This window comes from Numenius arquata, chromosome 1, assembly GCF_964106895.1.
Source record: "Numenius arquata chromosome 1, bNumArq3.hap1.1, whole genome shotgun sequence".
Lineage (NCBI taxonomy): Eukaryota > Metazoa > Chordata > Aves > Charadriiformes > Scolopacidae > Numenius > Numenius arquata.
The window spans coordinates 66,382,816-66,454,904 of record NC_133576.1 but is presented as its reverse complement, the minus strand read 5'-3'; positions in this window follow the sequence as shown (position 1 = coordinate 66,454,904).

Here is a 72,089-nt window from a genome sequence, read left to right as displayed (position 1 = left end):
ATTCATCTTCCATATGAGAACTTCAGCATGCATTCTTTGTGGAGGTGGAAAGAAGATGCTTCCTCATCTCCCCTCTGCCCTCTCCCACCACTTCTTCATGTCCTCTTCGTTAGGAAATGAACTGAGGTCCCAGACTTGCAGGCATTTGCCAGTCAAATGCTTGATGTTACCTGCTACAAATAGGCTCAGGAGGTTCAATGGAAATAACCACATGGTGTAAAGCTGAGCTTACAAACTAATCTTTGAGTAATTTGCACTTAAAACCATGGTGCAATAGGTGGGAGATGTGCATAGATAATATCGGTGCACTATTTGTAGATGTGAAAATGTAGAGCTGCATCATTCATTGTTTGATACTACTATTGCGAGCTGGGTTTAGAATGAAATCCAATGGTAGACACAGTGTCGTAAAGCAAGAAAAAGGGACAGGGGAGAAATGATAGAGTAGTATCGATACAATTACTTGTACTAAACACATGTAAATCTATAGCAAGAGTAAGTGCGTGGCAGGATGAGGTTAAGGATGAGGTTAAAGTTTTATGGTTATTGTTTTGGTGTTTTTAAAAATCATTAGATGCCTTAGCTGACTAATTTTGTGTAGGTGCTTGCGGTTTGTGAAACGGAGAAGCCATTTAAAATGGTTTAGTCACATTTTAGCCTTAAACAAGTATTTAATTTTTACATATGCATGTAAAACCATGTTGTTTATTGGTATTTCCACTGGAAATTACTGTGATTCAGCTCTTTTGGATGCATTTCAAAAGTGTAAACTGAATTTATGTTCCATAATCAGTAGAAGGTGTACTTCCCTGAAATCAAAGAAGTCGTTTTTTATTATGATGGTGGATTCATCTGAGAATATAATACCATTTTCTGGTATGCTATATTTCTATAAAACCAGAATACAGTCTTACAGAGCCCTTATAATGCTATATACAAATACATTAAACAGTATAATCTTTTTTCCATACTTCCCCTTTAGATTGTTTGTGAATGGGAGAATTCATCTTTCAGACTTTCATTTGCTTTATGTGTGCAAGTACACACTGTCAGACTAAAAAATCTGCAGTTTCTGAAAAGTGTATTTATGAACAAAATAAAAACCTGCAATTGTATCCTGTTTGATCATTTTTTTCCCTCCAAATAATATTTATGGTATGTTTTTTCAAGCACACATATTTGGTTGATCAAAACCAAACAATGTTATTCAGTGGCAGTTAGGTGTCTCTACATGTATTTTTCTCCACAAGTAACCTAGGCTAAAATCAACTTTATCCAGACGTTTTTTCTCCTAGTCTCCAAAAAAATTACTGTAAAAATGAGCCCATATGAAAATGAGCTCTTGTATGTAAAATATTTTCCCACACATTGCTGCTGCTGAATGTTTTTACTTAGCTTGCCGAAAATGGTATGTCTGCACAAATAATGAATGTGTGCTGCCGTCACATCCATTCTCACATTTTCCTATTTGAAAAATGTGTGTATTGTATGGACATGCTATAGATTGGGAAATAAGTCCTCTCTTTTTGATCACAAAATGTTCCACTGTAAATTAGTAAAAGGTTCGCTGATAATTTGAGCTGCTGCAATATATTGAAGTTTGGTTACCAATTTTTAAACCTATAAGTATGTGTGTTATTTGCTAGCATATGTGCACATTTATATACACTAAAGCAGCATGATATTTTGGATTGTATATATGGACATAATGATACTTAATAGATTGTTAGGCACATTTATCGTATATCTTATATTTTTACTTATGCCTGGATGCTAATGAAAAGTCTAACCTAAAGATGACTTGTGTTACAGTTTTCTATAACAGCTGCTGTAAGAATATTATTCAGACATAGAAATCACTTATGGGGAAAAGTTCACAAGTAAATAAGCTTATAAACTTAAATGCTAATTTATTACAGCTGAGGTTCTGCTCTCTAGGATATTTTTTCTTTTCCTTAGTAGCCATGGATTGGTTTATACCCCAATAACTGGATAATTAAAATAGCTTATAGTTCCCCATATAATATCCATTATTATATTAAAAACACTGCTGTAATGGTTTAAGAAACATAAAATTAAATTCAGGGCTGTTTTCTTAAACCCTTCATAAATATTTTAGAAGTTAATTAGGAGACTACAGGTATGAATAGACCAAGATTTATTCATAATTAAAAATCAGATATCACATGTCACCTCTTCTGATAGAGAAAAACCTTTAATTGCCCGTAATTAGGCAATTGTCCCTATAGTTTGCTAAAGCGGACTGAATTGGAATGAACTTGGTAGAAAGATATATCCATGGTAATAAGCTAAATTTCCTGCATTTTCTTTGTTCAGTTGCTTTTTTTTTTACATGTTGGTACAGAATATGGTAGAAATAGTAAAATATGCATATCTTACTTACTAATACATTAAATCACAGGAAATACCTTTCTGTATAATTTGATATAATTTGGCATCTGACCTTTATCTAATGCCTCATAACTTTTCATGCCAATTATTTTGTCTTCCTTTACCAAAACACGAACAAAAAACTGAGCTCATGAATGACAATATATTCATTCAGCAGACCTAAGATATATTTTTCCAAAATTGTAATTAGCATTCCATTTTTTACAATGTGGAAATGAAGCAAAGAAAAATAGATTTTCCGGAGCCCCAATTCTTGGGGGAAATTACTGATCAAAACAAATACCAGACACATTGTTGCTCAGGTATCTGACACTGAAGTATGGTGTATGCTATGTGTGCATGGTCTAGAGCCGTTCCCAGAAGGTATGGTGTTGGCTGAAATTTTAAAATCTGCCTTCTTTAAGGCAGGTATTTACATATAAGCATCTTAATATAAATGGCTTAATTTCCTGCAATGTGAACAACTACATATTTTGCCAAACTCTGTAAGCACTACATATGCTGTTTGATAGTTAACACAGTTTTAGTAGAGTTTCTACATCTTGTAAAGACTTACACTCATGCTTTACCTGGCATACTGACTGCCTTTGAAGTCACTGGAACTTCTCAGAGTGCGCAAAACTGTCTGTTGAAGCCAAGGGGCTGACTCTGGAATAATCTTGCCCTTATGCTTACTCAGTGCCTTTCTAACCAACAAGATATTTTATTTTGGTTAGAAATTTCCAGCTATAAATCTAATTGGACTTGACTCACCCTGTATGATACGGCCTGCAGCTCTCAGCTCACAGCCCTGCTGAGCCATGTCCTTCTTGGACTTGGCCATGGTTTGCCAAATGCTGGTTCTCACAGTATGTCTGCACTAGGCTTGTGCCTGTTCCCTCAGAACTAAGTCATAAAGCAAATTATTAGTTATTTAGGACAAAAACATTTCAAGATATTTCAGACCCTTCAGTTAATCAGACTTTTCTGCTCAGGTTCAAGTCAGTCATTAGACTTTCTGTGGAGTCCTCCTTCATTCTCATATATATCTATCTACTTGTATATATATGTGTATATATATTTATATGTACGCTGTTGCTTACACAACTTCTGGATAATGGCCCTTTCTTCTGCCCTTCCTAATTACTCTTTATCTCTTTACTTTCACTAGGCCTCCAGGATTTACCATCTAGGCTATCGGCAATGCTCTTGATTTGTCTTCTGGGTTTTTTTTTTTTTTTTTTTGGTGGTGGTGGTGGTTTGGGATTCTTTTTTTATTTGCCCTTTGTAGCTCTTGTGACTTCGATTCTATTGTACTCTAGATCTTTAACATTTGTTATTTAACTTTGGCAAAGACTTTGAAACTAGGCCAGCCTGGATGACCAGAGCATATGGTTGCTAGCAGCATCAAAGGACCATACTGAATGTCATCGGTCATTTATAGTCCTGTGTTTTTAAGTCTCTGTTTTTTTAACTCTGGGGACAGGAATCTTGAAGCCTGCAACTCACCCCTCTGTATTAGCAATGTGTGCTGCGATGTCCTTGCCTTCATTTGTCATGTTGCTTTCCAGCTGGCATTTCTTATCACCCTTCGGCAACAGAGGAATACTAAAAATTCTGTAAGGGACAGTTGCTGAATGGCAATGCTGCCTTCCAACTGTGGCTTTTGGAAGTTGTTGAGAAAATTATTACATCTCATTTATTTAGACTATTTGTATCTGTTGCAGGCATGTCTCACATAAAATGAGAAACATACTAACGTTAATTTTTAAGGTGTTTCCAGCCACCTTACCTACTTGCCACAGACCAGTCTTGGAATTCCTTAAGACCCATCTCAGCAGAATCGGAGATGCTTAAGAAGAGTTTTCAAGATAGTGTATGTTAACTTTAAAGATACTTGTTGTGATATTAATGAGTTACTTTGAGACAAATTCTCTTTTACAGGTTGGGTATGTCTCAGTTACTTTCAGCCATCTAACAGTGGAGCATCCAATTTCAAGTGGTCATGTAGGCTCCATTTGTAGTCACTGCAGGTAGAGGTACACATGCATTTTGGAGGCAATTCATTCCACCCAGATACTTATTTTGAGGATCAATTACCCTGTACAGGTTTATTGACAGGTGACAGAGCCGTGGAACAGGCTGCCCAGGGAGGTTGTGGAGTCCCCTTCTTTGGAGATTTTCAAGACCCGCCTGGATGCAGTCCTGAGTAGCATTCTCTAAGCAATCCTGCTTCAGCAGGGGAGTTGGACTAGATGATCTATACGGTCCCTTCCAACTCTAAAAAAATTCAGTGAAATTCAGTGAAATTGCTCCTTGCGGTGACATTACATGTAGCCTAGGTGACCTATTAGACTGGATGCTCAATTTTTCTATGCCTAAAAGTAAGTGAAATTTATCCAACTTTAGTTTTGCCACATTTGTAGAATTGAAAGAATTTTATTGACAGCCTATTAAGTAGTGTTCCAAGCTAAGGTACAGGGTCAGATTCTGTTTTTCTCATGACACTTATCATAAGCAAATTCTGATCTGCATGTCCAAAGCTAAAATTAAGATTCTTAATTCGTCTTTCCCATAAGTATTTGAAATCCAGAATACCATCTCTAGGTAAGAGAAAGAGACGTTGTACCGAGGAAATGTGAGTAGTAGTCCAGTGCGTGTGTTATATGTATACATGTAAACAAACATATATTCTTATATGAATACATGGAAATACAAACTCATACACACACAGAGTCGTAGCCCAGTCCTGCAGACAGTGTTGTCGGTTAAAGGTATGTGCACATGGCATGAGTAAAGGCAAATGTCTGGACAGCTTAGTGAAAAGAAATAAGGGCCATGAAGCCATTAAAATTTACAGACCAAATATTAGTTTGCCTTAAATCAAAGAATACTGTTGTTGGTCTTCCAACAGAGTCTAATATTCTGTATTTCACAACATATTACGATCAGTCATAGAACACCTGTAAAGAGTTAGTCTGGTCATGAATAAGTGTTTTATGAACATCAAGATTGGTGAATGGTTAGGCATTAAACCCTTAGAAACATTTAAAGGAAACTGACAAGAACGTGAGGACTAATATACGAGTTACACATGTTATATAGGGCATCTTCACTCCATTGTGCCATAAGCAGTGTGGAGGCAATAATGAAAACTGTAATGGAAATTTATTTAAGTGAAAGACTATAAGCCAGTTTTGAATGGAAAGCTCTTCTTTTGAAATCCTGAGCCTATTGTCTCTGTCAGATAGCAGTCATGACTGGTGACGTTACAGTTAAGCCCATGTAGCATTTTGAGGGACTTAGCCTAAAGTTGAGATAACCTTGGCAAACAAGCCTACAGGTGCTACCTTCAGTGATACTATAACCTAACACCAGGAGCATGTTGTGCTCAGGCACATCCTAAAGGGCCATTACAGTGTGCTTCGGCACTTAAGACGCCCAGAAACAATGCTGACTGGCTGCTCACAAGCTGTGGGCTGTTGGTAAGTCTGCTTTCAGTGTAAAGGAGGTGAGACAAACCTTCGAGAGGAGTAGAGACACAGCCTCAGATACTCTATTGGTCAGCATTCTGCATAAAGCCATTCAGAGCTGATAGTACAGAATCATAGAATAATATGGGGTTGGAAGGGACCTCTGGAGATCATTTAGTCCAACCTCCCTGCCAAAGCAGCTCCACCTAGAGCAGGTTGCACAGGAACATGTCCAGGTAGGTTTTGAACATCTCCAGAGATGGAGACTCCACCACCTCTCTGGGCAGCCTGTTCTAGTGCTCTGCCACCCTCAAAGTGAAGAAGTTCCTCCTTATGTTTAGGTGGAACTTCTTATGTTCAAGTTTGTGCCCGTTTCCTCTTGTCCTGTCACTGGGCACCACTGAAAAAAGTCAGTACAGAGGCTTCAACGGAAAAGCCGGTGGCTCAGAGGTGAGCCCCAAATCATAGCCAAAACACAAAGTTCAGAGTGCATGCTGATTGCATGACCTCATGCATCAGGTCCTCCCTGTGCAACCCAGCCCCAGCAGAGTATGTCCTTGAACTCAGTGTAAATCATCTGTTGTTCACAGGCATAAAGGGGAAGTCTGTGTCCACACAAACCAGTTTGGGAGAGGGAGATCCTGGGACTGTATCCGCACACACTTTCCTCCCATACTGTACCTCTGCAGTGGTAAACTATTTGAAGTTTAGGGTTGTTGAGGCTAATGATGCTGCTGAGACTCCAGACAAGGCAGATATGTTTTTAGTACTCCCTTAACTTTATGAATATCTGACCTGCATGCTTTGGATCCTGTTTCTTGAGGTATTTCAATACTTATCTAAATTAGAATAATCTAATTTTAGTGGCCTTTTTAATTATACATATCTGTATAAATATAAAAATACATATATTACTGTATAACACCCATGCACACAGACATATATTGCTTATGTGTACGTTATTCATAAATTCAACTGGAGTGAAAACCCTCATATTTGAGGAAGAGAAAGGTGTTGTCTTTCAGGATCCCATTGTTCTAATGCTTTCACTTTTATTCTGAATGTAACAAGATTTTCATAGATTTCAGTGCAAAAGAAATAATGAATTTTTCAATGCCTATACAATATGCTGTGTTTCTTTATATGAGCCATACTCTGCTTAATGGGAAGATTTCTAGGCTACAATCACCCCTAATATCTGCTTCATTAATATGAGCTTTATAGATATACATCATATGACACAGGGATACCAGTGCAGTATTTTTTTTTCCATCTTGCCAACAAAAACGCACAAAGACTTTGCACAGTGTTTTTAAATAAGAACAAAAATATGGTGAAAGTATGTAAACCGTGATTCTGTGTTTTGTTGGAAGACAAGGTATGAAAGGGTAAGTCAGCTTTCAAGGAATATCTGCAATATGTAAGACAGTATATAAAAAGACAGTGATAGTAATTAGCCTCTTTAAATAATTCCTCATATCCTTAAGCACATTATGGAAATTTATAGTACACATTAGATGTCTGTCTCTGTGTGTGTGAATGTGCATCTACAGGCACATATCAATATGTGAGAAAGAGAGGTTTCCAGCCATCTTTACATGGCTGCATTTGCAACTGAACTGAAATGATGAAGCAATTTGTAGTGGTGTCAGTAACTCCTCAGGGGATGCTCACTGAATACATGTCATTAGGTGCCACACAATTTGCTTGGCTTGTTGCTCGCTCTGTGACACCAGTTCATTATATGTTCTTAAAGACTGTAACATTTTGCTCTTTAATTTTAGAGGTATTAATGTTTGGTTAATCTTTACTAATCCCAAATATTCCACCACTCCCATCCTACCACTGGCTGCTCAGCAATCAAAAATCCTTTTTTGCTCATTGCCAGACTGTTCTTACTGATCTATTGTCATAATTATATTAATCAGTAACACATACCAGAGGAGAATAAGGTGGCGGGGCAAGGCTCATTGCCCACTTAAGTACCCCTACATTATCACAGAGAAGCAAAAATTGTATGAGACTAGGGGATTGACTTCCAGTTTGAACTACCACATATGCACAGACTTACTGTGCATATAGTAGCTGTTTGTCTAGCACTTTTGGACATGGACATTCAGTAATTACTACTCAGGAAGTCAGCTGTACAGAAAAGGATCTCGGGGGTCCTGGTGAGTAGGTTGAACATGAGCCAACAATGTGCCCTTGCAGCAATGAAGGCCAGGGGCATCCTGGGCTGCATTAGCTATGTTCTTGCCTAGCCACAGGTGGAGGAAATGTTACTTCCCCTCTGTCTGGCACTCATGAAATACTGTGCCCGGTTTTGGGCTTCCCAGACCCCATAAGAAGTCACAAGAGTCGCTACCAAGCTGGTTAGGGGCTGAAGCACATAACATATGAGGATAGGCTGGGGCAGTTGGGTCTGTTCATCCTGAGGAAGAGAAGGTTTCAGGGGGATATAATTGCTGTCTGTAGCTACCCAACAAGAGAGAAGACAAAGCCAAACTCTTCCAAGAAGTGTGCAGGGATAGGACAAGAGGCAACATACACTGCTTGAAACACATGAAAATCTGAAAATTCTTGATACAAGAAATTTTTTTTGATCAACCATGAGGTTGTTCAAACATTCCAAGAGGCTGCTCAGAGCGGCTGTGGGGTCTCTGTCCTTGGAGGTGTTCAAGATCAAACTGGACATAGCCCTGAGCAACCCAATCTGAATAGACCACCTCCAAGTGGAAGGTGGGTCCAGAGAGCTCTTGAGATCCCCTCCAACCTACATGGTTGTGTGATGGTCTGATTCACTGAGTCCTTTCTTCCCCGTGTCCCCCATATGCAGTTCCATGCAATATCCTTCAGTTCAGAAAATGAGACTAACATATGGCAGAAGTAGCTATATACCGGGAGTTAGGCTATACATTAAATTCTCACAAGCGGTGTGGAATGCAGGTCTCCTGTGTCTTATATGGCACTTTAACTACTGGGCTCTTGGATAAAAGGAGGGAACCATCTCCCTCCTTCTGGGAACTGGCTCTTTGCTTCATTTGCTTTTATATGCAGTGCCTCTAAATGAAGTGTTCTGTTCTCGATTGACCCAAACACTTTTTTCTTCTTTTTCATTTCTTCAAGAAGAAACAAAACCTGTTTAATTTAGTTCAGGCTGAGCCAACTTTTTTAAAAAAATGCTTTGGTTTGGCAGCTGCATGTGAGTGATTCTCATTGCCCTTAAGACGGAATAGAAAGTTCAGTGGCTTCCTTCCCAATCTATGGGCCAAGACAGTGGCCAGGAAGGATTGTTTTACAGCTTTAGACTGTGGCCCAGGGGCTGAATTTCATTCCAGTTTATCCTCTGCTTCATGCTCACATTACATCCAATCGTTACAATCTTTTTTATAGAGACAAAAACATCCAAAAATATTTAAAAAGATTAAAGTACAAATCACAACTGGCAGCCTACTTAGCACTTAAATAACAATCTCTCTCCTTTGATTGTTTTACGTAATAAAAACCCCAAGTAGACAGTAAATAAGACACAATTTCTAAGTGAATTCCAGAATTCTAGATGTCGGTGTTCAAGTTTTCCAAGAACAGTCCAGAAAATTTTATGTTTTTTTCTGTGTAAAATTATAGAAATGTGAGTTCCAACATGAATATACACCAGTATTCACAGAGCAACAACCAGCACTCTTCTTCCTTCCAACTTCTAGACTAACAAATAGCTTTATGTTATAGGTTAACCACTAGGAAAAGGACCTGTAACATGGCCCGTTGTTATTATTAATATTATTATTATTATTTAAATGTAAGAATTAGTGGCTGAATTAAAACAGCAGTAAAAGGATGCTACATGGACATGTACTTGGATGGGAATTGAAGAGTATCTGTTTCCTGTGGCCTCAGCTGCCACAGAAGAAAGTCAAGCAACTCCATACTCCATTTATGGCAGCTCAAGACCATAGATTTTACTTTTAAAAATGATGTAGCAAGGCAGTGTTGAGCAGAACTCCTTTTGGGCAAGTTGCCAAATAGATGTATACAAGAGCATGTGGCTTCTCTCCCTTCATACAAGTACTGGGCCTGAGGTGCACCTTCACTGTTTCCAAACAGAGCTTTGAACCTGGCACAGCGGGACCTAACCTAGCAGTAACAGGGATTAGAAAGGCTTCAAACCTGGCACTCTAAGAGTATAATTTGATGTAGCACAAACTGTGCAATGGCTGAGGAAGATACAGGTAACAGCAGGAGTGGCTGAGTTGTGAGGACACCATTATGTCTTCACACAGCTCTGCATATCAAGATATCTTGAAGTATCTGCATACAAAACTACCAAGAGCTTCTTGGTGAGTTGTAGACACAAGTGAATCAGAGGGATTTTGGGCAGGCTTCAGTGCTGCAACTGAAACAAACCTTCTGATGAAACTGTTTGTAACAGCAATGGAAATGCAATCTCCATGTGCTGAAGGAACAGAGCTTTCAAACACTTCCATTCCTATGACTGCCAATATCTCCTTGGACAAGTAAACCACTTCTCATCAGTTTCCACAGCTGTAAAAGGCAAATAAGGCTACTTATCTTCCTTGCAAGAGTTTTTGAGGTCTGCATGTGCAAAGAATTTGTGGGGGTGGTGCACTGCATAATACTGTCTTTTACGGCTACAGAAAGACATTTGACTACTCTGGTAGATTTTGGTATTATGTTTAAGTAAAATACATCCTTGATGAACAAGAGCTAGCTTTAAAAATAAATATGTAAAATAAAACCATGAGCTAAATGAAAAAAAAATATTTTCCTCCTATTTATTCATTTTATGTTAAGAATTTTTGTTATTATAATTAATTCCCCCCACTCTCTTCCAGGTGAAACCCACCAGAGCCTTCTGACTTCATGGAGTGTGAGAGCCATTTTGACTAGAATAAAATTTGTAGAAATTTTTCCAGTGATTTCATAATCTTTCCTTTATTCTGTTTCTTCTGAGGACCGTATAATTCTGTGGACCTTCCATAGGAAACTGCTGGATACTTTCCTATTCCTGCCACATACCAGACTTGGGAATGTAAGCAAAGTGTGGTGGTGTCTCTTCGCATCAGTTCACACCACCACAAAGAGGCCGTCAGTAACGTGAGACTTTAACTAATATGAAATATTTCATTTATAATTACCAGTATTAAATATGTTTTTCTAAATTTTGTGTTTATGGTGATTAATTATTTAGCGACTGCATCAAGTCTGAATATTTGTGTAAAATGGGTTTAACCTTTAAAAGCACTGAACACTATGCCAAGAATATAGTCAGAATTTGAAAAATGGGAAAGATCTAGCTGGACAGCACTTTTGTATGTGCCTAACTTTAAGTATACCTAAGTCTGTACTTCTGTGCTTGGCCAGGCTGGGATCCTGGCACTCAGTACCTTGCTAGGTCAAGACTTCAAGAAGCACAGATTACCATTAATCCCTTCCTACTAGAGGACACTATGTCCCAGTTGTAGCTGTACAGTGTGCTCTGCCTGGCCAAACCTGGCCTGTGAAACAGCTTCAGATATGTGAAGATACTTGGCTGAACAACAGAAAGCTCACACCTGCTTTTCTTCATGGCCATAATGGACTTTTTCACTGCCTCTCTGGCGCCAGGGATTCCTCCAGCCTCTTTATCTGTCTTTGTATTTTCTCACTGGGGGGAAAGGTGGGAAGCAGGCTCAGCAGGAGCTGCAGTGGGCTGCAACCCCTGTGCAGCCCTGGCCGGGCTGGAGGAGGCTTGGCTGCCAATCACCCCTCTCTTTAAGCTACGCTACCCTTGTTCAATAGAGGTAATGGGTCCAGTGGGCAAGTAATAGGTCCGGTGGGTCTATTACACATTTTTATTGAAAAGCGAAATAAATAGCCCTGTAAAACTCACACACTGCCCCAGGGCTGCAATAATTTATGCACCTTCTTACACCTTCCTTTTCCTTCTTTTCCCTTCTTTTCCTCTTTGCCTTTTCTGAGTTGCTGGAGGGAACTTTTCCAGCATGGCGGGTAAGAGTTTTTGTAAATTCATCACCAATCGTTTGAATACAGCAGTATTCACAAATACTGCATGTTGTTATGTGGCAGGCCTTTACTACTTGATTATACACATGTGTAGTACCAAAGGAGATCACATTTTACTCAGTGAAACTTGTTTAATAGAAAGGGCATAAAAATCAAAGTATGTGTACTATCAGGTTTGCTTTCCAGAGAGAATGTGTTTTTCCACAAAAATAAGGAAAGGGTAATTTACCACTCAAACAAGCTGGGAAAAAGGAGAACATTCTTTCCTAAACAGCAACAATTATGCATTTGGCAGGCAGTAGTAAAAGCAATTCTGCTTTCCTTCTTAGCCCATAGCAAATCTGTACCTGGGACCGATTAGAGAACAAATGGAGAGGTGCTGCTTTTCTTTTCAAGGGCTACCAATGAATTTTTCTTTTCTTTTTTTTTTTATTCTGAACATTTTTTACCAGTAGAGTTAAGACTGTGCCACCTCCTTTGTAGTTGTCTCCCACTTATTAATCGTGTACAAATGTAGATTTCTTATGAGTGGGGCAGAAGAAACTCCAATGCTGTTGGAAAGTCAGGATGATGAATCAAAGGGCATGATAAAGGAAATCACCCTGATGGGAGTCCCTTGAGACCTGCAGAGATCCATACTTTCTTGGGTATCATGAGTAGTATTTTGAATTGTGTTTTGTCTTTTCCTAGTCCAATCCAGGTGATGTAGTAGGATATGAAAATGCTGCACCTTTAAACCCTAAAAACAGTTTTGGCCAAAATCATAGTAAAGTAAGTGTAGCTTTGCTGTACCAAACCAAACTCACTGCTTTGCTGCTGTCTCTGGAACCTGTTTCTTCACAAGAACGTGGCTGTATTTAGCATCTTTGGAGTAACCTACCTAACCAAGGGAGGGAAAAAATCTTAATCTCCATTAGTTAGAGGAAAGAGCAAGGGAATGAACATATTTTCTAAAATTCTTTGTTGACTTTTATCCTTATTGTTAACAATTTGGATAGTCTCATTACCAGGTGCCTGTTGTGCAGAATGACTTTATCTAAAGCAGCTGTTTTCCTTGTTTTCCTTTTTTTTTTTTTTTACTTGTGAGACCAAAACAAGAGGAAAAAAAAAATTAAAATAAATAAATCCCCCTTCCTAAATTCAATAGAACACTTTAGGCAGAGAATTTGAGACAGATGTTGAAGAAAGAGGAAAACACAATTTCTTTATGATTTACTCCTTCCCTCCCACAAAATTGTCATTAACACCTAAAAATTGGGAGACAATAATAATTATTTCAGACTGCAAATCAGTGAATAAAACTTTATAGAAAACCTCCTGGTAGGATTAGTGCTCAGCTGGAAACTGAGACTGCCACGTGGAAAATGCCACAGCATGGCACGGATGAGTAAGGAACCAGTGAGGAAACTAAACAGGTATCCAGCATGTGGGAAATAAAGGGAGAGTTCTGGGACTGTATCAGGTTGTCTTGCGTGCTGTAGTTGGCTTCTGCTCATTCAGAAAGGGTTTAGAATAGGCAGATAATGGTGAAGAGCAGAATAGTAAACTATTAAAACAGACAGTGCTGAAAGCTGATTACTTGAGGTTAAACCAGAAGACAAAGATTAATAAAGTACAAAGAAAGCTTTCTTTATGATGTTGTCATTCTAAAGTATTTCTTCTTCGTATTTAATGTGCCTGTGAAAGCCACCAAGCCAAGAGTCCTGGAAGTTGACATGTCTCTTGTCTGCAGAGCAGTGAGACAGTGACTCATAATCACTGTCTGGCTTCCCTACCAGGCTCAGCCTGGAAGAAATACCCTGAGAAATGTAAGAAGATGCATGTTATTTTCAGCAGTCCTAAAACCTACTACAGGTCCCTTTTCCTATTGTTTCTTCTAAGCAAAGCCCTTGCTTGTTTGGGACCTTTTTCTGGCTATTTAAATGGTCAAGAACCTCAGGGGCACCTTGCTTTCTCTGTTGGCGGGAAACACAGTGGACCTCTGTGGAATTTGGGTGAGAAAAGTCCATCCTTGTGTCCCTATGCTCAATCAGCCCAGGGAGCCTTGCTGGAGACAGTGGTGCAATGTAGGAGTTTGTCTGCTAGGACCTGGGTTGGACTGTCAGTGCACTGATGTGGGAGCATGGAGTAAGCAATCCGATTGCATATTGTGATTCTTTACAGGTCAGATTTCCTTCTGTATGGAATAATGACTGTGCACCACCATTTGCGAACAGTAGTGAAATTTAAGTGATAGCAGTGCTATAGGCAGGTAGAATGAAGTCCCCTAAGAACAGAGGACACACAGATGGACTGGAAATTTTCAAGTCTAATGTCTGGAATTAATTTAATTTTTATGCTGTTGTTAGAGACAGCCTGGAGTTGCTCTAAAGAATAAGCAAAGATACTGTCGTTTTACACTCCCAGGAGTGTAATCTTGAAAAATGTCTTCACTGTTTTTTCAGTGGCTACAGCCTCCCATCACATTGTGTTACCCTGTATAGTGAGGACATCTGGGGGGGATTCAACCCTCTGGCTCCAAGTGAAATTGGTACTGGTTGTCTCTCACCTTCCACTCTTAAAAACACTTGACAATTTGACATTCTCACTGCTAAGTGGAACTGACAGAGGCTCATCAACAATAGGACATTGTTATCAGCCCTGGCAGAAATCATACCAACAGCCTTATGCGAAGTGATGACTTGCATTTACTTCCAGCAGGATGAATGCAATTGGGTGTCAAGTGTTCCCAGTGTACGACTAGGGAACAGTGAGGAAGTTACTTAAAGAACTTGTGTTCTTCCTGCTTCCATCTTAGTCATCTTGGAAGTAGATTGCAAATTGTTTAAACCTTAAAATGCTGTAGAATAAATGTCTCATTATTACACTGTAGTTTGATATGGCTTGGAAAAAGCCCTAATATGATCCAATGATTGTTTTCAGATGTTGGTCTTTATCAGGCCCAAGATGCTGGGCAAAAGATGAAGGCAAATTGTTAGTACCATTCTGCTTGCCAATAACTGCTTGCTTTCTTCTTTCTCTTTCTTTCTTTCTTTCTTTCTTTCTTTCTTTCTTTCTTTCTTTCTTTCTTTCTTTCTTTCTTTCTTTCTTTCTTTCTTTCTCTCTTCTTTTTTTTGAATTTGGTTTTATTAATGAGGCTGGTTTTGCAACGCACACTGCACTGACCTTTCACATCTAGGCCAGGAATACAAACCCTGCCTGCGCCAGAGTGATGGAAAGCAATTCAGATCTGAAGGCTATAAAAGGCAAAGCTGAAATAAATTCTGACAAGTTGTAGCTGAATTCTTCTTACAGAGAAACAGCCATCCCTTTCCCCCTACCTCTTGCCGCCTGGCTCATTTTAAATGGTCCAGAATTGGCTGTTTAATATTTGAGAGCTCCAGAGCTTGAGACTGTTGGGATTGGAAGGGTTTTATTGATGCCAGCTGAAGGTGCTCTCATCAGGTGAACAGAGGTGTGTTGACAGCCCTTGGGTGTGTGCGTGAGTGACATTCAAGTCCCGCATCCAACAGTGACCTTGGAGAAAAGTGTATGAAGAAATTAACGGAAGAATTTCAAAAGGGTTAGGTTTCCATCCCTGTCATCTTATTTCGTGATACTCACTTAATAAATAAAGAGATAGATTAAATATTTTCCTCTCACTGCCCTGTCACTGTGCAGACCTGTTGACAAAAATGAGTAATGTGACATGAGTAAAAAATACTGAATGAAAAGTGGGGCCCACTTTACTTAAAAAGAATCATTATTGCACTGCATAAAATAAAATGCTGTAAAAACCTTGACTTAGCTAAGGAAGGATTTACCTCTTCCTCTTTCCTACTGGGAGGTTTTGTTGTTGCTGCTTTTAACTCCTCATTTACAATGCATTTCTCAGATAAGGGTAATTAAAGGACATCTCGGTAAGAGGAAAATGAGAGCCAAGAGGACTCTCCTGAAGAAAAAGCCATCCAATTGTATATTTTTTTTTAAAATATGGAAATAGCAGTGAAGGCTGTGGGTAGGAAAGACAGGATGAGGCCTCCAGATTTGCCTTTTGCCATGGTTGTAAGTCCCACTGGAGCCCACCAGGACGGGCACCTGTGACGGCCAACTCTAAGTCCCAGGAGACTCAGAAATGCAGAACCAGTAGGTTCTTCTTCATTTCCTCAGCATCCAGCAGGAGAAGCTTGAGCTATGCAAGCCCAAATAAACAGCTGAGGGAGCACCTAACTGTTACCCACATTATCCTTTATTTTCCCTTGTTTTTTAGCTGTGTGGTGCTGTAGGAAACACCTGCACAGGGCTCTGGTCTCTTTCTACCCAGCTGACTTTTTTCAACTGTGCACTGGCTTGGGGTCAGCCCTTGTGAGCAGGTGTTTTCCCTCAGAATAGCTTTCTTGTCTGAATCCAAGTGGATCACAAGGGCCGAACTTCACTGCCGGAGGTCACGGGTCAAACACGGCAGCACGGGGTCCCCTGGGTACCGTGCTTACCAGGTGTTTAATATTATCAGAGGTTATTTGCTGAAACTGTGATAGAGTGTTCTCAGCGATTCAAAATAAATTTAACGAGAACAGTTTTAAAAGCCCCCACATTAGAGGATGTCTGTTCAATGGACAGAGAGGTTAAAGTTAATTCAATCAGGCATGTGTACTTTCTCCAAAAAGGAACATATGCACTCAGCGGCTTGGCCCCATTTGTTGCAATTTTGGGTCTCATTTCCATTTGCAAGAAAGATAACTACTTGCATATGGAAGCAATAAATAAGAGAAGTCATTAAAATTTCTCTAATTTAGGAAAAAAAAAAATTCTTAACGAAGTAATATCTTTGCCAGGGCAGACAGAAATGTAAATTAGAGATTGGAAGGAAAGCTATTAAAGGAATTGCTATGTTACTAGTCTTTTTTAATCTAATGAATTTATGAATTGCCACTTGTTAGGTCACAGACTTTGTTAATTTCCTATGTGTTTAGTTAAGCAGAGAAAGTGTGGGGCAGGAGGAGGGAGGGGTGAAAGGAAAACGCTAGTGAACAATGAACCTGAGCAAATATTTTCATATAATGTGTTAAGTCTATTAGGTTCAAAATTTTTGAATAAAACCAGCTATATTTAGAAAATTTGAGAAAGACTGGTCTGCACATCTACTAAACAGGATGATATAAATTTCTAAAATTTTTCCTGTGTTTATTTTTTCACTTTCACAAACTTATGCCCTTTAAAGGTGTAAAAGGTTAAAAAGTCATTACATTTACCGAATAATTTTATTAAAACCAAGAAATTTTAAGAAAACACTGTCGGCTTATGGTGCAAATTTACTAGTCACAAGTCCATCAGCAATGCTGTCAAAAATTTTAGCTAATCCAGTACTTCTTTGGTCCAAAGCCTGAAGAAGAATTTTTATTCTCTCTTTTCCTGTGGATCGCAGAAGTTAAAAAATGATGCTACGCCTTGGCTCCCCTTTTATTGCTGGTAAGGATCTGAGTTGCTGCTGAAGTGCACTAGCAAACATTCATATGCGAACCTGCTTTGATGAACGTCAAAGTGGGATTCTCAAGTGTCCCAGTACCCGAAGGTGGAAATTTTTTCAAGCTTTTTTTGAAAAGCCAGCTTTTATTAGAGAGGATGTGACAGAGGAGAACAAATACCAAAAGTAACAGAGCAAACAAAGAAAAATAAAGCCCTGTTATCTTTCATGTGAGTATTCAACAATGGTAGGCAAATTAGTGCTCCATGCAGTGGATGGCATTTTGCAATCCTATGCTGTCAAATACACTGAAAAGATAATGGACTGGCCCTACTTCCATCATTCATCGCAGGCCTTCCCATGGTCACACAAAGAGTGAGTGAATGATGCCAATTCAGTGGCTTTTTAAAGCATACGGCACAGAGATAACAATGCTAACAAACAACTGCATCAGCAATTGCTCCCCAAACATTCAGCAGCATCCCCTCCCAGACGGGCAGGTCAGTGAGCAGCACACTGAACCTGCCTACGTCGACCCTGGGTAGCTGCAATTTCCTTCATTTGTGGAGACAACCAGATATTGAAAGCAATTTCTGAATGGGCTGGATTCTGGGTGGTTAATGAAAAATGTTCAAACAGCAACCTGTTGAGGTACCAAATGACTACTTTCTCATCTTTGGAGACTGGGGACAATTAACTGTAACAGTATCCCCTCTGAATGGGCCAGCGAGTGTGGACTGAAAAATAAGTTACACGTATATGTGTGCATGCACAAGCACATACACACACTCAGAAATTCAAACCAAACCTTGATGAGTTTTGATAAGCTCCCCACTGCACTTTGCGTCAGTGTAAATTTGTGCTCCTGTGTGATGCTTCTGGCTCCACTTAAAGCTTTCAAGTAAAAAAAATACAACAACCCGAACCCAAAACAAAGGCAGTTTTTGTTGCATTTCTGGCATAAAAGGAAACAGAAACGAATGGAAATCTAACTAAAATGTCTGTTCTCAGGAGGCCCATGTCTGCATTCTTGAGGGTTCAGATCGTTTGGATAAACTCTGTACAAGTATCTGAACTTTTTGGTAGGTCTCCAAATTGAACCTCTGAACCTTCTGAGGCTCACAGGCAGCCACTTTTGTGCTGCTGCGGGGTGGGACTCAGTTTGCTTTCTCAGGCCCTTGATACTGAAAATATTTACCAGGTAGTTAGTAGAATCCAGTGAGAGAAGTCACAAGCCTGTCTTTTGGGTTTCATTGGCCACTACAAGGCAAAAGTTTCTACTAATGAATTAGTCATCAAGGGATGAAATAGGAGTTGTTTTGTGGTTTAGATACAAGTCTAGGCCTAAGAAGACCTAGCGTATGTTCCAGGTCCTGCTACTGACTTCCTATGGGATTTAAACAAGCCCCTATGAACCTCAATGACGTATTTGCTAAAGGGGGATGTCTGTGTTACAAGAATAAACTTGTTGTTTGTCAGATAGTATGGAAATGAACACATCAGAAAGCCTAGAAATCTACTAAGTAATTCCAGAAGGATGAGTAGACTAGTGTGGTTTTAGTTGGCTAGTCCCAGGTACAATCCAAGAAGGAAATTCTTAGGAAGCCTAATGGACTTCAGTTACTAATTTGTTTGGTGCTCAGTAATATTTAAAACAGCTTGGATTTTAAACCACATGAAAAATATGCCACCCTGCTGTTCCCACAGGCGTGAGCCAACAACTCAAGAAACTACATCTAACTCCTGTGCCAGTAATACATTTATTATTTATGTTTTCAATTACATTTCCATACCAACCTCCATGTGTAAAACTGAAAAATTTAAGCATACACCCCCAAAGAATTATCCATGTTTTTCTTACAGCAGGAACTGTATCTTTGAAAAGGCACTATTCCCCTTGACCTAAGTGGCATAATTCCCACTGAAATTTGTGTGAGTCAGAGTGGGAGTCCTTTTCCCCTCCTCAAAATGAGCACTCTACAGAAAAAAAATAATGTTCTGAAGCTGTATAAAGTCAGAGGCTCAGCTGGTGCTGCAGTGGTTATTGAGCAGCTTGGGGCAGATGACTATTAACAAGAGCATCAGAGCCAGCATGATGCCATTTAAACAGAGCCATATTTAGTTCGGAAATGAACTAAATATGACCGTGTTTAAATGAGAAAGCAAGTGAATCTTAGATTAGGTGCATTTATGGAAAATGTCCTAGGCTTTGATAGCATTGGAAGATTTCAATGACCAAATACTGGAAACTTGAGAACCAGCTCATTCATGTAACTTAGAAGACACCATCAACAATATCTAAATCTAAAGGCTTAACTTCAGTGTCTTACATGCTCTTACATCAGAGGATTCCTAAAGAAGCTGGGCCAAAGGCACAGTGGAAAAGCCTTTGTGGTCTTTTATATCATGTCCTAAAAATATCTGTGGAACATTATGACAGCTATCAGAATATTTTGGGGTTTTCTTCTCATTTGGACTTCAGGATGAGTGACCCTCCAACACTGTAGTTTTAAAGGTCAGATCTACCTATTGTAAGTAAACAGCACTTTGATGCATTAGTCAGATTTCAAATACTGAACTGAGCAAAACCTGTCATTCGTCACCTAGCCTCCAACTCTGAAAGTAATGTATATTCCTTATATTTAATATAAGAAAACATCTGTTGCCCATATGTTAAAGTACATGTGACAATATGCAGATGCATTTAAAATATTGTAAAATTACTTTGTTTTTCTGTTGTATTTTAAAGTATTTCATGTCATAGTGTCGATTATAAAACATAAGAATATATCACAATCCCAGTGTCATGCTGCATGTATTAAGTAGCAGGAACACTGATAACTTTTGTAGTATTCTATGTGTGTATTCTAACTGATCATGTCTTTTCCATTTGTTGCTTCTCTAGTACCCTACAAAAGATACTAGTGATATATATCTTTTTTTCCACACTGATGATTGTTAATTTAGTGCTGTTTCTGTGCTGTGATGCATTAACACTAAAAGATAGTCTCAATATAGGAAGAAAAAACCCTAAGCCCTGGGGAGGTTGATAGTGCAAAAAGACAGGAGAAATTAATTTTCACACTTTTCTGGAATGTGAATACATGATAATTTCTTTGGGGGATGATGCGAATCTGTTTACGGAGCACTAGGCACTTGCTATCCATTTGATTTCTTACTTAAGCATAGTTTTATGAAGCATTGTACAGTTGCAAGATTCCAAGCAATAGTTAAAATAATTAAAAAAGCTGTTAAAATAATTTACAAAGCCCTGCTTGCTTATATGAATTACAGTGTTTTGGCAAACGCATTTAATGAAAAGAGGAGTGTGGAGATATGGAGAGCACCTATTACAAGTTTGAAACAGACACTTTCAACAGCATGTAGCTACCGTGAATCAAATTGGTCCTATCTTATTTTAAGTGATCATCTTGAAATGACTTAAGTCATCATCTTGAAATGAATTTCCTAAACAAGATCAAAACCTAGATACTAATTATTTGAGGTGAAAGCAACAGTTGTGGTTTAATGTGAGACATTTCATCTTTGGTCCAAATTCAGAGCTCCAAAAAAGAACCTTTATGCATTTTGCTGCTTAATGCCTCCATCTATTGTGCTTTTTGTCACTTAACAGTGGTTTTAATTGGTTCAGTTGACTAAATGTAAGTGTCTGGTGCTACTTCCAATGTTCTAATATATGCAAGAAATCCACATGACTGGCAGAAGCATCAGAGGAACCTTGGGGCACCCGTGCTCCCTGGAACTGCAGATGAAAGACAGGTGTGGTAAGCTAGGGGGGACAGTAGAAAGAAATCTGTGTTTAGATAACTGAATAAAAGCTTCTTGAAAGTGCAAAGGTCTCCCAAAATCCCTGTATCTTATCTGCAAGTTCTAAGCAAACTTTTTGAATACCCTAGGGTGTCTCATGTGGTGGCCAACAACAACATTTGGTAAGCCAAAACTTGTCCTCTGGAAATGCTCCAAGAATTAATGATGTTAAATCGATTAAAAATAAAAATAAAATTGGGCCTTCTAGAAGGGAATTTTTTATGAAACTCCCTTATGCAGTACTAGCACTCACTCTAAAGTGGACCCATATTTTTCATCATTTGAAAACCCTGCTAGATTTCCTTGCGCTTAAACTTAGGTGCCTTGTGCGACCTAAAATGCCTTATAGTAACCAAAATATGTGCATTAGACTAGCAGAAGTGGCACAGGACCCAGACACTACTGGAGTGGCAACTGGTGTGTATATCAGGAGGGATACCCTGTATGGGTTGACAATAACCATGTCAAAGGGAATTAGGTGAGCAATATATTCAGAATCATTGATTGTATTGATAATCCCCTTTGGCTATAATGTGAGTGCAGATACCAGTCTAGAGAAGCCTGCATTTAAATGCCTGTTGTTTCAGACAGAGTCCTGCCCCAGCTCCCCTCAGCTGTCAGGGGGTTCTTTCCTGGTCTTCGTGTTGCTGCCAAAGTTTTGTCATGAGGTTCAATCCAGAAAATATTGGTACTCTGGTCATCACAAAGATATTTTAACTATGGGCTTTAAGTGTCCAAAATTACCAGGATTGTTCAGCACTTTTCAAGAATGAACCTGTAAAACTGGTTTTATCTTCTTTCATTTAAAGTGCCAGATGAGACGACAGAACAAAAATAATCTTCTTGCGTCAGCTGACATGGTTCAGTGACTATGAAGAGCTGGGATTTGATTTCAGAAATCTTATTGTCCAACTTCAGTAACTGAACGAGAAGTTTCTAATAGTCTGAGACAAATCATTAGTAAATTGCCCCCAGCACAGTAAGAAACACAACTCGGTTGTTCATCTCTTTATACATACAACTTCCAGTGTTATTTTATGTTTCAATAGTGCATAACAACATTAACAGCCTTCTCTGTGGGGACTTTTTTCCCCTCCCTGGTCATTCATTAGTGACTGTCCTCCATTCAGATTGTTGTATAGTATTTATGTATGTTTCCATGGACCCATTTGCTGTCAATTGATTTCACATTCAGACCATATGTAATGATTCATTTATTAGCTCTAGAGTCTCTTTATTTGCATGGACTACTTGTATTGATATCGTTAGCCTTGAACAACCTTGATAGTCCTGGTCATGGCCATGAGCTTTTAAGCTATAAGCTCAGTTCTTATCAATGTTCAACTGTCAAGTTTTCAGTCAGTTCTAATTAGTCTCATGTTAAAAAAAAAAGAGATAGCAACAAAAACCCCCCAACAATAGTGACACATTCCTAGTGGCCACAGTTTCTTCTTTGTCACACACTCAGACAAACATTTCTGTGTCATTGTAGTTGAGCATTTTACAATGTCTGAAATGCTTCTAAATATGAATTACATATCTGAAAATTATTAATGACATTCTTGGCATTCCATTAATGTTATTTATTATTTATCATGTGTGAGACGGAACTGCCTAGAGGCCTTTGCAAAGGATCAAGGGCCTGTTGAGCTAATTTCTTGCTAGGCATATCAATCCAGATGGATGAGCAAATGCAGGAGCACATGGCAAACAGCAAAACCTGTTTGTCAGTTCAGCATTCCAGCCTGCAAAATACAGCCATAGCACAAAGGCAGTGGCACAGTTCGTACTAACTGGCACCATCAGCTGTCACAGCTGAAAGGACATGAACTGAACAAAATCAGGCTGGTTTTAGACTTATTTACTATGAGTCACTTCATCTGTTCTTTGGCCTGACTGATCATGTTTTCTAAAGCAGACTTCGAAGGTAAGAGGAAGTGTATGGTTCGTTTTTGAACCTGTGATATGGAATCAGAGTTTGGCTGAGGAGCACAAGCAGTCTGGGAAACAGGAAAGTAATCCTTCATACTGTATTATTAAGCATTATCTTATAGACCTTTTAACTCTTGCAAAAGTTGAAGCCAAAGCTAGTATGGTGCTGTGCTTGTTTTGTGTATTGAGTGGAGTCTCTCTGAAACAGGTGGCATCAAAAAAAATCTTCAGGTCTCCACCATCAGAAACTCCTTCAACCTGCCATTGATAAGGCATTCACTGATATTTCTACTTCTCCAACTCCGCCCCACCTCTGCACTGTCAGGAGGAAAAGGACCCAATGGTTAGGGTCTACTACCAGAAAGAGCTAGGGTCCGTGAGTTGTTCTGTTGCAGGTCTCTGCTGTGAGTCTGGGTCACTCGTATGGGATTTCTCAATCTTTTTTTCTCTGTGTATTTTATGGAGGATGATGTTGCCTTCCTGTGGGGCCATGAAGATTCATGAACTTGTTATTGATAGGTGGTCTCTGCTTTTCATCTCCTGGTCTCCCACATCACTTTTTTAGCTACCTTTGATTCATGATGTTAGGAAAAAGAAGGGTTGGGAGGCTGGTGATGAAAGATGCCAGGAGTTCAAGGGTGAAAGCGGGGCTGCTGTGTGAGGCTCGTGCTAACAGCCGCAGTCCTTTATTAACCATCACAGTTTCTCCCTTTAGACTGCTCATGCTCAAAGACCTCTGCAAGCAGCCCAGAAAATACAACTGAAATCAGGAAATTTCAAAACAGCAACAAGGCCCAATAGCCAAATAAAATAAATGAGCTGGCCTAGGAAATCCTTGTAACTTGCCACCCAACAACAATAAACCAACCCTACAACACACAAACTAGAAAGGAAACAAAGAAGCTTTTTAATTATTTACAGTAGGCTTATTGTGGCTAAGTAAACATTGGCCAAGGACTTATAAAGTTAGCCTCAGTAAGTGGGCTTATGCAGTTGTATATAGCCTTCACATTTCACACAGCAGCTTTTTTAACAAGTTCCAGCCTAGTATAAATAAAATGTACCTCCTAGCAGAAGGGCTGTTAACTTGGGAGAAAATTTTCCACTTAGAAGTTTCACTGCAGTCACTTTATAATTAGATAAACTTATTATCAATTTTGTCTTAAAGTGAGCAGTCATGGAGCTTTAGAGACAGAAAATAGTGTGCTGGCAGAAGAAAGCTTCCTGGGTTGGGACAAGGTAGTCCCAATGCACCCAGAGGTTTCTCCTAACTCCCTGGTCTATGCTCCGAGGTGGCTGCTGGTAACTCCTGGGCACAATTTTGGGTCTCTGCCTTCACCCAAGCAGGCCTTAGGCAGCATGACCTGTCCAGGGGATGAGGGGCTGGCATGCTGCGAGAAGGTGAGCAAGGCAGGGCGCTTGGGCCTGGTGGAGAAGGGTAGGAAGGTGATGACAAGCTCAAGTTGATCCAGCAGTCCTGCCCACAACCTGTATCTAGTCAACAAGCAAGTGAAGAAAATAGGAATTTCAAATGTATGTACTCATTTGTATAAAAAAAACCCAACCACAGTGAAACAAGCTCTCAAACTGAGGAGATTTGTGTGTGGTGGAATTAATAAAATCTATTTTTTTTTCTTTGTGGATTTTAGCAGGAAGGTCCTTGAAACTCCTCAGTATCATGTATGGCTTCACTCCATTCCTCCTTTCTTTCTCATTCCCTTCCCGCTGTCACCATCCCCCTCAGCTCCCTCCTGCCTCTCCCAGCCCCAACCCAGCACACATGGTGCTGTGACCTCCCACCACCCACTCACCATCCTGTGGCAAGAGGCAACACGGAACAGACAGTGGTTGAGTTCCTGTTAATGTCTTTCCTCAGTGATGCATTACTTCGGCTTTCTCTCCTCTACCCGGTCCCCAGGTTTTATGACATTTTGCCATCCCTGAGAATCCACTGCTTCTTGAATTTGGTTGAAGTTGACTACAGTTTACAAAAGATTTTAGGAGAAGACCGGCAGATAGAAAGGTATAAACTTTCAGGGAATCAGGTTATAACTGGAAGGAAGCTCACAAATAAAATGTATGCACTCTACTGGTGACTGAGGTGATAATCAAGTAAAGTACTTTTGGTCAGCTAAGTACTTTTGAAATTAACACAGACGACTAAACCAGCAGCAAATCCCACCTCACTTTTAAACAAAATCCTTCCCATCAGTGCTAACAAGTGATTTTTATGACAGAGGCTGCAGAAATCAAGAATTTCAGAGCAGATTGCAAACAAGTTCCAGAAAATGGTTGTCCAAGGCCTGATTGCCCCCATCCTTCTTGGGCAAGATGAAGCTGTGATTACAATGTTTCCGAATATTTGGTTTTGGGTTTGGCCAGAGTTTTAGAAGGGAGTAAAGGATGTTATCGCTCAACAAAGGAGTTGCCACTAGTTCTGCCTACAAAAAGACTGATCTTCACTTTCCGTAAATATGTTTTAATTTTTTATTGGAAATAGCATATTGTTTGGACCACTCTAATCTTTCCCAACAGTCTACCAACAGACTGTGCCTTCTTTTGCATCAAAATCTTCAGCCTTAGCTTTAAGGCTCTTTTCTGACTTCCTTCGCAGACGCTCACTGTTCTCCTCCTTAGTCTTCCACTTGTCCAGGTCTCCTTCTGGTTGCATCTTCTGTGTTCCCTAAATAGCTGCAGGCCTCCTTCGGTGACTCTGAGTGAGATGTCAGCAAATTTGCAGATGACACTAAGTTGGGTGGCAGTGTTGATCTGCTGGAGGGTAGAGAGGCTTTGCAGAGGGATCTGGGCAGGCTGGATGGATGGGCTGAGACCAACGGGATGAGGTTCAACAAGGCCAAGTGCCGGGTCCTGCACTTGGGTCACAACAACCCCAGGCAGCGCTACAGGCTTGGGGCAGAGTGGCTGGAGAGCTGCCTGGCAGAAAAGGACCTGGGGGTGTTGGTCGACTGTCGGCTGAACATGAGCCAGCAGTGTGCCCAGGTGGCCAAAAAGGCCAACAGCATCCTGGCCTGTATCAGGAATAGCGTGGTGAGTAGGACCCGAGAAGTGTTGTCCCCCTGTACTCGGCACTGGTGAGACCCCACCTCGAGTACTGTGTCCAGTTTTGGGCCCCCTACCACAAGAAGGACATTGAGGTGCTGGAGCAGGTCCAGAGAAGGGCAACGAAGCTGGTGAGGGGTCTGGAGAATAAGTCTTACGAGGAGAGGCTGAGGGAGCTGGGGTTGTTCAGTCTGGGGAAGAGGAGACTGAGAGGAGACCTTATCGCTCTCTACAACTACCTGAAAGGAGGCTGTAGAGAGGCGGGGGTCGGTCTCTTCTCCCAAGTTACAGATGATAGGACAAGGGGCAATGGCTTCAAGTTACGCCAGGGGAGGTTCAGGTTAGATATTAGGAAATATTTCTTTACTGAACGGGTTGTCAGACATTGGAATGTGCTGCCCAGGAAAGTCGTTGAGGCACCATCCCTGGAGGTATTCGAGAGGAGTTGACATGGTGCTCAGGGATATGGATTAGTGTTGGGTGGGGTTTTGTGTGTGTTTTTTTGTTTGTTTTTTTTTGTTGGGTTTGGTGATTAGTGGTTTTTTTTGGGGTTTTTTTGGGTTTTTTTTGTGTGGTTTTTTTGTTTTTTTTTTTTTTTTTTGTTTAATCGGTTGGACTAGATGATCTTAAAAGGTCCCTTCCAACCTAGGTGATTCTGTGATTCTGTGATTCTGTATAAACAAATGTTTACCCAGTGTTTGATTCAACTATCTTTCCCTCGCAGAACATGACTTTCTGCAGATCTAGTCCTGTTCTTCTGTTTCCCAGGTTTAAAGTTATAGTCTGCAATACGACAGGATGACAACAGCAGTATGTGTTTCCTCCCTCCCGAGCTGAACAGTTAAAAAACTATGCAAAATGCAAGAAAAAACTAAGAAGGGCTGCTTCATCTTGCTGCTCGTGGCTTTCATAGGTAGCATCTGGCCTGTTAAGTGGACAGAGTTATCACAGGAAACAGGGCATTATGCATTGCAAATCAGGAACTCAGTATTATGTAACAATCTAAAAAATATGCAAGTATGGTTTGAATGAAATACAACTGCTGGGCTACCAACAGATAGGCAGCCAGGAAAGTAATTACAAATACAGAGAGAAAGGAAAAAAGAGACACTAGGGAAACGTCATACAGTATTTTTTGGTAATCAGTCAGTAGTTTGTTGTCCTTAACATGGGTCAGAAAAAAAATAATCCTACAGGTTAAATTCTGTTGGGCTTAATGTTATTTTTTAATAAAAAATAATTTATAGAAAGCCTCACAGGAAAAAAGTCAACAATGTAGTTACCTTTCAATATATTTAAATGATAATTGTTATTTGGAGCATAGGATGTGCCAGATGGTATCACTTCAGTAGTTTATCTACTTTCCAGTAACAGGCTATATAAAATACTGATCACAGAGAGTTTTTCTAACACCCAGCAGAGAGTTTATCATAAACACTTTTAGCTCTCTTAATAACCTTTCTTTTAACTAAAGTGTCATTTTCATTGGGTTCATTTAGCACTGCTGTTGCTTTGGCAAGGAGGAGAGGAGCAGTATTTAAAAAAATAACGTTCACACACAGGGAAGAATTTCAAGTAAATTTTTGCAGAAACCACTGACTTTGTTGCAAGTAAATCTAATGTAGAAATACACTTTTTATCAAATGAATCTTATCGTTGTCAATGTTTTGACAGACTTAATGAACTCCAGACAAGGCCCAAGATTATTTCAAGGAGAAAACAGTCAAAGTGATTTCATTTTGTGAAGGCAACTTTTAAATTTCAATGTAATTTATTAGTTTTCTTTTGAAACATTGTGGGGTTTGTTGTTTTTTTTTTTTCCCCCAAGGTAACTTAGCAGCAGAAAAGACACTTTTCCACCTCAGTCATTCTACTTTGTTCAGGGATTTCTCACTCTGATAGCAAAAAGCTGATTATATGGAAAGGAACTTTAAACTAATAAACAAACAAACAAACAAAGAAACAAGCACTGCATTCTTCCATAGCTCTTCTTATTTGATGTGGCCTACTTTTGGTGTTAGTCTGGTATATGATTGGTTTGATTCAGGACAAAAAAAAACCTGATAATTTGGAAAAATTTGGATCTGACAGTCTCACCTGACCTTTGGCTGTTAAGACAGGTCTCCATCAGTACTCTAACTCTGCATACTCATTTGCTTCCTGCTCCAGGTAGAGGTTGGGAATTCAGAACCCCATTTTACAAAAACACTACGTTTGGAGGGTAGGGAAAAAGTTTTAAATCAGAGCTATTCTCTCTCCCGGGCACTTCTTACTTGCTGAATTAGTTGCTCCATCTCATTCCTGCTACCTGTGAATCCCACTCAGAAATTTGGAGGCCTGTCAAGATAGTCTGCGTGGCAGGAGAACAACTGGATATTATGAATTCTGCTCTCAGAGAGGGAGCCTAAAAGGCTCCCATTGTTGCTCAGTGTTGTGCATGTGTGTGACTCTACTAAGGTCACTGCCCAAACCCCTAATGAAACTCGGAAAGCCAGTTCTTTCTTCTTGAAAGATAAGACTCTGCTGTCTCCCCCTTTCTCTTTCTATCTTCATCTTCTTGTCTCTTGTACGCACTACTTGGAAAATTCTGTAACCAAAACAAAGTTAAACACTACAAATGCTACATAACTTACCCTATTGATAGAATTTCTTTCTCTTATCTACTTTATAGCAATGCCTGAGGCATATGACAATGGACACTCTTTTTTTCTGGTGATTTAGGGACAGCATTACATCACTAGCATATTTTTAGTTCCTTTCTTCACTCTGTCCTTGTGTCAACTTGTAAAGACTGGTTTCTCTTTCATTCTTTTGCCAGTGAGAGTTAAAAAAGCTGGAGATTTAAGTCTTAACACCAGAATGATGTGAACACTCTTCTCTGCTCCAACTCCTTAAATTTGTATTACATATGAAAAGAGGAGGGAAGGGAAGGGAAGGGAAGGGAAGGGAAGGGAAGGGAAGGGAAGGGAAGGGAAGGGAAGGGAAGGGAAGGGAAGAGAAGAGAAGAGAAGAGAAGAGAAGAGAAGAGAAGAGAAGAGAAGAGAAGAGAAGAGAAGAGAAGAGAAGAGAAGAGAAGAGAAGAGAAGAGAAGAGAAGAGAAAAATACATTTCACAATGGCCTGTTATTTTAAGTAAGCACATGCATTGTAAATGGTAATTGCCTAAATTGCCAAACACTAGTTGTTGTACTCATGGTTATTTTCATTCCTGTATGCCTTTCATCTAGTTCCATCATTTTAGAACTAACACAGGCTGAAATATACAGTGAGTTTGTAAAGACTTCCAGTTGGCTCCAACTGTATTTCCTGACTGGAGTTATTTTTCTATAGCTTCTGGATCTCAGGCAAACATTTAAGCCTGGCTTTAGGTTTATGCCAGGAAAAGTATTGGCCCAGATATCAAGTTTAAAGACACATCACTTTCCCTCTTCCTCTCTTCTCTTCTCTTCCTAATACCAAAACAATAAACTCCTAATAAAATGGGGTGTTATTTTAGTTCTTCAGAAATAATATTGTTCTAGGAGGAAAAACAGTTTGCAGATGGGCATTAAATTTGACTGTAAAAAAGACCTCTCACTCCTAAAGCTGCTACCAGTATCTGCCTGACTGAAGAGAGGGCAGATAACACAAGGAAAATGATAGCAATAAAACCTCATATTCTCATGTAATATAAGAGTTATTTGTTCTCCTGGCTGAATCTTTACAGTTTGGTGAGATTTTCTGAGGTCAATGTTACTGTGAAAACTACTGCGTCTGGAAATCACCAACTATATTCTTCTTGAGCACTTTTTGCTCCTAAATCCCACCTTCCTTGCCCACATCAGACTTTCACTGGGCTCAGCAATCAATTACTGAGACAGCAATTTTTAAAGAGACCATAATTTTCTGCATTATTTATCAAAAAATAGTACAATTTTAAGGCTATGAGGAAAAAATATTTTGAGTTAATGTAATAAACATCAGTGGTCTGTACAGAGGTTAGTACAAAAAGAGAAAATCAGCCTGTGATATTTCTTCCATTCTAAGGTGTTGGTCTATCATAGAATGAGAATTCAACCCAGAAAGAGCAGTTGGCCAATTTCTAAACATGAGTAATTCTTTTTACACTTTCCCACAGGATCAATTATATTTTTAATGAACAACATGTTGAATATCAATAATGCAAGATATTGTCCTTCTATGCAAATCTATGGGTATTCTGACCTTGCACAACTGGGCCTTTACAGCTTGTTTTATTAGAGAGGAGGAGGCAAATTTTGGAATGTTTCTTCATCTCTTACCTGAAAACCCTGGATCCTCTAAAGGAAACTGAAAAATACCCAAGTACAGTCACCTTCACAGGATTTCCATCTTGTCCTGATCTTGTTTTGGCTTTGTCTAAGCTGCAATGTCACTTTAGTTTAGCACTTCTGTGTCCTGCTTTGACTGCAGACACTGACTGAAAGGAGAGGAAGCACAATCAGGATATTTGTTTTGTAAAAGAGTGAATCAAAAACTGTAAAATTTGGAATATTCTCTTTGATTTCTTCAGTGAAGTTTGTCTAAACAAGTTCCCCCTTCCCAATTCTGTCTTGAAAAGAAATGCCCTCAGCTGTATAGCCAGCAGTAATTATTTAGTATGAGTTGGATTTATCTCTGAGTATATTGGATCAAATTCCTTTCTCAGAGATAATTGCAATCTAGGTGTGTTAGCGCAGTTTCTTCATGACTGTATTCATGACTGGCAGCAAAACCATTCAGGTGGCATTGAAAGCTCTTCACAGGAGATATTGTTCTTGCCATTTTTGCACTATTTCCTTGATTTCCTAGGAAGGCTGTGAATCTCATGTTGCCTTGCCAATGATTCTGGGTGCTCTTGCATTAAAAACTCCAACAACCATTTTGCAGATGTCTAGAAGGGTCATAACACTGTATTTGTTATTGCTATGGCAGTGATTTCAAGCTCAGTTCCATATGTGCTGTGAGTAGCTTTGGGAATTAGATTAAATAATTATTGTACAGAGCTACTGTCAGAACTTTTTTTTTTTTCATCTTTGGCCATTTTGAATCCTTCATGCTGAAATTACAATACAAGTAAAGTCCAACCAAAAAGTTCAACTTACTTCCTACACCATGGGGACATTTGCATGAGAGGGGAAAATCACCCTCTTGATCATTTGTAAAATAAAGAAATGTGCTATGAGTGTTGCTGGAATGCAAGAAATTTGTGTTCTTCTGTTAGAGCCATCAAAAACTTTCCAGTACTAGAAGAAGGGCATTGCTACTATGGTACAAAGCTTTGCAAGATCTCACCTAGAATGCCCAACTACTGCCCCAGTGTTCCAAAGCAATAAATTCAGCTTCAACAGGGTCAGTTAATATGGGCAGAGGATGAAGAGGTTGATTAGGAGAGAAAGACTGTAACTTGCAGAGCTTAGTGGAGAGGAGGTGTAAAGAGGATGCAATTATTCCAAATATATGCAAATGAAAGAATGTGTATGTGGAAATACACAGTAGAGAGGGAGAAGAATTCTTTAGACTAATGAGTAATATTGAGTAAAAGATAGTCCTGATACCAAAGTGAGGTTCTGTTATAGCTTTGGAAGGTTATTCCAGTAGAAAGGACAGAAAACCCTAAATAGACAGTTGGGGAGCAGATTTGATGACCCATGAAATCCCCTCTGGTTCTTCATTCTTGTGCTTTTTGAAAGCTTTCTGTCTAAAATACATGCGTTTTAGGAGCTTTTTGCCATGTTTTTTTACAGTTTTACCTAGTAGTGACTTACTCAGGCCAGCATAAGGAAATTGCTTGACACATGATGATTGAGGTTTGTTTCATCCCCATGTAATAAAATTATGTTTTATTCCAGATCAATAATATTGTCTTCATCACATCAAAGATGATGCAAAATCACAGCAAAGGAAAGGTCTATTTTTTCATGTTTTACTAGAAATCAGTGGTTGCCACCACGTATACTGTTTGAGTTCCTTACAAAAATTTTACATACATTCATTGCTCCCCCAGTGTTGAATGGTGTTCACAATCCCTTGAATTATCCACCGAATGAGGAGAAGGTAATTCCCAGCAAGGAGTTTAAGTTTCACTGGTACTGTCCTGCTGTTTTAAAACAGTGAACCAGGAGAATGTTCAGTTAAATCTGTGGTAATAATGACAGCTTAGTGTTGATAAGCTCTGTCTTTCCTTCCTTCCTTTTAATTAGGCAAACTGACATTGTTCCTTACTGTTTTGAAAAGGAGAATGGTCTGTGGTTCTTATCCTCTTTTGGTTTTTTTTTTTTTTTCTGATCATGCCTGATATTGTGACAGCCTTTACCTGTGTTTTAATAGGGACTAGAATTTACTTTTTTATTTTGACTATTTAGATGCCTAGGTCTCCATGGCAGACTAGTACTTTTTATGTACAATACTTAACTACAAAAAATCGTCATAGCCCATAATGATAAAAATTGTAATTCTGACTGAGATTTATTTCAGAACATTCACATTATTAAAGGTATTTCACTAAATGTATAGATGACTTCTTTCTTAAATCTTCAGTACAACAGGAAGCACTGTGCTCTCGAACTTTCTCAGCAGCTTAATGCCATCAGTATACATAAATTTAAACTAAAACAAAATTTTATCTCAATATTTATTTTATTACCAGTTGATGGGTCCATGGGCTGAAGTGCCATTCACAGCACAGGGGTGCTTCATAATAGACTAATTTGCATAAGTACTAAATAATTTACATATATAAATTATATATCAAAATGCTCTCTAGAATCTATTCAATTCAATGATATTGTTGTTTTGTAGCCTTTAATACTGTTGAGTCTTTAATATTTAAATCCAGCACCTCTTCCAAAGTAAACCCATAGGAATTCTTTAAATTTTTTTTAAGAACTGTACGGACTTTGTTATTAAGACAACTTGAACTTGGTTTTGCTGCACTAAGAGAGATACAGAAGACTCCATCAGAAGTTTGGGCTCATGAAAAAGCTTCCTGTGAAGATTATCTCAATATTCAAAAAAAATTAATCATCCAGAGAATTGTAGTTGTTCAGAAAGGTAATTAGGTGGGCATGGAGCTACTGCCTCAGTGATTCCAAGAACTTTCTTTGTTCAGTGAGCAACAAAAGCTTTATGCTCAGAAATGTAAGCAAGAAAAGAAAAGCAGGCAGCCAGAAGGGCCAGAATATTATCCCATCTAGGTTTATAAAACTTATAAAATACCAGTAGAAAATCAAGTACAGATGAGTGGATTAGAGAAGATCTTCCAAGATTTTTCCAGTGGCTTTTGGAGTTAAGGTTGAATGGGTCTCCACAATATGCAGTAAGAAGCTTTCATTTGCCAACATAAACCCCCAAATAAAAAATATTTGTATCAGGTGATTAGGTACACTGCATATAAATGATGCATTGAACCTATAAAGCAAATCCTGAATTTAAAACAGTGTTTAAAATTGTTCTATAGATATAGGCAGTACTATTTCTAGCCTCCACAGTTAATCCGCTAAAAAATTTAGCCAGAGCTGTCACAATGTCATTAGCAAATCTATTTATTAATACGTAAGTCAAGACTAGACAAAAAGAGTTGCTTAACCATGCACTTTTTTTAAATGTGAAATTATAGGGATTTATCTAACCATATGCAGCCTTCACTGTGGATGTCCATGTATCTAATGGATGTATCCATTAGTCACCTTAGACTTTTCTATAGTCAATGGGGGAAGATGTGCATTGTAATGGCATGACTTACCTTGCTATAATGTGCACATCTCTAATGCTTGATTTTGTCCACTGCTTGTTAGGGAAGCCCAGAGTGATTGGCCCATATGCTGTGATTTAGTACAGTTGACTAAACATGATATCCAATGAATTTTAATGACTAAAGTTATCCAAAGTGACTTCCAGCCACGGGCTAATCTGAATGTCCTGTGTTGTGTCTTCCAACCCTTGTGGATGTCTGAGACACCATAGGACACATAAAATAATACTGGGTTCCTGTGAGTGATTCCAGCCTTAGGTGCCCTCTTCTGGTTGAGCATACAGTTCTCTAGACTCCATATTCCATTGACTGGACATGATGTGAGTATCTAAACACAAGTATTTACTGCAATCAGGGATATCTTAAAATACATGACACATTGTCTATCAGATTTAACATGGGTCTGCAGAAGACCTGCACCCTTTGGTGGAAGATGGAATATGTTACTTCGTGCTGAGAGAGCTGGCAGAATTACTTTGGCTGAGAGAGCTGGGACTCTTTAGTCTGGAGAAGAGAAGGCTGAGGGGAGACCTTATCAATGCTTACAAGTATCTAAAGGGTGGGTTGAAGGAGGAGGGAGCCAGACTCTTTTCAGTGGTTGCCAGTGAAAGGACGAGGGGCAACGGGCACAAGTTGGAACATAGGAGGTTCCACTCGAATATGAGAAAAAACTTCTTCACGGTGAGGGTGACAGAGCCCTGGAACAGGCTGCCCAGGGAGGTTGTGGAGTCCCCTTCTTTGGAGATTTTCAAGACCCGCCTGGATGCAGTCCTGAGTAACATGCTCTGACATGCTCTGGGCAATCCTGCTTCAGCAGGGGACTTGGACTAGATGATCTCTATGGTCCCTTCCAACTCTAAAAAAATTCAGTGAAATTCAGTGAAATTCAGTGCTACATGGAAATTGAGCTGTACATCCCATCCGCTACTGTGAGAGCTTTTACACCTGTCTCAGATGTGAACACTGGCCGATATTTGCTTCTTAGATATCTGCAGTCTGGTGCTGAATCTTTTTTCCAAAGCTATAGGGAATTAATTCCACTTCTAGTAAACTTATAAATAAAATCTGTCATTTTAGCATGCTTTTGCTTTTACAGATGATAGTCTGCCACAGGGTTAGAAAGCTGAACTACCTGTTTGCTTTATTTTTGACCTACCGAGCTGCATAATATTTAATATTTTGCATAGCCCCCAGCACTGGCAAAACATTGCAAAAAACTCCTTTGCTTTAGAAATTTATCTTACTAAAAATGCTACTAAATTCAAGTTTGTTAACAAAGGTTCTTTAAAACAGTAAAATAAGCAGACATCAAATCAAGAGAAGTGGTGCAATACACATTATTTCGTTTATCTTTGCAGATCTTGGGAGGGATTCAGTAGCTTCAACACAAGTATCTAGCTCCATTTGATACGCCCCAGGATACCCAAGACATCTGCATGGGGCTGACAGGTATGTCACAGGACTTACAAGAGACCTGCGTCCTCCTAGACAGGCAGCTGGAGACCAGGTGGGGTCGCCTGAGATGTCTCAAGTGGCAACAGATGCCAATGTTTAAGCAATTGAATCCTGCTCTTTGTGTACAATAGAAGCTGGACCACCGTATGTGTTGCCTTGTCAGACACAATGCAGCTAGCATGAAAGCTTTCTCTCTGACAGGAATCACCATCAATGATTTGTCTTTTAAACCATGCTTAATAAATTATTAAGAAATAAAACCACATGCATTAAAGAAGCTTAGGGCTGGGTTCTGAGATAATATAAATTATTGCAGCTGCACTAACTTCAGTGAACTGACTCCTTTCTTTTAATCAGCTGAGGATCCAACTCCTAATAGAGCTTATGCATATCTTTTACATTTCACATCCACTGACATGGGATTTCCTGGAGTCAAGAACACGTGCTGCTTGGCACAGTGTGTCGGGACATGGTTGCTGTCATTTGGGTGGCTTCAGATATTGTCCCTTCCCTAGGCAGCATTAGGGTGACTTGCAGTTGCTCTTTCCATTCACAAAGAACAAAACTAAATAATTTTTTTAAAATCCCCCTTTTTTTCTCTAACTGTGTGTGAGAGCACACATCCTTCAGCCATTGTATCATTTTTGGTAGCAATTGGGTCAGATTCCTGAGGGCCTGATGTTTCAAGAGGGTGTGGGTGGTGGCTGTACTCCTTATTCCTGTAAAAGGCTCCTGGCATACCCAGGGAAAAGGTGGCTGGCTCTGATCCAGGGACTGTCCCATGGTGCAGCCTTCTCTTTGGAAATTAGTTCCTCCTGAGGTATATGTGGCCTGTATCCACCCTGCCTATTTTCCAATGAAAGACTGAAAATTTTGGGGTTAAAAATAACCACCTATTACAAATATTCTCCTATTTCTAGCTGCAGGATGAGCAGGACATTTGGAATGAAGGGATTTTTTCCCACTGCTTAATTGTTAGCTTTTTGTTAAAATACTGACTTAGTCTTTGCCTTTATGACTCCCAATTAATTCCCCAAACAAGAGCAGAGAAGGGCAGGTGGGATAATGAGACGAAAAACCTAGGGATGAAATCCACTCCATCTGATTTAGGCTGATAGGATAGAAATTTACCTATCAGAGGCATCTGTCTCTTTCTGATGAAGCTCTTGTGAACTTGAGCATCAGGACTGTGCATCAAGAAGAAAAATTTGGGCATATTTTAGGTGCTAAATTTAGTTGCAGTGTATTCTACCCTACCTGTTTAAAACCTTTAAACATCTCCTCTATTTCTTGCGAGGCAGAGTTGCATGTGAGTGACTGGTTTCTACATTTTTCTGTAAAAATTGTCAGCATCTTTTGTAAAAAAAACACACTTTGTAATAACAACTATTTTGTTCCTGTTATCTTTTTTATTGATAGGCAAAGTATTAGTGTTTTAACCTCCTTTATTCTCCTTCCCTTTGCAAATATAAGTAGCATTTCTTCAAGAGATATATGCTTTTATTGTTATAAATGGAAAATGAAAATATACACTGTAAATGTAAAACATTATTGTTACCAGCAGGAGAAAAAAAATAATAATCATGTTTACTGAAATGACTGTCAGGCAATGGCAGCTGTCAGACCAAGCATGACAGTAGAGCAGAGATATAACATGGACTTGCCAAAAGCCCATTCACATCAGCATTTAGAATTACAATTTTCTGCAGTATTTAGCTGTCTATAAACTATTTCAGGCTGAACAGCAATTTCAGGTTTGACCTATTACACAGTTACCTGCTTCTCTGGTCTCCACAAAGGGAGAATTGGCTTGGCATAATATTTAGCTACTTTTCTGAGGAGAGTTTTTGTCTGAGTAATTGGTTCTTGTTAATGGCCAAAGACTCAGACATGAGCTCCCTGAAATTTATGTGTGAGCTACAACTCAAGATGAGCTATATGCCACTTGTCCATGAGTGATGCACAGAAGATTTGGGTCTGCTGCTGTCATTGGGTCTCTAATGCAAGCTGTAGTGACGTTTTGTGATGGAGGACTTGCACTGTGTTTCCAGCACATGGGCAAGGTGGAGCCTCCTACATCGCTGTGATGTTTTTCAAAGTGTTTGGTACGCTTCACGTGTTGTTAAGATTTTCAGCCAGTAAGGGAAAACAGTAGGCATGTTGGTCAGGTACGCTGTGGTCTGCTAACCCAGAGGATATACAAATGTGTCTTCATACTCAGTCTAGGCTTATGCCAGAACCTCTGAGCACACTATGTTTCCCTCCTTTGGTGTACTATGCAAGTCTGGGGCCACCAGATCTCCTGGAGAGATTTCACAGGTAGAAGATGCTTTCCTCACTGTACAACATACACATAATTTAGGCCACAATGTAAAAAAGGAAAGAGAGTCAAGTCTAGCCAGTATTTCCATTGCCGTGCAGGTCGGTAAACCTGAGCTTACTGCCACCGCAGTGGTCAGTACAACTGAGTGGAGTGGGGAAGGTTGTGGCAGGAAACTTGATTAACTTTCCCCTGAGGAGAAACGAAGGAGCAACTGAACCGTGACATTTTGCTGTATTTTCTGTTAGTAAAGAAGTGACAAGGCCACAGCTGAAGTACAGCATTCAGAGACCAGGAATTTTTTTAAAAGGATATAATCCAATTTTTTTCCTGAGTTTCAGAAGAGAAAAAACATGGGAGGGGAGAAGGAATCAATAGGAACTGAGTCTTGTTAGTGTATTAGTAAAGTTGGACACTTTCAGTGTAAGAAAAATAGTGTCTTATCCTAGATATACTTCTAAGCGTGCCAGTAACTGTTGAGAGAACAAGCCCTATCACAAGTCCTCTTACCACGCAAAAGGAAGTTTGGACTTGATTCACCAAAAACTTTACTCAAGGTTTACAGAGTAAATTAGTTATTTTTGTTGGCTTTGCACTGCTGTGAAGAATTGCAGTCGTGTGTGGATGAAGCCAGATGGAAGTTCCCCTGCAACACTTGCATGGTTTGAGCAACTTATCCTTCCTCATTTCACTTCCCACATTGAATTACTTACCATCAAAAAGGGAGGTTATACTGAATTTGGATATGATTAGATTATGATTTACTCAGCCATGGCCTGATTCTACATTAAGTAAGATTTTCCTGATTACATCATAAGCTGCTCAGTGTGATGTATATATTTCTTTGTCCTGCATGTCAGATATTCTTCATTTCACAGCAAAGAATATATAAGGAAGGATAAGTTTACCCAGTGGTAAGTGAAAACTAAAACTCAACGTGAGATGTTTTTGCAAGAATCAGAGCAATTATTTTAACTTGTTTGCCTCTCTTTCTTCAAGACATACTCTAAATTTCATTTTTTTTCTATTTAAGAAGTTCTGTTCCTAATTTGAAGAACAATGCCTTATGTTTACATGAGTTTAGTCTGAGTAAGAGAAACAGCTTCTTTAAATTCAACTGCAAACTGTGTTTAAATATCTATCCTTCTTATCAACTGAAAATTGAAAAAATATGAACTGAAAAGAGATTAAAAATACACCAGAGACTTCTTCAATGAAAAGCTGATAAATACATAAGAACTGTAAAGAACATGAACCAAATGTCCAAAGATATGATACTAATCTGATTTTAAATTTATCTGATGAATTCTTGAAAAATGAGAAGCTCAAGCTTAATTCAGTGTTTACATCCTCAGCTTTATGTTCTAGATTCTTTGTAATAAGATGACAATAATGAAACCTAGAAACACATGAACTTCTGTATTGCAATGATTGGCTAAAAAAGTAAAACACTGAAATAAACTCAGATATGAAAATTTTTAAAATGTGTTTGAAGTTATATATACACAACGTCACTAGAAAATAATTTTAGAAGTTGAGTGTATTTTTTCTTTTTGCAAGGCAAGCATTTGCAAGACAAGTATTTCCTTTTGCAAGACAAGTGTACTGTCTGCCTGCTGGGAGTCAATAAACTAAATGAAATAATTTTATAAAATATATCTAATTCTATTGATTTACAGTGGAATTTGACTTATGTTAGGGCTGAACTTGGCCTTTTGACACCCTACTGTGGTGACTAATCATCTTGTTCTTCCAGGATACCAAGAATTTAGTATGTTAGATAAACTATGAAAAATGTATCCATGTCAACACTTGGATCTTATTCTGAACTATCAGAAATAAAAAATAATTTCAATTCTTTTATTTCTAATAATTTTTATAGGTCTTTGAATCCTGCAGGCCCCTTTTGATGTATTATACATAGATTAAGTACCCCTTTTTCTCCATCATATAATCAACATATGCATATTGTTTTATACTATTACAGTGCTAAAATGTACAAGGAGAGTGCTTGGAAACCAATGTATAATATGGTTCCAAATCCTTCCTCTCAAATAGAAATTAAATAGATCAAATTCATCCCCACTGGTTTCCATATTGCTACATAAAGAATTAATTTATCATCAGATACCTAAATGGAGTTATTAGTAGGCACTTAAAAATGTGTTGATCCATTTCAAAGTAAATAAACACTCCAGTCAAAATTCATGCTGACTGTAATTTAACTAAAAGAGATTGGAATTTGGTAGGCCTGAATGCAGTGTCCTACTGTCAAAAATGTTCTCTAATTTACTTTGTGAGGTGAGTTTATGTCAATGATCAAAACTTTACATCGAAGTTCATGGGCTAAAACAAGTGATGAGATAAATGGTTATATAAGCAGCTCATTTAACTCATAAAAAGCAACAAATGAGTATACACAGCTTTTATGTACACAAATTTTGCATTTAATTGAAATGAGAGACTTGAACCTTAAAAAGATGAAGAATGTGTGCAGGAAGAAAAAAGACAAGTATGACATAAATGAGGTCCACAATTTTTCAGTCTTACATCCTTCCTGTCTGCAACGTTTCCATTGATCTGCTTGGTTCTTTAATGGAAGTTTACGTAAGGATAGCTTTTCTGGACAGCCTAGTATTTTTCCAACAGCAGTTGCAAGATGCTTATTGAAGAGTTTCAAGCAGACTGTATGTACAGTAATCTCTCCTTGATACACTTTTTCTGGCAATTAGCAGTTTAGAGACTTCCTGAGACAGAGATGATCTCCATGATGTTGATTGCCACCAATGAAGGTACCCTCCAGGTACCTATATAATGTTTGAACACATATATACTTGGCCTCCCTAGTATCCTGTGCCAATATCTTCCCTGACAGAGTCTGGTTCTATGTGAAGACGAACTGTGGGCTTCACAGCTTTTCAAACCTGCTGACTGATCATTGATGCCCCCTCAGTTGAGCACCATGGTTAGAAGTGCAACGTGCTACTGTTTTTAAGGACAGAACATGGATTCAGGACAATGTTTATAGGTACCTTTTGCAAAGCAGGTAATTGCATTGTACCTCAGGTTCTTAGTAAAATGGTACTGAGTAATATTTGCTCATCTTACTGAAACACTTTAAGATACACTGAGTAGTAGGGATGGTAGATAAATACACATATTTTTGTGCTGTATAGGAACATCTTTTAATTAAATGAAGGTTCAATGTATTTGTGAATTCAGTGATGTCCTTGTGGAAGTGGAAGACGGCATAGTATACATAATAATTAGCATTTGTCATGATAGCACTGCATAAAACAACAGTGAAAATGAGGAAGTCTCATCAGGAGAAAATAATTTTAAAACCATCAAACAACATGTTTGGAGCTAGCACAATGTTGAAAAGCTTTTGTTTCTCATAAATTTTTGAGGTGCAGTGCTTGTAGGTGGAGTTTGCTGGCAAAGAGACTGGTTACTGAGGTCTAGCTAGGCGTGGATTGAGCATGCAATATGTTGATGTAAGCGCATAAGTGACTTTCATTTACTAAACTGACACACAGTTTTCAGACTTTGGATACTTCTCTAAAATCCCATGTAAGATGGATGACTTGCTTTCAGATTCACTTAAGGAAAGATGTTTGGCCACGTTTAATTTGCTAAAGTAATTTCCAGATGAGTAGTTTCCTCCAATTGTCCATTAACATTAAGTGAGATTAAGGGAGCTATTAAATACTGATTCTTTTACTCAGGAGATCTCTATGCCTAGACAGCTTTCCTGCTGATATTTATGAGAATTCTTCTGATATACTTATACCTCATATGCTAAATATTTTAAATTCCTCCAAAGAGACAAAGCAGGTGGCTTTGTACTCATTACAAGGAAATCTCATTTTGCTGTCCAAATTAGCTGTGGAACCAAAACAACATAAAATGTATGCCCATCTCCCTGATAAATGTTGACAGAACCCTCTTGCCAAAAGAACATCCATTTAAATCCAAAGTATTATAACTAGTTGTGTTCATAAAGCTTTTATTTACAGTGGGGAATTCTTTGCAATGATCTCTGACAAGCTATCAGACTATGATTAGTGATGGGTGAACTTCGAAAATATAGTTTAGTAAGGCAACTAAAACACTGCTTGTTTATCCAGACTTCGTTAAACCTTTTTAGTGACAACATCTGATAAGATCTGCCATTCTCCTGAGATGATCAGTACTTGCAAATTCTGGCTGAGCTGTGGATGGGAAATATTAAAGATGTTTCTCTAGTGTAGGTGAGATAGGTTTGGGTGAAGGAAATTCAGGTTTGTGCCCAATTTATGACACTTGTGTTATATGTGACGTGTCTAGATTTTGTCAAAGATCATTGGAAAACAAATAAACAATGATAATAATTGGTTTGAATATAAAGAGTTAAGAATACTGATGAAATTATTAAAAATATTTTGCAGCCTCTGGGCATTTTGGAACACCTCTGCAGACTGGTTTTAGTTAATTACCATGCAATATTTACTTCTACCTGCAATTCATTACATTTCTACAATGATGTGACTAAAAATATATTTCCCTTCTTTCCTTTCTCTGCACCTACCATTACAGTAAATGTGCCTGCTTTGTAATGTGCTTGATTTTTCAGCCCTGTGGTTCTGACGTCTTGAGTGAAGGGACTGTAAGGGGGCAGGGCCAGGGCTGAAATGGGTAGGAAACAAGAACTTTTCCCTCTTTAGAACAAGAGGGAATGGCTTCAAGCTGCAATAGGGTAGGTTTAGACTGGACATTAGGAAAAAATTCTTCACAGAAAGAATGGTCAGACACTGGAATAGGCTACCCAGGGAGGTGGTTGAGTCACCGTCCTTGAATGTGTTTAAGAGTCATTTAGATGCGGTGTTGGGGAATACGGTGTAGGGGAGAACTTTGTAGAGTAGGGTTGATGGTTGAACTCGATGATCCCAAGGGTCTTTTCCAACCTGAATGATTCTATGATTCTATGATTTTATAGGAAGGAGGGCCATAAATACACTTGCACCCTGAATAGGAGGTGCGGAGGCAGTGCCCATGGGTGGTTGTGTGTGTGGTGTCCCAATATGCCCAGAGGACGCTACCTGTGGTACGAGAGGTACCCAGAGCAGGTACGCTGTTTCAAGAGCGCAGTGGAGGGGCCAGAAAGCAGAGAAAGGTCCCTGCTTCTGCCGAAGGTGGTGGCAGGTGTCTGACACAGGAGAAAATGGGTCAGACCTGTGCCTGCCATTATGGTATACCATTAACTTTGGTGCATAGAAGAGGACATGCTGCACGAGGCAGCTCCTCTATACAGAGCTGGCAGTCTAGTGGCTGCCACTGCTTGCGAGTACGGCTGTACACAGGGGCTCTTTCCAACTCTGCCCTGACACACACACAGACAGAGCTTCTTGATAGTCCAGAAAAGGTCTTTTGTGTATGGCCTAGGGGTTGTGCTGCTGAGCCTGTCTTTGGAAACTGCAGTGAGAGGCACCATACCACTTTCCATGTTCTCTGCCTGGCAGAAGGAGAGGAGAGGCAGGTAGTGGAGGGTTACTGGGAGTCCTATTCTGCCCACCTCAACTGAAAGACTTACAGGTCTGTAGGAACCCCTTCATTTTGCTACTTGTCTGAGTAGGGTGTGTGGCTTTCCAGGAGGAAAGTCAAAGACAAGACTTCTATAGGAAACCTGGGAACTTAAAATTGCTATGAGTAGTTGATTCTGGGCTTATTAAGCAGTAATTGCTGATATCAAATGGTTGCTCCCAGTCTTAAAAAAATAGACCTCCTCCTCTTTTCTGTGTTGAACTTTTATAAGAATTACAGAACTTTTTCTTCTTTCCCATGTATCAACTGCAAACATATTAACTTGTTTTATTCTGGAATGAGTTTCCTGAATAACTGTCAGTTTGGGGTATGAACCATGCAGGTGATGTTTCTAACTTGTGGCCAGCAGATCATCAGTGCTTAGATCCTTCTGCTAATGTTGGTTATATAAACATATTTATCCTCAATTTTTTTGATATTTCAGACTCATTTGGATCTCAGAACTGGAAGAAAATCTCACTAATTAGTCTTTTAATTTCTGCTGTAGTAAAATTTTTTTTCTTTCACAGCTTATGCTAGTAAGTGATCCATCAAGTATTCAGTTTATCTTATCATACTCACTTGTATCAATTATAAATATGGAGCTAAAAAAGTAAAGACAGCTATTCATAAAACCAAAGGGGAAATGATGTTCCCTTCCCATAAAAATTCCAAGATGTTAAGAAATTTCCTGTTCCCATTCCAAAACTTTTCAAAATGTTTCTGTGAGAAATAAGAACAAATCACACCAGAACAGCTACTCTTTGGATAGTCCAGGTGATTCCTAAGGAGACCTGTGGCTGAGTTCCTGGTCCTGCCTAGTAAGAGTTATTCTTTATGTTGCATCTGCTGCAGCTTGGATAAAGCAGAATCTCTAAAACTGGAACTCGACTCAGCTATGAGCGTATCCTCGATGAGTACTTCTTTTTTTTTAGTGGACTTTGAATCTGAATTACCTCTGTATGTTCCTATATGCAGTTTTCAAGACAGAGTGTATTACCTTTACAACCTATAGTGAAAAATCTGCTAAATAACAAAAATTTAACAGTAAGTATCATTAGGTGTACAGAAGGTATCAGAAAATTTTGGAGACTGGCATCTAGGGCATGATTCTGTTCCCTTTTCTGCCAGTGCAAATGTATTGGCTTCAGGGCGATAAACGTGTATACATTATATCCATATCAGGGTCTTTCTTTAGTTCCAGCTCTCCTAAGGCACAGACTGTATCAGATAAATTCAGAAGAATTATTACAAACTATCTCAAAGTTATGGGTCATTAGGTCTCCTGTTCTTCAGACAAAATTATTACTATTCCAAAGGATAAAGAGAAGCTGAAGGCAAGATATCTTGCAGGGTGGTTTATTTGAAAAGAAAAAGAAGAGCATTGGATGCTAAAGAAAACTCATTTTGTAATGGTCATTAAAGATTTTGAAAGAATGATAATGTCTAAAAGGTAGGCCTGCTTACTTTTACATTTTACTCAGATAAACAGATCATAATATGGATGAAAATTCAGCTCTAGGGAATGTGGTAAGAACAGTGAAACTCTAAGAGCTGTGCTTTCTTATGCTACATCGTGAAACAGGAGGAATAGTCACTCTGAGGTCACTGCTTGTCTCACCCATTTCAGACGTTGTTTGGAAAGTAATGAAGTGCCTGCTTCTTTCTGTTGGCTATGATAGGAGCCTGGAGTAACTACCTGAAGTGTAGGCATCTACATTGGTTTTATTTGTTAAGGTAAACCTTCATCCTCAGAAAATCTTTAGCTAAGTGTTAGTTGTTCCAGTTAAAATGGGCTCTCATGCTTCAGAAGTGTTAGAAAATACAGCAAGGCCATAATTATTCATCTAAAACATGCTGACTTCTGTAACATGATGCTCTGATTACCGTGGAATTTGAATTAACTTTAAATGTCTTTTCATGCTCGACTTGAATTCATTAAGATTACTTCTGTGAATTATGTTTGTTACTGGTGTGTAAGAAGGGAGCTGTGGAAAGATTTCATCTTAAAAACCAGCTCTTCTTCAGATGTGTATTGACCAACTTCTGTTGACTGTCGTAAAACTACAGGAATTGACATTCCATTGCTGTCAGCTCAGCCAACAAATGTGTATCCTGAATTACTATGGAAATTAACTACGAAACTTCAGTGTTGCTGACGATTTTTTTTTTTCTGGAGAAAATAATGGTTCAAAATGAAATAATTGAACTATTATAGTAATTTTACAAAAAAAAAAAATATAAAATCCTGATATTTACCATTCTATGAGATGAACTACTTTCCCATGCAAAATAATGGTACCAATATTAAGGGAATGAACTTTCAGAGTATCTAAGCTCAATCCTGTGAACACTTACGCACATCAAACTTGATTGCTCTTGCTGACAGAATTATATAATGAGTAGATGAAAGGAATGCAGCAGAGGTCATATGTTTGGAATTCAGCACAGCATATGTTCTTGTGTCTCATGACATATTACAACGAAAAGTTATTTACAGTTTGGTTATAAAAGAAATTGTAATATATATGAATTAGATACCATTCCTTTAAATAGTCTTTACCGTGCCTCATGGGATTCCCTCTTTGCTATTGTTTGCATTTGTACATTCACACAAATTACTGAGCACAGTTTCCGGAGTTTAGACGTCATACTTTGATATATCCCAAATAGTATGTTGGGTAGAGAGCAAGGGCACAAAACCTAACGTTTTCCTACTGTCTAAGGACTCCCAAAGACCCAATCACTCTACAGATTGAAAGTGCCAATATTACCAGCTGTTGTGCAAGTGCCAGGATTCTGTGGGAAAAAGGATATTTCTGATTCTGCTTCAACTGATCTGTAAGTGATTCTTTCACTCTTGAAAATGGCTAGTTCTTCAGAACTTGAAATATCTTTTAAAAATATTCAGTGTGAAAAGTTGCACTTTTTCTATCCCATTGAAAAACTAAAAAAAAAGCTAAACATTTGTTATTGTTGTCAAATGTACTGTTTTCTTGGTTTTTTTTTATTTTCTTGTCTTTCATTTCTTTGGATTTCTTTGACAATGTCATTGAAAAATCAGAGAATTTAAACTTAATCACTATGAACTTTATAGAAATTACTTCAAGTAAAAATTTTCAATCAATTTACAATCCTATTTCAATAGTATTTTTGAGGTTTCAATTTGTTTACAGCCTATGAGGTCACACATTGTTCAGTTGTCTGTAGTTGAACAGAAGAGCACAATCATAACTTTACTGGATCAGACCAAGGTTCACTAAGCCCACCGTCCTTATCAACGTATAGCCTATAACAAATGCCTAGGAACAAAACTGATATATTGTTATAATTTTTCAAAGTATCCTCTCATCCTTCCTCAATGATTCATGGTTCTGGGACCTCCTTAACCAGAGGTAATGTCTTCGTATTCAAAATTGTATCTCCAACTTCCATCACAGTGTTAACATAGATAGAAATCTAGGGAGATCATTAGTTATGTAGTGAAAGTTTAAAGAATCAGGATCTTATTTTTCAGTGTTTCCTATGATTGCATCAGATAATTCAGATAATAATGTCTAAAAAATGTTTATCAATTTTTTAAAAGAGCTAGCATATGTTTTCATCAGAGTGAATATTTCTATTCCCACATGCAGTTATCCTCACGTCGTGAAAAGTCTGTTACTGAGTAGGGAGTGAATATGCGAGCCTTCTATATAATAAGATGTCACTGCTTTCAGGTGTATGTCAACGGACAGTTTGATTTGGCTATTGGTCCCAGCTCTTCTTTGTTTTTAATTATCACACAGATTTCTTACTCAGGGATTGTAACACTTTGCCCCATTTTTTTTTAATGCTGAGGCACAGTCATAGAATAGTTTGGGTTGGAAGGGACCTTTAAAGGTCCTCTGGTCCAAACCACCTGCAATGAGCAGGGACATCTTCAGTAAATAAATACTAGGAAAAATTTTCTCTTATGCCAAAAATCAAACAAGCAAATGTAGAACTTGATTAAAACCTCTGTAAGTGTCAGGTAAAATGTAAGGGCCTTTCAGATTTTTATTATATACTGGACTCTTTTGTCAGCTGGTATAAATCAGTCAGCTTCAATTTATGTTAATAGAACTAGTCTGACTTGTACCAGTTGAGGAACTGGCTCTTTCAGCTCCGGCATATGTGTGTTAACTGTCTATGTTAAGTCAATCAAAAAATTTTCTATGACAAATGATGAAGGTATGATAGGAACTAGATGGCAGGGAGTTGTGTTATATAGTGTATTTTAAAATTCAAGGTCAAAGGTGTATATCCTGTTCAAATCACAGTAACTGAGTTTTGAACATCCAGACATTTCCTTTAGAATAGGTGATAAAAAATACGGGAGAAAAAAAAAAAGTAGGATTTTTTTTTTAAAAAAATTAAAATAATTTGAAACTGTCTGACCATCTATACACTGTTTGATTGCTTACCTGAACAGTCACAAGGAAGTAATGGCTCACTATTTTTTAAGTGAAAAAGTTTTCACATAAAAATGTCTTTCCAATGTCGAGTCCTGTCATCGCTACCAGCGAAGAGACCAAGGTCTAAATGGATCACAGAAGCTAAACTGCTCATGTTTGGAACCTATTCTTCCAAGCCAGAGTTAAAATGCATTGGTCTCATGAATGAAGGTAGTCTCACAGATTTTTATTTGGCTATTTAACTATTTAACACAGGATTCATCACTTAACTGTGGTCCTCTAACTCTTAGGGTCTTGTCCTGTGCATTCAGTAGAGGGAACAGGCAGCCATCTTTAGAGTCATTTATGACACCTGCCCGGGAGGTGATCAGTTTTTATGATGGGTTGAATCTCTCTCTAGTGGATTTTTTGTTTCTCCTTGAGTACAGAAGGAGTCTGTAAGCTTAGCCAGCCCACCCACTTTTTGTACAATAGGTGGTTAAAACCTGAGAGTTTTAACATAGAGAGTAGAAGATGAGGTTTCTAGGCAGGACTCATCACGGTGGTGAACAGAACACATCTTCTTGCCACAAGGGTGTTGTAACAACACAACCATCTTGGGTAAAGCTAATCTCTGCCACCCTTTTGGAGATCAGCCACAGCCCACATGCAAAAGTCAGTGGGCAAAGGGTACTTTGAGCTTTATGGGGAGCTTATCCAGCCAGGGCAATGGCAGCATTTGGGTCCAGGTTCAGGTCCCAGACTTGAGAGCACATTCTTGTGTCAGATCAAGAAAAACAGACCCTTGGGGAAAACCAACACAATCCCAGTCTCTGGCACTGACAGTCCCACGGTTCTACGTTCCTGGATGGATGTGTTGTGGAACTAGATCCTCTCTCAGCCCAAATAATTTCTGATGCAATTACTTACTGAAACAAAGGGAACTGACATATTTCTATTCAACTGGAAAACAAAACAAAACAAAACAAAACAAAACAAAAAAAGAAAAAAGAAAAGAAAAAAATTTGATAAATCTTTTTTTAAAAATATATCTGTAGGTGGAAATAAAAAGATTTAGTGTTTGCACTGTGAAAAGCGGGAGAGCAGTTCATTAGCAAAAGTTGTTATGAGGAGCATGTGGAAATTTTTTAATGCTGTTTTCTTCTCCTGGGCAAAAGGATCTACTAGCACCTCCCACGACCTCCCCCCTTCTCTTTAGCAGCATTCCAAATGGGCTTAATGTTTATATGGATGGTAATAGTTTATTGCTAGATTCTAAATATGTTACATAAAACATGTGTTCTGATTTTCAGTTGATCATGCTGTACCAGAGGGGAGGAAATGCAATTAAAATAAAAACGACACACTAACTGGTATTTCTGAAGGCAGTTTTTAGAATTTAAATTGTGACCTCAGTGTAGACCATAAATATAAAATTCATATGTGCTCTGCTTCCTGCATATAATTACCTATCACAAGGTTCATAGTTTAAATGAAATTCTTTATGAAGCAAGAAATAGTATAATAGTGTTTTCTGGCTTAGTGCCCTACAGGATACATCAAGTGAAGATACTTTTTCTAATTTTAAGGAGAAATAAAAACATGTGGAACACATGCACTTTTGATGCTGTAATCCTATCAGAATATGTTTGTTTTTATTAAATTTTCCTCATTGAATGCTTCCTTTTCTCAGAGCATTCAGGGGGTGACACTACATTCCACATGAGTTTAATAGTTATGTGAGCAGTCTGAAGGATCTTTCAGATTCTTTTCTTTCTCCCTGTTTATAAATACTCAAAACCTGCAGTCTGCCTATCGGTAATACTTCCTCTCATCTTGGCACGAAGCCTGAAAAAACAGGATTTGGGTAGGTGAATTGTGCGAGGGCTGAGGGTGGACAGGGAAAAAGGATTAATCCTGCCAGACTGTAGGCGGGCCACATAATTTTGCCTAATGCAACCTTTCGGCTCATTTAATTGCCCTGTCCCACTGTGCAGTAGATATGTAGAGGCGTGGATTCATGTCTCAATCCCAAGAGTCACTATCTTCAGACTGTTCATCTCTGCACATCTGTGGCTCTGCATTGTTGAAAGCCATCTTTGGGGACACTCTACCGCTTTACCCTGGTGCGGAATCTCAAAGAGGTCCATGTACGAACTAATCACCCTTGGGATTTGAAAACTATGGCTGAACTTCAGGTTTATCTTTCTCTTTTTTTTAGACAAATGGATTAAGCTGATCAATGTGGGTCTTTTATTCAGATGCCATACCTCTATCACTTCTGTCCTGAAGAGCTCCTCTATATTTTCACGCTTCAAGACTTCCAACAAGGCATCAAATCACTGATGGACGGGTGACATAAATGTCCTTGGTGATCTCAGTCACTTAGGAGGCTTATTTCTCATTATATTATTTGGTCTTGCTAGATTGGCCCTTGCTGCCAAGCTTCCAAAACTTCTCTCACTTGAGCACAGGGAAGTGCTTTGGTGGCTCCTTTGTTCTGAACGTAGGGAACTCGAATTTAAAATATTTACAGGTCATAAGGGGTTTTTCTTTCAAATAGTTTTTGCATTCCATCACAGCTTGCTGTTTAAATTGTGCTCTTACTAGGTGTACAAACATAGTGGAAAAAAAATACATGTTGAAAAAAATATTTTCTCTACATCTTTGTCATGACAGTTGGTCTTTAAACTCTTTAAATGTATATGAAGAGAACTGCAGCTATTTTTTTATAAAAACGCTGATTTGAATAGATGCATATGACTACATTAAAAACAAAGAATCAGCAAAACAGTAGTGTGAAACAGAATCATATATACATATATATAAATATAAATATTACTTATGGTCTCATAATGATGATTCCACACATATATTTTTCTTAAAAATTCCTTCAGTTACAATAGCAACTTGTTCAATGCAATCTTGTTCTCATGTTCTTTAAAGCTATGGTGATATGTGTTGTGGTGCATGCTCAAGGATGTCTATGGTTATTATGTGCACATGACCATGCAAGAAAATGTGGCAGGTAAACAGAAACGTATGAAATGTTTGTAGAGATGGCAGCCTACATAGATGGCAGTGACAGATGTTCTTGTTCCAGTAATCTGATCATGGCAGAATGACGAGAGTAAAAAAAACAGGAAGAAAAATGTTTAGGGAGCACAGAAATGCTGGCAGTTCTACTATTAGTAGAACAAATAAAGTTTAAGATAGGTTTCAGGGCTCAGTTCAGTTGCCTAAATATATTTGTCTGATGTCACTGAAGACCCCTGCTATTATAGCCTATGAAGATCTAGTTAATAAAGCCAAAGCAGTCTGAAGATGCTTTCAGCTTAGCCAAAAGTAGACACCAGTGAAGGTCAGCTGCATAACTCTCCAGACTGTGGAGGGGATTCACTCAATCTTCATCGACTGTCTTCATTGACAGGAGCATAGAAATCTTCCTTGTATATAGGTATCTACATCTGGACATAAAATTCTCAGACTCTTCAGTTTGGAATTGTTTTTCTGGTTTGTTTGGTTTTTTTTTTTTTTGGGGGGGGGGTTGTTTTTTTTTTTTTTTTTAATGAATTAGGTCCTTGTGGTTGCATTCTCTAATATCCAAAAAGGGACAGTCTCTTGGTCAAATTACAAACTCTTCTCCCATGGTTTTAACATTGTAATATCTTTCTTCTGTGTGATTTCAGTTTTCTGACCCATCCTATAATTTTTACCCGAGCAAGGACACTGCTAAGGGATCTCTGCTATCCGAACACTTATTTTAAGAATGTGTGTCAATAAGTAATACCTTTAAAAATATTACTCCCTGTCAAGGAGGCTGGAACTAAGCAATAGATTTAATACATACTGGTAGAGTAGGTGGGAAGGACAAACAGAGAAATAGTGTGATAACATAAAAGTGAAAAATACATTCTCATTTTTTCAGCCTCATAACTCTTATGACACCGATATTTAGACAGAGAAACAGTTTTGTGAGTTAAGCCGTCCTTTCCTTTTCCTACACAGATTTTGGCAGCACTGTATGCATGTAGAGGGAGGATCTCATCTCTGAGTGGTGTTTCCCTATTACACTGTCCTACATTTTGCACTTCTGGAAGGCAAAAGTTTTCAGTTTTTTTGATGCTTGTACCTTTCAGATGCTGTGGTTGTTGACAATAGCTGTACAATGGTTTTATTTGTTTGGTTGTTCTAATTTGTCCTTGTAAGACTTAGCATCTCTGTGGCCATCTGTTGTACATTTTGTAGATTTACCTAAATTTCTTCCAGTTTGTCACTAATGTGAACAGTGTATTACCATCATTCAACTAAGATGTATATGGTATAAGGGTGTTGCATTAATGTATGCTTGTTTCCACTTGTAGACCTTGCATCTTTTAGTAATGCCAATGAGATGTTTTATTCTCATTTTCCAGAAGCAGACGCAGGTACTATCTTGTTCTTGTATGCCAGTATAATGTGTAACAAAGGTTGCCAGTCAAAGTTAGAGCATTGCGAATAGATAACTACCTCAAATCAGAGCATCTTCTGGCTAGAACAACAGCATCTGACCATATACTCCTTACTTTTCATGTTTTTATTGGTAGCCTTTATCATATTTGAACGGAAGAGTTGTGTTAATCTCCTTCAATGCTCAATGAAATCATGTTGCTTGCTACTTATTGAAGAAGTAAATCTTTCTTTTACCTTTGCCGCTCTGCTTGATGGATTGTTTAGAGAAATAAAGCTGTTCTCTTCACTAAAATCGGCTTGCCTGAGTCTCAGCTTATTCTTTTTATATATTAGATATGTGTCTTTTTCTTTTCAAATGAGAGAACTAAAGGAAGGTGCTGCTTCTGTTATTCTTCTGCTCTAGGGTCCTTTTAAAGTTTTTATTTGGGTTAAGCACATTTGAGATTAATCAGTCTACAGAAGACAGGCCAGGTACCCATCATGTCAGACTGTTGCCATTAGTTTTCATTTCAGCCCTTCAGATATCTGTATAAAACACTCCAGCAAAAATCCAGCTCAACTATATAGCACTGTATTTTTGCTGTTTGGCTCAGATTTTTTGTCCTGGACCTTTCCATTATTTTCAAGTGTTTGAGTGATGCAAAGTTGCTTACATTTGGGTAACTTCTGTCCGGAGGGGACATTAATAAAGACAAACATTCTTCATTCAGCAAATGTAATAATGTCTGGAAGTCTCCACGTGTTGTGGAGTGATCCCAGGCTTTCCAGCCATGGAGGTATCAGTTGAAAAACCCCTTATCTCCCCCAGGGAGGAAACCTGGGATCCATTTACGTGTTCTTTGTAGTTGATAAAAAGATTACAAATGGCCAGTTAATATTTCAAGATTATTCTAAATTACTGATTAGCATGGTAAATTTCAAAACATTAAAACAAATGAAGACATGCTTCTTAAATATATTTCCTTTAATACTCAAAGCTTCTAGGGCAGTTAGTTATAAAAGGCCAAAGGTCAACCGATTGGTTCCAGTCTGGAAATTTAGATGAGGAAGTTCTTTTAGGCTCCTGCTTTGGATCAGGAACAATTTGAAAGAGCAACAAGCTTTTTGTTTTTTTTTTTTTTTTTTTTTTTATCTGGAAATGGATTAATTTCTTGCTCAAAGAAGTGACAATAATGATACAGGAGGTACTCATTCCCTAGCATGTGTTAATTTGCATCCATAATGTTTTGATTTGTCTCTTCCTATTTCTCAGAAAAGATATAATAGCAGGGTGTCATACTGAGATTCAGAATCATTAAGACTTCATTAAAAATATACTAAAGCACATTTACTAGTATGTGATGTAATTCCATCATAAATAATGAAAAATTGAATGACAGCTGTCAAAAATATTTCTTAGTATGTTCATTTTATTTTTTTAATTTTGGGTCTAAAATCTCCAAAAACTACAGAGGCATTTCTGTGTAATTCTATAACATACATATGAAATAAATAGTCCTTGTTAACCCTAATGGTGAGTAATGTGGAGGTTCTTCCAATACTGAGCGTTCATATTCCAAGTTCACGTATGAATAGCTTTCATTCACATAAAGAACTGAATTTTTTTTTGTAATTTTGCTAAGCAGTTTATTGTCTGTTGAGTTCATTAAAATGAGCACTTCAGATGTGAAATGGATCAAGAAGAAAGACCCTGACTATCCTATTTAGATTTTCATTCAATAATGAATTAGCCCATCCTCTTTACAGCAATTGCTGACCCTTTCACCTCCTTTTATTCTGTTGCCTCTCCAGCCTTCCAGGACAATATTCCAGCTGACAAGGAAATAACACATCATGTTGCTGAAGCTCCTATTTAATCTTTATCTGTTGAACCTGTTGGCAAGCAATATCATCCATCTCCACCCTAAATCTAAATTATTTCTAACTAATTGCTCCCTTTATATCTTCTCTTAATCTTGCCAACTCTCTGGCAAGGGTCTGTTTGAATGTATTGATCACCTTTTCTCAGCCGTGGGGTGGAGGGCATGCCACAGGCACTAATTTACTTAACCCCCAGCAACAAGAGCACTTAACACCGTGAGGAGACAGGTTCTTCCTCTCCTCTCCTCTGCCCCTCCAAACTCAAACTGAAATGCAGCGATACAGCTTCTTTGTCCTGATTCTCTACCTATCTATCTCCTGCGTGGTTTTCAAAGGAGTTTATTATTATTACAGTGCTTCTTGTCAGAGCCCCTTCTTCTGTCTCTTGAAGTGCCTCCCACGGTCATTGCTGACTCCAGGGCCCCTTCTTGTCAGTTTTTACATTAATGACATTCCCAGTGTACCTGAAATCTGAAATATTTATGTTTGCAGATGACAATGTTCCTCTGTTTGCTGCTAATGTCTCCTTCTCTCCTTTGAAAAGACATATGTGATCAAGTAGCTTAATAATATGCAGTACCTTTTTCCTTTCTGCCCCTCTCTCTTGACAGAAATGTGGTTATACTCTTTTCCCGCTCACAAATTAGTTAGCCTTTCATGCTGCACAAACTTTACAGTTCTAGAAAAGTAGCTTATATGCTTCCTTAATAAGATACAAATGTTTTGTGTCTACAGAGGTGACCTCTTCAGGTCAGGGCTGAGGACTGTTAGCTCAGCAGTACAGGAGACCTGCGCTGCTTTGGCTCTCTGGCACGTTTGGCTTTTCAGAATGGCTAAATATATGTGCTCATGCAAACATATGCAAATCTGTATTTGTACCTATGTATACACACAGATGTCTTCCTCCCTCCCTCTAGACTGCACTGGATCATCCAGACCCTTCTAAGGGTATTGCATTCATTTGGGGAGGGGAGGCTGGGGGAAGAGAAAGCTTCTTGTCAAATATTATGACTACTTCAAAGGAATGGAGTCCTAATCTATTTAAAATATGAAGTACATTTGGATAAGCCATGTAAATTAATGTTAACTTGGGGAATACTATGGGTAGACAGCTAAAAGGGGTGGAGATTGTTGAGGAAAAAGAATTAGAGGGGGAAAAGGAAGTCAAGAATTTTTCAGCTAGCAACAAAGAAGGGAACTTTAAGCACTAGAATATGTAATTTTCCTGTAAAAATAAAAAAGGCAACCAGCCAAATTGGGGACAAAATTATATTTGTTAAAAATGAAAGGGAGTATAGGATAGCTCAGGTGAATGATAACTCATCTCTAGGTCACTAGTTCAAATGAAATCCAGTCATTAAGAATAAGGCACCCTTCCCAGCAGTCACCGGAATATTGAACAGAGATCTGAATGGAAGTTAACACAGTGCTAGTATCTCTAAAATTCATTTGATGGCTGCATCTGGATAGCTGCAAGGAGACATACAGAATAGTCATAAGGTAAATAGAATCAAAAGGATAAAACCAAGAAATACATCTGTGATGCTGAGAGAAGGCTTCTTTTGCTGGTGTGAAAATGAAATAGCCCTGAAGACCAACCATTACATGGGCAGAAGTGAGAGGTCTCACAACACCTTCTACTCTGTCATTGCCCAACTCCTGGACTTTTTGGAGAGGTGAGAAAAAAACACAGAGAAGCGTTAGCCCTGTCTGTATGCTCAGTTTTTATTTTCTGTGATGTTGTTTCTGTAAAATGTCTCAAGACTGCACATAAAACCTGTTTGGCAATGCAAGCTGGAAAGAGCTCATCAAGCAACATGGAAGGTCTACCTGGAAAAGTGCCGTGATGTGCACAGATACCCAAGTTATCTTAAATACCAGCAGCTGTCTCACCACATGAGTGCAGCAGACTCTCAGTGAATACATCCTTCTCCCCTCTTTAGCCTGGACAGAGCACTATGCTGATATGAAGGCTGCTCCCACTTCTCTGCAGATGTGCTCAGAGTCAAAGCTGAGGGTGTAATGTTAACTCCAGACTCAGAATTACAGTCCCTGAGCTGACAAGAAATGAAACATTACAGGAGCAATGGAGAGTGGGTGGATGACTCAACCTTAGAAGCAGGTTGAAAAATTGAGTTAATGTGGCCAGTCCTTCTGCCTGTAGAGAATGGTTTCACCTACAAGGGCATCTGTGCTCTTCACACAGTGTCTTTTCTTGAATGAACTGCTCCTGTACCTCTGAGGTCCCCTTGGCCATGCCAGTTGCTGTGTACAGGAAATCACTAATCAGGCAGATAGAAAATGCAGGCTTAAGTGCCCAGGTAAGGCAAGTAACTTCTTTATGCACCTTCTTTATGGTGGCAAATTGTTTTAGGAAGATGACCACATGCAGAAACATACCTACTCTACAATATCCTAGGTGGCACGTGCATCTCAGATTTTTACAGATGTTTGCTGTTCTTTTTAGCTCTTCCATGTTTTTGGATTCAAATGACCACAAAATAAAAATAAATCAAATAAAATAAAATCAAATCCCACACAATTCCACCTGTAACTAGAAGATTGGGCTCCATCCAGTTCATCACGGATCTTACCGTAAAGGTCAATGAATGCATTTGTGATGTTAAGGCAGGATTCCTGAACTCATCTTAACTTGGGTGGGGAAGACAAACCGCTGCAGTTTAATCCATACTTTTTTTTTTTGGGGGGGGGCGGGGGCAGGGAGGGGAAGCAGGGAACTCTTCCTGATGGGAATTAGCCCTTCAGCTACACAGAGCTTTTGTCTTGGGGAAGACGGTGCATCCCTAAACAGTCAGAGAATGACCTAACAAGTAAGTGATGTGTAAGGTGAGAATCAGACTGCTCTCTGAGAGTAGTTTCATCCTTGGCCCTTTATTACTCAGCAGGATCCGTGTACCCAAAGTAATTTTAATCTTTCACCTTCAGTAGACTAAATTATGGAAATCATGCTGGATAGGGAAGATTACAGGCATTAGGTTTCCATCAAACTGAAAGAATTCCCATGTCCACTCATGTCTCGGAGGGATTGTTCATATCTAAATATAGAATGAGTTTAATTCAACTGTGAACATGTGCTATTTTGATGTTTGTAAGGCAGATATCCCAAGCATGACGACATCTTTGCAAATGTCATGATTTGAGATTGCTATAACATATAAAGAGGAGGAAAGAATTAAGCAAGCAAGAATAGAGATAAATATTCAATTATTGCCAGACTTTGGAAATACTTGCAATCAAAAATATGGAGAAAAAAAAATTCATTTCAGCAACAAAGGTTCCAAACATTGGCTGAAAAACAAAAGCTTGTCTAAAAATTGTTCATTTTTACATATAATGTGTACTGTAAGACCCTATCCTTGCATACAGCCTTTGAAATGATATCATCCCGTACTGTGCCCATCAAAAATCTCACCCTATATCCAATTTGTCAAAACCCTGTATCAGAAAAGCTGACTTGGACCAGTTTTGTGTAAGAGCACATAAGGAGTACCTACTCAGTAGATCTCTAGCTAGGCATAAGTTTGCAGCCCAGAAATTCCTGTTTCCACTGAAACTCAGAGGGCCTACTGAGGGATAGTTCAGATGTACGTATATACACTACCATGTAAAGTTAGATGAGATGAATTATATGCTCTATGTACAACTCCATGCTACTAACACAAGAGGCAGACATTGAAGTGGTAGGCAGAGTTTGGGGAAACATGCAAAACCTATGCTCTACCCCTTTGTGCGTACGAAAATTTCCAGCATAGCTCAAGTCACATTACATTTTTGAACTTTTTTTTTACTACTGGCATCTTGTCCAAAAGGCATTGCTATAATTTTCAACAGTCTCTGAAATACCAGCTAGCTATATAGTTCTTCCTCTCTTTCCTTACTCTCATTTCATAGCCTGTTGAAAAGTATTATTTTCAACTGTTAAGCAGTGATTGAACTTGAGAAAATGCTTTAGTGGTGGATGTAGGGTATATGGCTTTTTAATCACTTCAGGACAGGCAATATTACTGTGCATCCTCTGTGGAAGAAACTGTTAAATAATTGCTAGGCTACCTGCTGCACCTTATCATAATTGTAATTCTTTTTTCCTAAATGTTTGCTTTGAACTAGTTTCAGCCTCTGCTACATAGAAGGTTTTTAATCTTGGTTCTCGCCCATACATATTTACCTGAGGCTGTCAAAGAGTAAGCACATTGGTTTATTAGCTGCTCTGCTAACCCAATCAGGCTGATAAATGTAGTCTTCAAAGAGTAACAATAAATCAGAAAGCATTTTGGGTAAGATATGACTTTGTCTTGTTCAATCAGGTATGTTTGAAATCATTACATTTGAATATATGCACTGTTGCTGATACAAGAAGCAATGCTTAAAATGAAGGTCAGTGAAGCTTTCAAAGAGCTGACAAGCAACAGGAGATGAGAGCAGTGTAAGCTTAGGTCCAATATTGCTGGGGTTACACTATGGTATAATATATTGAAAGATAATTTCACCAACGAAGAAGGAGCAAGAGAAAGCAGGACCATAAAATATTCTATATGGAAGTCTTGAAATAAAGAAATGTAAAACCTTGCAAATTCCTTTTCCCATTGAATCTGAGAGAATTGCCTCAAAAGTCAAAGAGTGTTTTGCTTTGATCACCAGTTAAATTCATGCTGCAAAGCTTAGTGGCAAAGAGGCACGTGTTACACATGCATGTCTGGATTTGATAGGTAATTGCTGTATGGAAGAAAAGCATGAAGATGCACTCTAGAGGTGGTGGTGAGTTGGAGAGCGTTACATTCCTAGAATGCTAAAAGTCCATCCCAGCTCAAGCGGTACCTTATTTGCTCAAGTAAACGCAACACTAGAATAATGGCTATGGTTCTCAGTTTCACCCTCCAGTATAGGACTTTTATATATCCGCATAAAGTCTGGACCTATTGGGTTTTTTTATGTTAGATTCATAATAAATCTATCTAATCTTTTGCTCACATTGCCATCTTTTTATGCCTACTGCTTTAGAATAACTACCTCTGACCTGGAGATGCTGTGCTGTTGTTAATAGTTCACCCAACCAGGAACACTATGCTGTGCACAAACAACATCAGGGCTTTTGAGTGGCCTCCAGTGAGCCTGGAGCATGAGAGCAAACAGAAGTCTATACTGCTGTTGCTGACTTTGTACAATAAAATAATAAAAAAAAGGGGAATTGAGATTAAAAAAAAAAAAAAAGGAGTAATATGGAAGAGGAATGTAAAAGATGCTTGGAGAACCTTACTGAACCCAGCACAGATAGGTGGCTGGTGACTGTAATGTGTTCAGCTACTGCTTGAACCTCTGGGCTGGAAAGAAAAAATCTGAGGAAAACAGTGGACACTTCTTGAGTAAATACAGTATTCAATTTAAATCTGTAGACCTGGAAACATTTAAGGTTGCAGGACATATGAATTTTTTAAAAACCAGTATTTGTTTCTACTTTGTAAGACATAATACTGATAGGCGGATCACAGTATAAGTTTGTATTTTCCCTATTACTTCCCCACAGAACAATTACATATGTAGCTCCAATTGCAAAACGCACAGTCAGATTTTTCTGAAGAGTGAGATTTCAGGAAGCTTGTATTAACAACTTCAAGCAGTGTTAGTCTAACGTAAAACATTCTATTTCCAAGATAAAAAAACTGGACACCTGGCCACGAGAACATGAAGACAGTAGTGGCATCTGATTAGCTTAGCAAAAGAGAAGACACACAGTCCTATGGCGAGAGCCAGGCAATAAATATACCCAATATTGCAGTCTAGTCTAACATGGGTTAATGCTTGTATCTTTATAATCTTGCAAAACACATTTAGAGATGTACCCTTGTGTTGTTTCAAATTATTTCCTCATTGTTTCTCTGTAAGAAATGCACACACAGAAATTGTTTATGAAAGCTCATCTCCGACACCATTTATCCACTTTCCTTGAGATATCTGATTTGCCAAAACCGAAACCTTCCTTTATGGTATATGAGATGCTTCCTGACAAAATCCCCATTTAAGGGCTAGAGACGGGGTGTCTCTTGGGGACTGGTAATGAGATACAGAGCAGAGTTCTGCAAAAGTTCAAAACAAAAGTATAAGCCATGTGAATCACGCCTGGTTTCATGCCTTGCTGGAAAGAAACATTTCATGTTTCTGTGCAGAAATCAGACACAGCTTGTCATGTGGTCTGGTTTGGATACGAAATCAGATGAAAACTTGGGTTTTAGCAACATTTCCCTTTCAGAATGTAATTGTACGAAACTCAAACTGAAACCAGAGAGATATCCTAGCAATGGATAAGGAGTATACATTGAATCGCTGCAGAGCAATGTATAACAATGTGTATAAGCTGTTCTAACATGATTCGCAGCGTCTCTCAGGTGTAAGTACTAACACAGGGCACATTTGCAGCAGTGGTTGGAACAGCATCACAGGGCTTTGTGCAAAAGTTGTGCACTATTTAAACCAAATTTCAGCTCTGGGCGACTCGCACACTATGAATGGGCCACAGGCTCTGAATGTACCACCTGAGGACCCAGTAGTACTATGCTGGTTTTGGCTGGGATAGAGTTAATTTTCTTTGGCTCTATGGTGCCATGGTTTGGATTCGTGAACAAATCAGTGTTGATAACACAGGGATGTTTTAGCTGTTGCTGAAGAGTACTTGCACACTGTAAATGCCTTTTCTGCTTCCCACACCACCCCACCAGTGGGCAGGCTGGGGGTGCACAAAATGAGAAGCTCAACACGAGCCGGCAGTGCACACTGGCAGCCCAGAAAGCCAACCGCATCCTGGGCTGCATCAAGAGAAGTGTGGCCAGCAGGTCACGGGAGGTGATTCTACCCCTCTACTCTGCTCTCGTGAGACCCCACCTGGAATACTGTGTCCAGCTTTGGAGTCCTCAACACAGGAAGGACATGGGCCTGTTGGAACGGGTTCAGTGGAGGTCCACGAAGATGATCAGAGGGATGGAGCACCTCTCCTATGAAGACAGGCTGAGAGAGCTGGGGTTGTTCAGCCTGGAGAAGAGAAGGCTCCGGGGAGACCTCATAGAAGCCTTCCAATATCTGAAGGGAGCCTACAGGAGAGCTGGAGAGGGACTCTTTGTCAGGAGATGTAGTGACAGGAAAAGGGGTAATGGTTTTAAATTGGAAGAGGGGAGATTTAGATTAGATATTAGGAGGAAATTCTTTACTGTGAGGGTAGTGAAGCACTGGAACAGGTTGCCCAGGGAAGTTGTGGATGCCCCTTCCCTGGAATTGTTTAAGGCCAGGCTGGATGGAGCTTTGAGCAACCTGCTCTAGTGGAGGTGTCCCTGCCCACGGCAAGGGGGTTGGAACTTGATGATCTTTAAGGTCCCTTCCAACTCTAACCATTCCATGATTCTAACCAAACTAACCAAAGGGATATCCCATGTCATATGACATCATGCTCAGCAATAAAAGATGGGGTAAGAAGGAGGAAGAGGGGAACATTTAGAGCAATGTTGTTTGTCTTCCCAAGTAACCACTAGGTGTGATGAAGCCCTAGTTCTGGAAATGGCCAAACTTCTTGCTAATGGAAAGTAGTGAATGAAATCCTTATTTTGCTTTGCTTGTGTGGACAGCTTTGCTTTACCTATTAAAATGTCTTTATCTCATACCACGAGTTTTTGTACGTTTACTCTTCCAATTCTCTCCCCCATCCCACCAGGGGGGAGGAGTGAGCAAGCGGTTGTGTCATGCTTAGCTGCTGACAGGGGTTAAATCACCACAAGTACATAAGGGCTGTAGGCTTCAGGATGTGGAAGATGGAGAGCGGGCTGGTCTGAAGCAGCCCTGCAGTCCTTCTGTAGGACATTAAACACTAGTCCTATCTTCTCTGCATTTCCTACTCTAGTAATCTGGCATTTGCTGTATTTTGTGGCTCAGACTTTGGTTCATACCCAGACCAGGTATACCAACACAGAATGCTAGAACTCTTGAACCCTTAAACTGAAATGACTTCACAACCCTGTTCCAAAGAGTAATTAACATTGCTGCATGCATTGATTTTGACAGGTTTGACGGGCACTATCACCAGAAGTGACTTAGATGCTCCTCTTGTGCACCTGAAAGGCCTGAGAAACATGTTCTTTCTTAGAAAAGACATTAATGGATGTTCCTTGAGTGTTTCTTCAGAGCCACTCCTCTTCAGTGTTATATAGGAGACATAATACTTTTTCCTGTGGCTTCCTGTAATAAGGTATCACACATGGAAGTCAAATTTGCTTTCGCAGTTTCATGTCCTCAATTTATAAGAGCCTACTTGCACCCAAATAACACTAGATCACCCCCTTTTCATCAGTCTAGTTGCAGATTTAGTTCAATTTCAACAGAAAAGAAAAGAAAAAGAGAGATTTTTGGTTTAGGGAAAAGCAAACAAATTGAGAATAAAGACTTTGGATAGAAGCAACAAAGCAGAAAGCAACAACAAAAAAATCACATCTTCTTCCAAAAGAGACCCAGACAACGCAACATACCTAGACACATGACTAGAAAAAAACAAGCCTTGCAGTTGGCTTGCAGTCAGACACCTGCTCTGAAATCCATGACTCAATGGATCATAGTTCATTAACCCACTCAAACTATTTTCTAATTATTGTCACATTTTATTATTCAAAAACTTGGCCACTTCCCAAGGAAAAGGGTCATCCTCCAAAAATGTTCTTGAATTCTATTGAGAGGAAAAGAAAAGAAAAGAGGAACTTGGGGTAAAACCAAATTATGTTATATTATTGACAGTAAAATCCTCAAACCTGGACATGTCTATATTAATTATGAGATTCATCCTGAATGTGTAGTTCAGTGGGGAACGCTGTTTGTGACCAGAGAAAACCAAAAATCTCTTGACAGTTTTTCATCTCATGTTGTTCTTCGGGTATCTTAAGATAATTAGAGAATTTTTGGTAACCAAAACAAACAGTCCAGGCTTTTTCTTGCGTTTTTCTAGGAAATGATGTACCTCCTATAGTCACCCACATCTCTTGTATTTTTGGCATGAGGTATGACGGATCTAACTGTTAGTTTTTAGAACACAGTTGCTCAAGAATTCCCTCCTCTCTTTCTTTGGTGGAACAGACCCATTAAATTCCATACAGACTCTATAGGTGTAAATGCAATGTCTACAGACAGAAAAAAAATCTTAGATCAGGAGAGACACATCACTGTCTTTCATTGTTTAAAATGAAATGTCAGAGAAATCTAAAACCTTATCCTAAGGTAGTTTTGCTTAGATTTTGCTCTAGAGATACAAAAATTCAGAATGCACACCTACTTTTAGGATTTTAAGTTACATTGGGCACAAAGTACTTTGACATGGGGAAGTAAGGATCTCACTGATCTCGTTGTCTGTAGGTTCCATCACCTATCAAAACTGTCTAGAAGTCTGAAACTCTGCTCAAATCTCTGAAGTGGTCTGACATGTTCATTGTAGTCCAAGCACCCTGAAACTGTACTGCCAGCAGTGAACCAAGTGAAAAGCATAAGAGAAGGAATCATTTCTGTCAAAAACACCACAAAAAGAAGGGCTGCCTGTCTTTTATTCATTGGCCCAACATTTTAAACACTCAGCAAGAATTTGGGACGCATGGACTCTTTTCCTCCTGCTGAAGTAGACAATTGTTTAGAGGAATGGAGAAATCAAAATGAGGAAGGAAAGAGCAAGGCTGACTCTGTAACAGAGAGGGCACGGAAATCAAATGGGTAGAACTGGACCCTACTCCATGCAATAGCTATGAATTTTGCTTGATGCAGCAATGGGATAAAAGCAGTTAATCCAAGGTGCAGGCATCAGACTTAGCTCTGAGAGTAAGTGGTGTCCCAACCACTAGGAGGCAAACCTCTTCTCTTTGATTTTTGACCACACAGCTTTTTCTTTGTGTGCTATGTACTGGTGCAGTTTGAAGAGGAAGGATGGGAGGCAGGCTAAGTGTTCTTTAACTCCCTAATTAAGGCACTCTCCAGGGAAGAGAGAAATAGGAGTTTGGAACCCCCCAGGCCAAGGTAGAAATGAAATTCACGTTATCTGCTTTCTGTGCTGTGGCTCTAAATGCCAGGTTAATCTTCAGTACTGTTCAGTGTCTCCAAACTAGTAAGATGCCTGCTCTCTGTACACAGACTGTCCTCCTGGACCTTGAGGTAGCAGGAACACTTGCACTCTGGAGGGAGATGGGTGCTGAGATGTGGCTGTGGTCAGCTGCCAGATTGATGTAAGTAGCCTCATGCTCACTGTGTGGAACCACAGCGCTGGCTCTCTGTGGCACTGCTCAATCAGATGATCCAGGTTCCTTGGTGTTGCTAGGATCTCAGTTTTGAGACAGAATGATGTCTGTATTAGGAGCTCAAAGTAGGTAACTAGGTTCAGAATCTGGCCATTGTCCTCTTAGGAGAAAAGATTTTACTCCAGAGAACCTGCCGGTTTATTGTAACCGATAGCACTGATTCTGTCCTCTTTGATTAAACTAGAGATATAAATGCCACAGAAATACTATTGTCATAAACTATCTTTCAATAAGATAGCATGAAACTTTTAAAAATGATCTGATAATGAACAGTGCATAGGTCACATTTTCTTATGATGAAGTTAATCTATGCTCAAGTAGCAAAAAATAATATTGAACTGGCTGAGTCCTCTAGAACTGCTAATCTTCAGACATATGAATAGTTCTTGAGTTAAGAGAAAACATCAGCTTAGTGACAGGAAACTCTTCCCTGCAACTTCTAATTTAAAAAGACAGAAATCTATGCAATTTTTGATTGTCACTGTGTCAGCATGCTTCAACAGCTGTGATAATTTTAGATTTCCATGCAGCCCAAAGTCTTATTGGTAGACCTAACGATGACTGTTGAGAATCTCTCAGGACAAAGAAGGAAAATAATCAGAAAGTTAACCTTTTTTTTTAATACTAGGCCTGTTCCAAAACAAGGTTAGAATAGAATTAATAACTATTAGTTGTAAATAAATCAAATTGTTCTTTTTTCATAGTAGACATATTTTCCAAACAAATATAAAAAAAATATCATGTCTGAGATTTGCCACTAAAAAGGAGGGAGTTAAAATATAAGTGTACGATTGTTTAAAGGAGGAAAAACAGAGTAGGCCAAATCTCAGTGGGACTTATATCTGTGAATTCTAGAAGCAGGACAGTGTCTAGCCCCATGATGGAGGAAGAACTCCATTTAGGATCTGCTCCATTTTTATTTCATGGCAACTTTCAAGGCACTGGCAGACTCACTTCCTTTTACTACTTTCCAGAGAAAAGAACATATTCCCCTACTAGTGGAATTAATCACTTTTTTGGAACCTCCAGCTTTGAGATGGGAGGATTTTTGCAATTACCTTTGTTCATCCTCAAAAGCTAGGCAGGATGTATATATTCTTATTTCAAGCTAAGCTTCCCCTTGTATAATATTGATCTTTATTCTGTAAAGTTTTGTACTTCCTTTTTTTTTCCTTTTTCCTCCCATTTAGCTAATTTCTCTGTCTCAGTAAGCAAACCCTGGCCTATCAGATACTGCAGAGTAATTTTAGGTTTGTCGATAAAGATTTGTAGTGTTTGGAAGGGAAGAACTTATCAACTGACCTTACTAAGTGTGTCATTATTTCTGGAGTGTGGTTTACTTTGAGGTGAGACAAATGGAAATGATTAAAGTCATATTTTATTGAATTTAATAGAGGGGTGATATGAGAGAAGATAGTATGGAGATGATTAACTGAAAATCAGTCACGTCATGTATCAGAAATGACTGGAATAATAAAAAAATCCACAAAACCTCTCTTACAATATATCTTAAAGGAGAAAAAAAATTCTTACCATCAAAGAGCACCACATATTACCTGTTAGTATCTTTTACTAAGGCTTTTGGCAGAAGAGATTTGTCTTACTGGGGCTGGAGTTGTTGCAGGCTCTGGAAAAGGACAAAAGAACCCCCAACCAAAACGTTCTGAGCCATCAGTCAAAATAACCTAGGTGACACAAGTTCTCTGGCAGGGCATAATGCGGCATTACACATCTGCCCTGATTTTCGATGCAGTGTGCAGTTGTTCAACCCTAGAACATCACAGCTCGACATTCTTCATGTGTGTTCTTTCCCCTTCCCTGGTGTAGCCATGTGGGCTGGTTCATAAGGGAGGGGGAGGAATTCACAAAGGCTCGCAGGAGAGCAGAAACAAGCCTTGTGTAGGATATGCTGTGGTAATAAAAACACAGAACAACCTCTTTGCCTTAACAATATGGATCAATTTGTAAATAAAACCAAAGCTGTCTCTTGAGATGTACAAGAAAGAGAAAAGATGTTGGTCTCTGAAAAGAGCCTAAGTCCAACAAACTTGATCTGATCTTTATAAAGCCACTAAGTGAAAATTGTGAGTGAATGTCTGAACAAGTCAATTCACTGTTGGAATCCTCATGTTACTTAGCTACTTGTCAAAATACCAGCCTCTTGGGAAAACACGTATTCAGTATTGGTGAGGATACATAGTCATCTGAAGCATATTTACCTAGAAAAGCAAATGGATGTTGCAAGAAAGCCTTTGCATCATTAGAAAAGGTTTGCTTTAGTACTACTGTCTCATACTGTCCTTAATGGTATTCTGCTCAAAATCTGCCATTGCACAAAAGTGGTTTTGGCTTTGTTGTTTTCAAAGGTTCCTCTGAATTCTGATCCTCTTATTTTGTTGTATTCTTATTCTGCATACTATGACTTTGTTTGATTGGTGAAACAAACAAAACTGCCTTTATGACCAGTCCAGAAAGTTACTAATGTGCTATTTTGACATTTTGCTTTTTCTCAATTAAAATTTTTTTTTTCTTTTTTTTTTTTGGGGGGGGTGGGGGTGGGGGTAGGGTGGAGAAGGGGTCAGGAATACAAGTGATAGATCTCTGTAGTATTATCAGTATAAATGAAGAATATGACCAGAGAAGTTCTGCTATTGGTGAAGAAGGGAGAGTTCAACTTAGGGAGAAATAATGCCTTAAATATGATTACTGGAAAGGAAATGGAAATTTAGGGTTGGACATCGGTGAATGTAGGTCTTCTATGTAAGAAAATTCACAATCCAGCAAAAAATTTATGATAAACCTGTCTGGAAACTGTGTATTAAACATTACTGTAATGTTATTAAGTATTAAATGATGTTTAGAGTATTATTTAAACAATAAGAAATTGATTTTAGGAAAAGTATGAGTCAGAATCACTATACAACTGGAAAAATGAGTTTCTTTTATAACTTGAGGGTTTTACTGAAAAGAACTTTAAGACAAGCTCTTGAAGATTATACTAGCATTGGTTACTGAGAAGTATTTTTGCCATTTTTCACTCAGGTTTACAACTAAAGGAGCATATTGGGACTGACATCAGTCCTTTTAAGTAATGTATAAGAGCTTTTTTCCATCTTGTCTTGGTAAAAAAGATGCAGCAGTTCCCCCTAGGTATAGAGCCTGAAACCATTGCTTTACTATTTTATTTATTTTTGTGCTATTATTTTGTGAACTTCCTTCTTGTATTGCTAGCTTGGAAACTTGTACCTTGAAACCACAAGGAAATAAATGAGGTTCATTCTTTTTGAGCTCTCCTTAGACATTCATTTCTCATTAATGTTGTTCAGAGTTACATCAAAACTTACAAGTAGAACTTCCTGGAGTGAATGCATAAACCAAAAATATAGGAAAAAACAGTTCAGTGCTAGTTTGTGCAGGTAAGTTTTAGTGTCTAAATTGTTTAGAATACCTTTTGGCAAGAATTGGAATAACCAGAATTGTGCAAATACTCAAGCCAGAATTTGATGCTGTAGCCCACAAAAAGCAGCCAGTTTTACTGTCTCAGCAATAACTTTCCTTCCTCGGTGCACCAGGACTGATTTGTTAATCTAGTGAACATGTTAAAAAGCTCATCTATAGTTTTGTAGGCAGTCTGAGAAATGGACGATGGACATGTAGGACAGCAGAAAGAGTCTAAGCTTTATGCTTTTGTTTGAGTGATAGATGATGTCTATTTGATTAAATTCTTTTTACATGTGTTGGATGTGAAAAATTTTGATTTATTCTACAGATGTACAGAGCAATAGATAGATGCTTGCCATTGTTATAAATCAAAGATAAAATATATAATTATGCTTATGAATTGTAAGAGAAGCTACAATAAAAATGGAATTTGTTCAAATAAATTGGATCTTGAGGACAGTGCATGTCATGAGATCAATAAACAGCATTTGTTAAACAACTCTACTGCTGAAGAGACTGTTACAGAATTTCGGCTTCATCAAGCTTTCAGCGGAAGTATAGGCAAATGGATGAGGTGGAAGAGAGTAAATGTTAAACCAGCTAACTGGAAAAGATAATGCTATTGAAGTGTATCTACAAGAATTGTAATTTAATCAAGATGTCATTTGTCCTCAATTATATGAAGATACCTATAAAAATACCTATGCTATGTCCAGTGCAAGTTTATTACTTTTTAATAGGAACTCAATTGGCAGTCACATCCAGTTAAAGGATAAAAAGATGCAAGATGGAAAGTCTTATTGAGAATATTAAGGTGTGTAGATCTGCACTTTTACATTTTTTACCATCCAAATCGCAGTGGAATGCAAGTCTTTGATGCCTGTTAGATCCACTTTTTATGAGACAGAATTTTTAATATTAGAAGTTGGATAACACTACAGTAACTTCTGAATCCCAGTTGGTTGAGGGAAAAAAAAAGTAGAAAAAAAAAGAAAAAAGAAAAATATTTGAGGAATTTACTAATGAAAATAATTGGAGCATACATTAAATTCTCATCTCAGACAGAGATCTGTGGACCCATTTTGGAGTGTTTGCATGTGTTGGAAAAATGAATTTGTCTTTAGTGAAATGTTCACAGTTGAAAAAGAGCTTTATATGAAACTAGTAGTTGCAATTGGCTGGTGTTTATTTCTGTGCCATTTTGGCATATCTTAAAAATAAAATTATGGGCATTAGATTTTTTTGTGCACATTCGCTTCAGGTTGTAATAGATTCCATATTGGGACTTCTGTATTCTTTATTTAGGACTGTATCTAAATACAAGTGCAAGTACATACATGATCTCTGTGAGACCACAGGGACATCTCTGGACTGCTGGAAGCTAAGGAAGACACCCTGTGGTATATCCATTTACCAGGCAACTGAATCTCATACCAATCTCATAACAAGAATGGATTTCAAGCTTTAGATTCAGCAGCCTAAATTTAGGTTTTGACAGCGTAGGCATCCACATGTGAGTTAGGTGTCTATGCTTCCACTGGAGTCAATGTAGGTTTAATCTATTTTAAGGGCTATTCAGAGCAGCTGGAAATAGACAATTAGAGTTCAGTTTATTCAACCACACTGAAGTGTCTGGTGCTTTTGGTAACATCTCATAACATTTTGACAGGCCTCCAGCTGTCAGTTCAGAAAGGCAAGGTGTCTCATAGGTTCTACAATATGTCCAAGAAACCTGTATGGATCACGCAGGACCCTGTGGCATCTCAAATGACGTTAGACAACCATTTGTGGACAATCAAGTCCTCATTTAACTGGCTTAATAGCTTTCTGGACCCCACTCATTGTAGTATTTGATCCCCATTGACTATATGGGTGTTTAGACACTTGGCTCACATGCTGACATCTGGAACTGCATGCCATCCCAGATTTTTTTTAAAACCATCACAGAACTCTGGTGCCCATGGCAGGCTCAGCTGCCAATCAAGTAGGGTGCATTATTTTTTTGCGTGGTACTACAGTCCAAGTTGTTTACATGGGACTGAACTCCAAAACAGTCACTAAATAGTGGATTTAGCATGCTCATTTTCTCTAAATAACATGTCCTGAGAGCTCAGCTGAATGGGCTTTTTGCCTGGAACGCAGCACAGCACTAACTGCAGCTATATGGTTTCGATCTGGAATTAATTTGCATCCATATAGCCTGGAGTCTAGGCAGAGAAAGCTTGTGTTTGCCAGTAAAAGGTATGTGCATCCTTGGAAGGGCTATATCTGCAGCTCTCCCCTTTGGGATTTTACCAACAGAGGTGAACAGAGTAACCAAACAACCTTCTTCTGGCAAGACATTGTTTACTCTGCATAATAGCAACGAAGCTCTGCAAAATAGAAGGGACTGGAAAATAGTCTGTGTTGTACTTCTCTGTCTCTAGGTTTTCTACCTCCTCTTGAAAAGCTGAAAAGGCCCAGCTTTCCCACTACTCAGGCATCAGCGCCTGCCTGAGGAGTCCCTGAATTACAGTTTCTCAGGTGCTAGAAAAAATTGTTATCCCACCTGAGTTCTTTATTTTAATCTCCTGCATTTTGGACTGGTTCAGTAAGGGCACCCAATCTTCCCCTAAGGGAATGACTCTACGTCCTCGAAGACATCATTTTGCTTTCTGCTTCTGTTCCATCTGTTTTACCTGGTGATGTGGACATCTGGAATGAACACAAGCGATCCCACTGCCACCACGACTGCTCACATACGTAGCCTTCCTTACGTTCTGCAGAGTAGAAGACATAGGCTGTCACTTCCCCCAATGACAGCTTTTTTTGTTAATCCTCAGCACAATGATCCTGACTGAAAATTCTGATCATTAATGTAAATTACTAGTAATAGTACTGTTAAAATTGCTATTGCTGCTAATTGCAGCTGTTACTAACTGAACTTCATCGTACTAAGCTAAACTAACTAAAAAGTTTTTAATTAAAACAAAATCAGCTTTAGATTGCCAGATGTTTTAGATAAAACACATAGGTTTTTATGAAAATTGCTATTTTTTTGGGATATGCCCCTTAGTAAGAAAAGTTTTTTTTCCCTTTTAAAAACATGCAAACTGAAATTTTTCATTCGGTGTACCATGTATTATTGTCAAAAAAGGGAGGCAGGATGGAAGGCCACTGTAGAAAATAAGAGTTACTATTCTCATTCATAGTCACCAAATAAGCTTCCGCGTTATCCTGGTGAACTGTTCCATGGGTGATGATGAAAAATATACCTTAGCACACTGAAACTCACCGGAGCTGTGTGCTGACTCATAATTACTGAGGTAAATGCTGAAATAGCTAAACAAACTCACACTGAACAAAATGACTGTGAGACACAGATTGCATACAAATGTTTATCTTCATTAAGGCTGAGGTGAAAATGGGCAACATGCCAGCTTAATACATGAGTATTAAGGTCAGATCACAATCTTTTCCAATAAAGGCTACAGGTACCTTAATTAATTGTAAAATTACAGTGGGATTCCTGTGATGGTGCATATCACATTTTCATGAACACCACATTCATTCTTGTTGGTTTATCAAAATAATAGCTGCATTAATAAGGACTGGTCATTTGTTTCAAAGTGATCCTGTCAGCTAACACATGGAAAATACTCATTCATTCCTTCCCTCTTCATTGTATTAACATTATTCATGCTTAACCCTGCTGGCATGCATGTGACAGAGTATGGAATTTGAGAATGCTTTGGCATTGAGCAGCACCCAATTATCGGAAATTATTAACATTAACAGAAATATCTTTAATCCTTGCTTTTTCAGCAAAGAATACGTTGCCTCGGTTCTAGCCACATGATCGCTCTTTAAGCCTTCCCGTTCTCTTTGTTGATTAAAACCAAGGCACAAGTGGGTGATTTTTTTTTCTCTCTCTCCCCTCGCCCCAGTATCCTGATAGCTGACTAAATTAACACTGCCCTCTGATCACCAAACGAATGGTCTTTGTGGGACCAAAACATGGGTGATCAAACGGAGCGTCCGCCTGGTTTGACAGGTATGGAGTTGAGTTGCACATGTGCCTCTCCAGTGCCTGACATCAGCAGCAGGAGGGGTGGAGCAGTCCGGGGAGTTAGTGCATTTACAGTTGTTACCAGGGAAACAAGAAAAATTGCAGACGTTCTGTATTATATATAATACGATCTGAACCTGGCTGTATCACAGCAACATTTGGCTAATACAGCAGTGTACTTGTGCACTAGTAGCAAAAAATTCCAATATTTTTATGGCGGTAGCAGGGGCCTGTCTTATGTAAAACATTAGTCATTAGAATTTAAATTAGACTTAGAAGAGAAGATAAATGGAAATACCACGTTCAGCCCTACA